This window comes from Tetrao urogallus (genome assembly GCF_951394365.1).
Source record: "Tetrao urogallus genome assembly, chromosome: 7".
NCBI lineage: Eukaryota > Metazoa > Chordata > Aves > Galliformes > Phasianidae > Tetrao > Tetrao urogallus.
Genome location: NC_136820.1, coordinates 20,381,429 through 20,453,517, shown reverse-complemented (window position 1 = coordinate 20,453,517; position 72,089 = coordinate 20,381,429). Strand labels below are relative to the sequence as shown.

Sequence of the window (72,089 nt, the reverse complement as noted above, 5' to 3'; positions counted from 1 at the left end):
GAACTGCATCAGCTCCCCAGTAGGCAGACGGTAATGACCAGGAGGTGCTTGGGGATCCCCACTGCTACTGATAATTTACATAAAGTGCGCAAGCAGTACCACAGACAATTAAGAGACACTTCCTTTTTCTTTTAATTAAAAGACTTGGAAAGGGTAGTGACAACTTCAAAATGAAACTTCCCTTCTACCCTGCCACTACATTATAAGTTCACAGTTCATGCTGTCAGTGTTGTGTCTGGGGGATCTCAGCACTCCTATTTATCACACATGGGGGATACAGAAACTGTTCACTTTGACAGAAGGCAGTATTTCACAGGACTATTAAACAAGCTTCTTTGGTTGCAGCCAGAGCAGCTTCAGGCACCAATATGTGCAAGACGTGTTCTGCATCTTGTTAAGCAGAGATGTTTCTGCTATTCTGTTAGTAGCAGAAGCCTTGTGACAACAAAGCTTATCAGGACTGGTTTCAAGCCATCTCTTGCAATTACAGGCAAGACAGCAAAAGCTCTCTTAGAACAGCACATTTCACATAGGGCATTGAGGCTATGAAGAAACTCTTCCCATTCTTTCTCAAGGCTTTTCTGGACACACCACAAAATAACTGCACTGAAAGGAACAGAGACAAAGCCTTCAATATTGTCTCCCACAGTATTCTCCTGGAGAAGCTGGCAGCCCATGGCTTGGACAGATACGCTTTTTGTTGGTTAAAGAACTGGCTGGATGGTCAGGCCCAGAGAGTGGTGGGGAGCAGAGTTAAAACCAGCTGGTGATCATCCATGAGTGGTGGTCCCCATAGGTTGGTACTGGGGCCTGTCCTGTTCAATACCTTTATTGATGATGGATGAGGGCACTGTGTGTGCCCTCAGTGAGTTTGCAGATGACACCAAGTTGGAAGGAAGCATCCATTTGCCAGAGGATAATAACACCCTTCGGATGGACCTGGACAGGCTGACTGCTGGGCTGAGGCCAACTGGATGAAGTTCAACAAGTCCAAGTGCTAGGTCCTGCACTTCAACCACAACACCAGCCAATGTTACAAGCTTGGGGGAGAGTGGCTAGAAGACTGTGGAGAGGAAGTGGACCTGGGGGTATTGGTCAACACTCAGCTGAACATGAGCCAGCAGTGTGCCCAGGTGGACAAGGAGGCCAATGGCATCATGGCTGTTGTCAGAAGGAGCAGGGAAATGATTATCTCTCTGTACTCAGCCCTGTTGAGGCTGCACCTCGAGTACTGTGTTCAGTTCTGGGTCCCTCACTGCAAGAAAGACATTGAGGCCCTAGAGCGTGTCCAGAGAAGGGCAACAAAGCCGGTTAAGGATCTGGAGCACAAGCCTTACAAGGAGCAGCTGAGGGAGATGGGATTATTTAGTCTGTAAGAGGCTCAGGGGAGACCTCACCACTCTCCTGAAGGAAGACTGTGGTGAAATGGGGGTTGGCCTCTCCTCCTGTGTAACTACTGATAGGACAAGAGGGAATGGTCTCAAGTTGCACCAGGGGAAGTTGAGGTTGGACGTTAGGAAAAGCTTCTCAGAAAGAGTGGTCAGGTGCTGGCACAGGCTGCCAGGAACAGGATGGGTGGAATCGCCGAACTTGGAGGTGTCCAAGAATCATTCAGATGTTGTACTGAGGGACATGATTTAGTGGGAAATATTGGTGATAGGTGGATGGTTGGACTGGGTGATGTTGGAGGTCTTTTCCAACCTTGGTGATTTCACAGTTCTACTCCATGGATTCTATGATTTCAACAACAACAAAAAAAAAATAGTATGAGTAAATGGTTATTAAGATTGAACAAAATTGTACCAGAGAGCAGTATCCTTCTCTGCTCATTTAAAAACTTGAAGGGCAAGACAACCTTCTGTAACAAGCAGAATTAAGAATGACACAGACGGGCTTGAGCACTGAGAAGGATAAAGTCTCCCACACACACCACTGCTGGGGACTGACAAGCCAGTCTGAATTTGTCGCTTCTGTGGTTTCAGCTACTGTCCAGGCAGAAAGAAGCAAATGCTTAGGGCAACTGCGTAAACCCACACAGTTGTTCTTTATTGGAACTGTTAAGACTGGAAGATTCATTCAGTTTCACCAACAATATATGAAAAATGGAACAGACAACAAACAGAACAACAGCACATACACATTGCATAGGAAAAACCTTCAGAACGTGGGGGAAAAAAGTGGCATAAAAATGACAGTGTCAGAGAACGGTGACCTCAAAGTGAATGAGTGATGACGACCATAGATCATAAAACACAGAATGGCCTGGGTTGAAAAGGACCATAATGCTTATCTAGTTTCAACCCCCTGCTACGTGCAGGGTTGCCAACCACCAGACCAGGTTGCCCACATCCAGCCTGGCCTTGAATGCCTCCAGGGATGTGGCACCCACAGCCTCCTTGGGCAACCTGCTCCAGTGTGTCACCACCCTCTGTATAAAAACAGGTAAGAGACGACACCTGGTGAAAAGACTCATAGAGGTACTACCCTAAGTAGTGATAACAGAAATGGCACAAATTAAGATGAGGAAAGAGTAAGACTACCTTCAGCCAGGGAACCGCTTCAGACTTCAATTCTAAAACCGTTAATGAGAAGATACACAGCGTGGACAGAAAGCCCAATGCTTCACATTCTTCTACCAGCAGCAAAGTCACTAACGAAATTCAGCAATAAAGTGCAACAATAAAGTGCAACACATCACATCACCATAAACAAAGAATAGATCTAAAATTAATATGGGTGCAAACAAGGATTATTAGTTTCCCAGCTTCATTATTTTGGATTATTATTGTCTTCCTCCTAGGAGCCACAGTTAAATACAAGCACTGCTTGATGTTCATAGTGCAACGTACTAACATTTTTGCTGATTTTTTTTAGGAGGGCAGAAGGGTTCAGTTTAACCACATGCACACAGAGTCTGAAGGTATCACTAAAATGCTGGTATTGTGAAGAGATAAATCAAAAGATTACCAATTCACGCACTGCATTAGAAGAAAAAAGAAAGGTAATTTGTTTGTGCATATATTAACACAAGTACCAAATAAAACATTCAGAACGAAAGAAATCATTGAAATGGCAACATTTGTATTTACCAACCTAAACATGATTCAACCAACAAAACCCCCACAACTGAAAGATCAAGGAGTAAATTTTCAGGTCAGGTACTCATATCTTAACAACTGGACATGGAAAGGAGAAATCTCAAGCCAAAAAATCCACACACACCTCTTGGTCAGACAAGGGACACACAGAACTTGGCTAACGTTCTATATAGTGACTGCAAAGGACGAACTGTTCAAATTCAATTTAAGCCATAATAAAACTGCAGAGCAATGCCAGAGGCATGTGAAGAAGCACATATGCTGCCTTCCTCCCGTGACTTACTAAGATACTATTAGGCAGCCACTGTATCAGGCTTTCTTGCAGTCAGACACGCAATTAGTACACGCAGAGATCCCTCTGAGCTCGTAGCCATTCTGAATGCTCCTAGTGTATTGAATGCACTGGCTCAACTCAAGGCCCAGAGGTCAGCAAAAATCAGTTCTCACTCATTTCCTCTCTTCTGTTGCACATAAGGATTCCTATCAAACCACACTTACTGGTATTTATCTTCCTCAGGAAAAAAAAACACCTCAAGAACCACATGTAGGACAGCCTTCAGCCAAAGACAGAGAATTCTCAGCAAGCATGCATCGCAAAAATTGCTCAGCGCCTTCCACGTCAGAAGTCTATTTGTTTTTACTTCTGTGGTTAGCACCATGGAACACCCAGACACTGAAATAGGATTAAGCACTGTTACACTCACTGCTAGATATGAACACGTGACTTGTACCCTAAGGAGCTTGCATTGAGTCAGCAGAGCTCTGCGCACCAGGCAGGCAGGGCCGTGTGGGCTGAGCTGCGCTGCACTGCACTGCCCGACCTCAGCCAGCACTGTGCTTTTACTGAGAACACGTATGCCACAACTGCCATTACATCTGTAACGATACAAAAGTTATCCAAGTGGTTGGCTCTTTGTTAGCAGTCATCGCAGTTCAGACACTTCAAGTGAGAAAGAATTGGTGAGAGTTCTTTATTCCTTCGTTCTGAGGCTGCCCTTAACTTTTGTTTTGTCTCAATTCATGTGAAACAATATGCCGTGGGCTTCACACTGAGAGCTCCAAAACTAGCACTAAAAATACTGCATTAATTCCTGTCATTACTTCATCTGTAACAATCTGGTGTTTCTGCACACATGATAAGCGCTACACGAAAGCCACAAGCAGCAGGAAGAGGACTCTGCAGAAGGAGCAAGCTAAAGCAGACAGACAGTAGAATGAGTTATGGACACTGGTTCTGTCAGACCCCCAGCAGTGTGTTTCTTGACTGTTTTGTTTTCTGTCTTACTTACATTGTCAGATTACCATCAGCACCCACGTCTCTTAACCCTGATGGCAGGCAGCACAAATTATTCTAAGGCAATTAAAATACATCTGTCAGTGTTAATTTCTATGTCAGCAGAATACAGACAAGTACCCACAACGTTACATACACAACAGCTCCTCATCCTTCAGACAGACAAGGAACTAGAGCAATAATGCAATAATTCCAAGCACAGTATAGGAAGATTCACATACTGGTACCACACGTGGCAGCTGCATGCAACTAAAAGCAATGCCTGTCCCCACTTTGTAAATTCAGTGGCAGAGGTTAGGCATTAAAACCCCACATCTCAAAGAGCTGAGAAGCAAATCGAAGTTAATCCTAAAGTGCATCAGCTGCAAAAGGAGGGAAACCTTCCTGTTGGAAATAGAGTTCCTATATGAATTACTTAGAGTACTGTTTGTAACTGAAAATTCATTTTTCTAAATAGAAACTGTAAGATCCCAGACTATCACAATAACGGCACATTTCACCCTAGAGAGCATGCAACAAAACTTATAGTATGCAATAAGCAAAGACTATTAGATATACACGCATAGGTGCTCTAATTAGACCCAATTCTTTAAGATGACATACACGCTTTCAAAAGTGGCTGCATGCACACTGTTGCGACAAGCTAACCCCATTACAGCTCAGCATCACTTCCTGCCCTCAGTGACCATGCAGCACTGTCAGCCTGACCACAGCTGCTCAGCAGCACCTCAGAGCACAGCGTGTACCGACACCTGCACAGAGAGCATTTCCCTTCCCTACAGTTCCTCTCCCAGCTTCCAGACCTGGGTCCTGTGCAAAACAAACAGGACAGTTGGAGCCTAATGCAGAGCGTGGCTGTGTGGCTGGACATCAGAGCAAGGAGAAAGGTGATGTGGGATTGGGAACTCTGCTGGTTAGTCACTGCTAGGAATAAAAATAATAATTATTGTAATAATAAAGTGAAGCTCATGGAAATTGGAGCTGCGGTTACCTATGCCTTCATGCAAAATACCAATGCTTTAAGCACATGAACCAGACTTAGAAAAGGAGAACGAGGCATCTGGAACTCTGTGAGAGTTCTCAATGAGAGCCAAGGGATGAAGCCACAACAACCTGCGTCCCTTCTTGGGTTTGTTACAAGCATTAGAGCTCAGGAAAATCACGGGGCACACAAATCATCCCACGAGGAAGGAGTGCACTCGTTAAGTGCCCTCTCTCCAGCCATTCCACATCTCCTAGTAAAAACAAACCAGCAAGTGCTGGGGAATAATTCCAAACGGCTTCAAGTAACGGAGTATTTAAAGCTCAAACAGCTTAATTCGCCCTCAAACGGACATTTCATCAACTCAGCGCCATCCTGAAGCGCCTGGATTTAATTAACCTATTTTCTTGAGACGCGGGCAGGAAAGAAAATAAATAAATAACAGCGACAGCCCTTCTTCCTCGTGCCGAGCAGCGCACACAGCGGGGCAGAGCCGCCAACACGGGCGGACCCCGGCGGCAGCTCCCGGCGGAGCGCGGAGGCAGCGGGACGGGCGCGGGGCCGCGTGCTGGGAACCGCGCTCGCTTCGGCGCCTCATCCGGAGTCAGCCCCAGCTCACAGCTAACGCGCACGGAGCGCGCCGGGAGCGAAACACAGAGCGAGAACCCTCCGGAGCGGGGAACAGATTTTTGTTTAAGCGGCACGCCGCCCCGAGAAGCGCAGCCGGAGACGTAGGAGGACTGCGGGGTTATCCACGGTGCGCGGCTCCCGCTGCCCTTCGGACGGTGCCCGACTCCTCAGCCCACGCAGCCCCGCCACCAAGTCCGCCCGCCCGCCCGCGCCTCCCGCCCTGCCCCGGCGCCTACCTGAGCCCCACACCTACCGGCCCCAGGGAAGAAGGAGGACAGAAGGAGTCGGCGAGAGCAGCGACCACGAGCGCAAAGCACGACCCTAACTGCGCCGGGAAGAGCAGGAGCAGGAGCGCGGAAAGCGGCACCGCACCTCGGCACACCGGCTCCGCGGGGCCGAACCCGAGCGGGGCCGGGGGCGGGACCGCCGCTCTGGATTGACAGCCGCCTCGGCCAACGGGAAGATCGCATTCGCCTTCCTCCCTCCTGCCCGCGAGGGGCGTTATTCCCGCCCGGCCGTTGAGGGCGAGGGTGTTTCCATGACGTCACGGGCGGCGCCTCGCGGCCAGGTGGGGCGGGCTGCGCTGAGGGGATGCGGGGACAGCGAGCGAGATCGTCGTGCTAAGTCGGAGCTGAGCCCCGCGGCCGGGCAGGGCAGGGCAGGGCAGGGCATACTGCGCGCCCCGGGGGTGAGGGACGGAGCTAATCCAACCGCGGCTTTAGGGCGGGCTCCGCGCTGAGGGATTGGCGGCGGCCTCAGCCGTCCTTCGCCCGCGGTGCGCTGAGGAGAAGCGTGGGGCGGGGAGCGCCGCCCCGGGGCGGACTTCACTCACACGCACTGCCGTCCTACCGTGAGCCCTGCCCTGAGAAACCCCCTCGGAAAGAAACGTCTCCGACGAGCAATGAGCTCTGCTCCGCTAGGAGCGGACGTGCACGTTTGGTGTTCCTGTGTTTAGTGCAGCAAAAGGCATGGGCTAAACGTAGCTCTGGGATGCAGTTACACCGGGAAGCAATTTAATTTTTCTGTAGATTTGCTTCTTGCGCTTTTGTTCCGTTCTCCTGTTGGACAGAAACATGAAGCTGTATTGGATTAGCGTCTTTTCCCGGGCTAAGGGAAAGTTTAACAATAAATTAGTAGGCATGGGACGGTTTGGGACCGTGCTTCTTTCCGTTAGAGAAATCAAAGTGCAGAGAAATAGTGTCAGTGTTTCAGTATGGCAAACTACAAGATGGTTGCATGCATCAGGGTAAATGTATAGGCAGAAAGTCTCTGTGTGCATGTAGATCGGTGTTTTTCCCTTTCAATAGATCCATCAACACAAAGCCATCCGGTCTATAATAGTTTTCTTTTAAAACGTGGTGAGGGTTTTCCCCAGCCCTGTGCACTTAACCTTCCATTTATCCTTGCGCTTTGGTTTTTCTGTTCTGATTGATACAGCTTCAGTCTTTCCAGCGCTTTTAAGAAGAGGAACTCCATTCTCTGCAATCCAGCAGTTATTATTATTTTTTTAAATTCAGTTTCCCTTTGATGTAATGTAATGCATAATTAAATTGTGTGGTCTGAATTAAGACTCCACCATTACACCAAAACTCCACCAAGTGTGTTCTTTTAACTTGCTCTTTCCTGTGGTTTTGTAATGTCAATTCACAGTAGTGTTTCCAGTGAGTACAACAAAAATAATTGCCTTTGCTTTCCACTTGTTTTCTTTAATTATTAGGTGAAAATAATTACTATATCTCTATTGAACTCAATGACATGCAATGATTTTTCATGTTCAGGCAATCTTAGTCTCGTGTTGGTGAACAAGTACCCACACCATGTGTATAGACCAGAGAGAGGCTTGTTGTAAGAGACAAATTACATCCTAGAATTTGAATTGAACAACTGAGACAAATCTTTTGAAGACCTTCTACAGCAGAGGAATGTGTTTATCCTTGTGTCTGAGGTGTGAGCAGCAGTAGAATTGTGTGCATAGTCCTAGACAGGAGCTATCTGTCTTGCAATTTAGCAATATCTTTCCTTGTCTGCCAAAATAAATCTGTCCTTCTATCCTTGGTAGCTTTTCTTTTCCACCAGCCCTCTCCATCATGTCATTTTTGTTCTTAATCCTGTATTAATTTTTTTATTTTTCCTTTCCCTCAAAGACCACTCAAGAACCTTCTCTTGACAAGAGACTATTTTTTTGGCAAGCACCACTGTTGTCCTGTTGCATATCCAGGCTGGTATTGTGCCTGAAGCTTGCACTAGGTTTTGTATGCCTTACTTATCTATCTTGTCACTTGATGTCACATGACACTGTATGTCACTTATCTCTCATCTCCCTAATCTGCCTAGCCCTCTTTTAACATGTCTGTAGACTCTGGTCTCTCTTTCCTGGCTCTTGTATTTCCCAGCCAGAATTCTCCTGGTTAAGCTACCTTTGGAATGCTTTTGAATACCTCTGAGGTGCAAAGTTTTCCTCTCAGGTGCCTGATGCTGCAGTGCTCATGTGAAAGCGTCTCACCTCTGTTGCACATTTCGTGAATTGCTGCAAATACTTGTAGAGATCTCAATTCTGCCTTTCATTTGTCTCATGGCAAGAGCTCAGGGAAAACAGACTCTTGTCCCATCAACTCTCTTTTTCACAAGAGGCTCAACTGGCTCCAGTTTACTCATTCAGAGCAGGAAGATTACAGACTTTGTATGTCGGTAAAGCAGATGTGTGGCCAGAAGTTAGTTGAAAAAGAAAGGAGAAAAACCAAAAAGGAATGCCCACCAGCCTGGCACACAACAAGGAATTATCCCAGGAGACAGTGAAGAAAGTAAGCAGCCATTCCTTCTACCATACCAAAACTGCTCTTCAAGAGACTTCCTGTGCCAAATTGTCAGAAGATATCTGCTCTAACCCCAAAGTTACAAAGCAAGGGTAGGGTGAAACAGGCAGCACAGATTTGCTCGGGCTGCAGTGACCATGCATGGGGTGTGTTTGCTGAGTAATGTGACCCATTGTAGCTATACAGCTTTTTTCCACAGCACTGCTAGTCCACTCCTGGAAGGCACTGAAACGCACCAAATAAGTAAAGAAGGCTCGCAACTTAAGTCCTTGAGTTGTTTTTGTTTGTATAAACAAGTAAAAACTGCAGACTTTGGAGAACCCTGCCTTTGCGTATGTGTTTGTGTAGCTGCTGCCTCAGTAAGCATCCATAGATTTGGAAACAGTTGAATTCCAAATAGTAACATTCATCACTAGTACTAAATGTAAATTTCCTGCTGTTGATTTGTCAGTTCCATCCAGCTTCAGGGAAAATGAGAGGACCCAGCTGTGAGTCTAGCTCCCAGGCTTACTGCAGTTGAGGGCCAGCTTGTGAACGTCAGCTGGATACGTGTGATGAATGCGTGAATCTAACACCCAAACCACTGGAGAAGCAGGGAGTTAAGAAATCACTAAGCTTCCACTTCACACAGACAAGGACATGTAACTTTGATATTGCCTTGGAAATAGTTGAAGAGAACTCCAAGGTTTTCAAGACAGTGTTTTCCTTTAAGGATAGAAACTAAATAAATTTGCCATTTAAGATTCTGGATTTGACAGTCCAGTACTGGTTTAATACATGCCGGACAGTGTTTTATAACATTTATCTTCCTCCCCCTGATTGCTGACTATTACTCATTACTCCAAGTATTCTTGGATTTTAGTATTTATCTAAAATGCAATCGGATGGAAAAAATGTTGTATTTTTTCCGTATTATTCAAGGCAGAAAATACCAAAGTACATGAAAGTTTACTATTTTCAGCAAGTATATTTGCAGCGACGTGATACAGATCTCTGCAGAATCTAGCATCCAGATGCTATTCAGTTGGAAAAGAAGTCCATACAGCTATTGAAAAACAATTTCAGTGCAAGCTGGGCTATAGTGTCCTTCCTACTGATGCAAGCTTATTTAGCTCAGGTTGCCAGCAAGTAGGAGAGACGGAAACCTCCTGTGGGGCAGAAGGGATTAGCAGAGAGATCCCAACACTCGTTGCCCTTTTCCCTTTATAAGTTTTATGCTATTGCAGAGGGAAGACTTGATGTATTTGTCATTGCAGCCAGAGTTTCTACTTACTTCGCTGGGCTCTGGGTGAGGCCCAGGCACTCCTTGTGTTATTCTTTCTCTTTAGCTTTTGCACACAGTATTGCACACTTCAAGGCCAGAGACTGGATTGTCCTCTTTGTTATTCTCCTGTTGAGAATAGGATCCACATTCTCTTTCTACTTTGGTTCCATTTGCTTTTTGCTTTTAATACATATAACAGGGGAAAAAAAGTCACAACTTCAAGGCCCAGTAATTGCTGATATTGAATACTTCGATTCTTTCAGGACCATGAAGGGCACTGAATATATCTGGAAGGCTGTGGACAGATGCCTATGTATGTCATTTAGAAGGGAAAATAAATGATGTTCAAACCTTGTAAAATGTACCTAGCCAGCTATGTTTCCTGCCAGCATAGGTGACATTTTCCATTGCGTAAACTCCTTGAAGATGCTAACACTTCATTTGAGTGCACATGATATTGGGAAAGGGTCCATTATGGCAGTAACAAGCACAACCCTAAAAACATGTACAAGTCCAGTTACAGACATTAAGCTTGTTAGCAAACAGTTATTGCCTACAGATGGATTGGAGGAACAGAGAGACAATGCTCCTCACAGACACTTGAAAGTCAGACTTCTGGCTTCCAGCCAAAGAGCTGCTCCAGAGCCTTCTTCCAGAGCCTTTCTCCCCCCATGCTCAGGCAGTCTCCCAGTTGTCAGAACAGGCACTGGTTCCGCCAGCTTGTGCCTATTGATGGTATGCATGCCTGCACCTCAGTAAATGGTTAATGTACCTATCTAATGTGGTAGCTCTTAGATATACGTAGGTAAGAATTTCACTAGAGAGTTGAAAGCATGCCTGTTGCTGGTGTGTGAATTGACTGCATTTTGCATCAGGCATTTTCTAAACAGAAAAGCTATTCATTCTAGCTGCCAGGTTTCAGTGGGGAAAAGCTAAGCAGATTCAGTTCTGCTGATGTACACAATAGCAATACCTTCTTTTTCTGTATCACAGCCATTAGTGTCAGGGTCTGAATTTTAAAACAATTCAGGTGTGTGCAAATATGGGTTATTTCCCATTTTCCCCACTGGCAGCAGACCTTATTTGACAGAAAAATACATCTTCACAGACATTGTACACCAGACTCAACACAAAACCCAGTAAGTTCACACAGGTGTTTTTGTTATGTTTTACCTTGTATTATTTTGTGCCAAAGGCTAATGCCTCTGCTAACAGGCAGAAGCGATGTCCAGGAAACAAATTCTTCAACTTAATATAGAATAGCTTTATAGTTCCAGGCAGCTGCCTCAGACCAGATGCAGAGCTGTTGAAATCAATGGAAAAAAATCATCCTTTGGGTTTAACAGACTGAGTCAGATGCCTCACCTAATGGCTCAAAATGTTGAGTAGCAGGAATTTCCATTGGATCTCAAGGCATTCATAAGAATGCAGGCAGAAGCTGTGAGGGCAACACCTCACACCTGCCCCTACTATTTGTCCCAGTGATAACTGAGGCAAGAGAGGCTTCCTAGTCCAGTTCTTGATGCATCATTTCATACATGCTGTTGTTTCCAAAGGTTTGCTGCTAAGGAATAAGTTTCTGTGAATAAAGAAGGTTTGACAACAATAAAGCAATGAAAGCTTTCATTTGAACTCAGAGGTGATTGCTGCAAAGGAGAATGAAAGTATTTATGGCATTATTGTCAATCTGACATGAATGACCGACGAAGTAAAATAGAGGAAAAACAAACCTCCCACACAGTGTGCCATGGGCAAACACAAATATACAGGTGACTAGGAAAAGGCAGGGAAGGAAATTTACTGGCCAGCAGCCCAGGTACAGCCAGTTCATCACTGCCACCTCAGTCCAGCCAGTTGCTGATCATACAGTAGCGGCTCTGCATTAATTCAGTTAACAGTATCCTCAACTATGACAGAGATAGGCGGCTGCCTTCCCACTTTCTTGCCTCCAGAAGAGATCTGGAAAAGGGGATGGAACTGTTTTATGTACATTCATTGTCACACTAGTTAGTGTAATAGAATGGGAACTCAGAGTTCTGTCTTGGCTGTTAGAAGTTGTACAGGCAAAAGACTCCTTGAGACGCGTTTGAAGAAGATGAAGTTAAATCATGTTACCTAATGGGGAGCAGGTGATATAAGAATGTGAGAACTAAAATAAGAAGTAGCTGAATTCAGGAAAACCCACCTCACTGAACGAAAAGCTCACAGTGAATTAAATGGGCTGTTTATCTAATCTCAAAGAGCTGGGGTAATGTGTTATGGTAAACATTTCCTTTGCAAGGAGAAAATGAAAAGAATAATATTTACTCTTCAAAGTGGATCTCATACAGGTTGTGGAGTTATAGTTCAGTGTTGGGCTAAAGTATTAAAGGCTCACTTCTTAGGCATTTGGGGGACTGTTATAGGCTGGAATCAAACAGTTATAGTGATAGGGGAAGGAAAGCAAGCAAGCATATAGACCTTCCATGCACTGGTTTTAGCAAGCCAAAATGAAGTCACTTCCTAGTGGTAGGAAAAGTGTTTGTTTTCTAAGGCATAAAATACTGCAGTATTAAAATAACGGGAGGATGTGGGGGTGCAATTAATTTAAAGCCTTGAAGCACTGTCAGTAAAATCTTTTTCAGTGAGGCTGCAAAGAAACTGGAGAATCAGAGGTGAAAGGTAAAGTTCTGTCATGAATTAAAAACTAGCCAAGAGAGCCTACAAAGAGACAGAATAAATTACAAGTCCTTAAAATGGAGAAAGGTTAATAGCAGGATGCTCCAAGGACCCCAGCTGGAGCCAGCGTTTGGTATATTATTCAGAGTCTGGGAGGATGAATGGTCTGCTAGTAAAATTTGCTTGTGCTACGCATTGTTTGGGTTTGGAACAGTTTGAGAATTATGATGGATACCAGATGGATCTAATAAAGCTACTATAAATGTTTGGAAGCAATATAACTGTAAAGGAAATGCCAACAGAGAAAGTTTAAGATATGGCTTTTTGGAAGAAAAATAGGCTGCAGCACATGTATGCAGTGGGCTCTGAGTGAATTTTCCAAGGAAAGCTGTAAGGAACAGGCAGCAAGGTTATACCAAAAACACCTGTAAAATTGCCAGTGTGACTGCTGTTATTTTGAAACGATTTGCCAGTGTTAATTGTCTCTGTCAAATTGTTTCCTCCAGAAAAAAAAAATATATATATATATACATATATATTTGAAGGTCAAACTTAAAAAAAAAAAAAAAAAAGTGAAACTGTAACTGGAGAATTTGAAACGATGCAGGTGAACCGGTTCACTTTCCTTTCTGGGGAGGGAGGTGCATATCTCATGGGACAATGTCAGGGCTACCACTGCATAAGTGGTGCCAAGGCAGGCGGGCGGAGGGGCTTCATTTATGCAAAGCAATAAATAAATATATGGATAGACAGACAGACAGACAGACAGATAGATAGATAGATAGATAATCTGGCAATTATTCCTAAAATGACTTTACCTGATCCACATGTTTGTTTAGTTGTATGCCAAGAAAAGTTTGATTCCTTTCTGCTATGCACGAAAATATTTTAGATGAGTGGTTAGGGCTCCCACATCACTGTTGAGTGTTTGCTCACAGAAGAAGTAGGGACAGTAATGTTGGAGGGTTGCAGCATATTTTCTTCTACCTTCCTTCTAAGCAAAGACTATTTGAGGCTCAATGGAATATTTGTGCCAAATGAACCTATGCTTTTAGGATTTTAATTTCGTGAGCAGAAGGCAGGTTTCATTCTTCGTTGGAACCTATTTTTATTTAAATTATCCAGTTTAGCCGTCAAATCGATTTGTGGTGCCCAAGATGCAAATGCATTTGCTGACAGCTCATCCAAGACGTCTGCCAAGTGCTCAGCAGATGTCAAATACTAAGTAAAGCATTAAAATTTGTAACAACAGAATGAAAGGTACTGAAGAAAACAATATGATACCATGCAGTGTTCCTCTGGGGATTCCTCTGTCAGGTCACAAAAGGCTACTATAGAGAAAGTGATTTGCAAAAATATCTCACGCTGCTTTGCTTTGCAGTATTTTGCACTCCCATTCCCTCATTTTATCAACCTCTTTTCTTCAGTCCTTCACCTGACTCACGTATACCACAAGCACAACCTCAGATATTCCCATTATTATTTTCCCTCTATTTTTCCCCCTCACCTTCTCAGGTTGCCATCCTTCAGTTGTGTATGTATTTCAGATAGAGAAGATCTTAAATTTGAAAAGTACCTTGCTTAGCAGGTACTTGCTAAAATGTGTGCTTGCAATTCTTAATATCTTACAAGAGAAACAAACCAGGCATAGCCAGCTGGCTCTTTCACAAATCATGACTGTCACCATAAAAGTTCCCCTGTTCCAGTGAAAGATGTATATTCAGTGTTCATTCTCCCGAGGAAGAAAAGGATGAAAAGTGACACAGACAGTGTGTGAGTGAGGGGGGAGAATGATGTGTGCTTTTGGGATTCTGTGTTCCCAAGTAGTTGAGGGAGGAGATGCCCAGAAAGGTGGCTGTCATTTTTATCCAGCAAATGTAGGCTGAATGGCAGTGACATCTTCAAAGTGCCAGCTGAGAAGATCTGAGTCATTCAGGTGAGGTTTCTGAGTATAAATGGCAAAAAAAGTTCAGAGTGAGATACTCCTGGGGGAAAGAGAAGACGGTATTTCATGAGTAGCAGAACTACTGAAGCTTAATCTCTTACAGATTTGTTTCTCTACCTGATTCCTACAAAGCCCCCTTCAATAACCCTAGTTTTCCCCTTATCTTTCTATATATCCTACCTTCTCCTACAGTAATCTCACCTCACTCTGAGTGCTATAATTAGCTGGGAAGGGGCCAAATGTGCTGTAGCAGTATTAGATACACCTCTGCACCCGATCAATTAGTAGCACAGACTAATTGGCCAAGCTGCTCTCACCCAAAAGAGCAAAGAATGGCTGATTTTTTCTGCATGATGAAGGAAATAATAGACTCTTTCGATCTAACCACATGTGTTTAGATGATTTGCAGGAACACAGTAAATTTGCCAAATCTGGCTGAAATCAGTGTGCAGGTTCATAGTTATTAGAACCAAATTGATAGATGGGTGAACAAATTGGCTGAGTGGGCATGGTTTCCTTAAGAAAATGAACTAAAAATAGTTTTCTCTTTTGAATGCCCAAAATGTGGGGCTCTTTTCCCGGTGAATAGATGTAAATAATTTTCTGCCATTATAAGAGAAATAAAGCTTAGCTATCTGATCCAGATGAAATAACTCTGTAAATGGAAATTAGCTCCTAGAAAAACAAAAGAATAAAGAGGCAAAATAGTTTCTAGGCTGGGTTGAAGCAATACGAGCACAGAACAGTATATTTCTGGTAAAATGCTGCCATCCTAGCCACCAGATCAAGTAATTCTCATCTGTTTTAGTTCGCACACAATGCAGGCAAGAGCGTTTTAGTTGCTATTAACCCATCCAAAACCAAAGCAACGGCAATCTCTTCCTGGTTATCTAGGGCAGAAGTAACTGTGAGCACGGTAGCTGTGCTGTCATTGCAGAAACTGCCATGCAGGCTGCATGTGAGCCAGCCTGAATGGGAAGGCAATGTATCTGTGATCTCATGAGATATGTTCTAGGCTTTATTGCATTAAAGTCACCTGGGTTTGCAGAACCTTGTACTGCCAAGTTGTTCGCTATATCTGTTTGTGTGAGCTGTTGCCAAGTTTTGTAAGGTTCATGGTACCTTATGTAAAGAGTAGCATGGATTCTGAAAGCCTAGAGGTTATTATCCTAATTCTTTTCACTTTGTAGTAGCCCACCACTTTCTTGGAGTATCACAGAAATGTTGTTGCTGTTGCCTTTTGCTTTACAACTTCAGAAAATCTGAAGTCTTATAAAAACATAACACTGAACTATAAAAGGGTGACACAGTTACCTTGACAATAGAAACAGTATGGCAAAGGCTATTCCTGGAAGTAGGTAACTGAACTAGATTTAATCTCTGGTTGATACTAACTCCTAATTAAGCATATTGCCAAGTGAAAAATACCTCCATTCACCAAGCAAGTGGGTAAGAACTTCATGGTGAACTGCGAGTGACTCTGACACAAGTGCTGTATGAGCATAGTCTGTTTTCTTGCATGACAGCGGTTCTTTCAAGGCCACAGGCTTGATAAAGACTATTCACATTTGCAGAACACCCACACTAGACAGATCAAAAGCCAAGAACAGGAGAAAGTGTTAAACACCACACTTTTGGTAAGTTTTCTGCTAAAATGGGCTGGCTGTTACTGACTTCTGCTTTTAATTTGCACAGATCGCTGCACTAAGAAATCTGCTACTGAGATACATGCACACACACACGTAGATGCATGCACACACACACTCTTTAGATCTGGGACTCCGCCATTTGCTTACTGCAGCTGTCAGGGAGCTGTTCCCTTGCTAGGAAATGCTATTTTTTGCCAGCCTAAAATCTCAAGTGTCTGTGAAAGATTGTGTCTGCCTCTCAGGTCACTGCTGATGAGGGAACCAATACAAAAAAAAAAAAAAAAAAAAAAAAAAAAAAAAAAAAAAAAAAGCAACAGCAACTGGGACTAAAGGGAAAAATAACTTACTCCACTGGCAGTAAAGCAAATTAAGCCTGATGCCACACAAATATATTTTCATTGTCCTGAGCACTAATCAGTACGTGTAACCCAACTCTCAGCTGTTTCTTCTAATATTGCCATTATGCTCCCAATCTTTGCCCTAAATCCTTCACTCCTTAAACTCCTCTTACAGTCCTTTCATCTGTTCATACAACATCCAAAGCTCTACTTATGTTCCCTGCTTACAGCCTGCAGGCTTCTGCCCCCATCCAGTCAGCTGACAGACCTTCACACTTCTGAGATCTCTGCCCAAACATTGCTCTTGGCTGACACTGGCTAACAGATGCACAGCTCTAGAAGACTTTATTTTCTGAATATATGAAAGTGAAAAAACAACCAAACCAAACAAAAAACAACAAAACAAGCCAAACTACACAAACAAATAAACACCAGGAAGAAAAAAAAAAAAAAACAAACACACTGTATTCTCCCTTCTTCTCTTTCTCTAATAGGAATAAACCATTGAGAAGAGCGTGCAAACTTAGCATACTTAAACACTGGACAGTGAGAACCTATGGAAGTGAGAACCTGTAGAAGGGTTGGAGGGACATGGTGCTTCAAAGAAAAAAAAATATCACCCCAAATGTAGGGAAAATATTCTCAGGCTCATCTCTTTTTTTCTTCTTAACAAGGCCATAGTGTCACTTATGCCAAGGGTTTGTCTGAGGCAGAACTGAGTGGGACAGTATTCCTGCTGCCACCCTGGAACCCAGAGTGTGACGGTGGCTCCTCCTGTTGCTGCAGCAACAGCACCACTCCTCAGCAGGAGAGGTGCAGGGTGACATCCAAAGCATTACTCATTCCCTTCTGCCTGCAGATAAGTGATGCCGGCAGTCACGAATGCACTCCCTGGGCACTGAGTCCAAATGGCCCCTTGTGGCTGAAGCACCATGCAAGTTCTCAGTCTCAATTCTGATTCTTCCCAACCCAGCCTCCCACAAATTGCAGGTATTGTCTGAAATGTCACAGGCACCTCAACCTTATCACCAATAAACAATTTTAAGCAACTTCTTGTCCTTAGCAGTGTTCTCGTGGTCTCTGCATGAACGGCAGCAATACCAGTGGCTGATGGATTGCTCATTGTAGGGAACCTCAGCAAATAAATAATCATGTTAACATACTTTATTCAGTAGTAATAATTATAATAATGAGCTGTTTACATAAACACCTGGGTCACTTGTGTGGCTAAATATACAATGGATAGAAATTTCTTTCTTCACAACAATGTCCTAATAATAGTACTTAATACTTTAGCAGAGTTCTGCACAAATATTTGTGTCCTGCAGATTCCAGGACAGGAGTCATGTAAGCGTGAAACTCAGCTGTCAGCTCCGAAAACCAAGTACTGGTCTCAGTCTCAGCTGTCAGACATATGTCAGGGAATGGAACAGCACACAAAACATCCTTGCTGGAAGAGATTGCTATCCCTACTGCTAACATCATGGAGGAAGAAAGGGCAATAAGGATGATTCTTGCTTATAATAGTTCCCATGTAGGTATGTGAGTACCTTTTAAACATAACCTAAATCAAACAACAACAACAACAAACCATGAAACAACAATTTGTTTCCAATTCAACATCAGAAGCATACAGCATTTTAAATTAGCCTGAGAAATGAGAAAGGACATAGTAAGATGTACTTCTCTCCTTTGATGCTCTATAAGCTGCAAAGTCATGATATTTACATGCTGTATCAAGCAGATTGAAGAGCTGCTGTCAGCCAATAGCAGGAAATAAATGAAAGGGTGCAAGAATATTTTTGGAGAGTCACAAGGAGAAAAGGCTTTGGCAGACTTCTGACTGATAAACATCACAGCAGTTGTGAAGTCTTTCTAAGGATATGCTGGCTGTCATAAAATCTTTTGGCTTATAGGAAAATAAAAAAGACAAAATTCTCAAGATCAGTACGAATAACTGGATTTAATGTCCTGGTTTCCTTAAGCAGCACCAAACAAGTCAATAAGCTCTTGCTTCAAGACACATTTCTTGCACAGGTACTACACTAGAAATCTGGATCACAAAGATCTGCTTTTCTCCTCCTAGTGCTAACAAAATTATTACTGGAAAAGATTTTAGGTGCTTGGTTGTTTATTGAGCACTGTCCATGATCTGGAAGATGCCAAAGAAGGCCAACCAATTTACAAGAACTAGAAATCTACTTGTGAGAAACTAATCAGAAGCTGTGCCGTGGGAGGATGGTGATTTCAAGTTAGCGATGACTGGCAGGATGGGAATACAACTTCTAACAGCACCTTGAATTTGGAACTCACATCCCAGATTTTTTAAGGAAATGTAGGCATTTTTGAAGAGACTATTCCAGAATCTAACTGAGGATAAGAAACAGCTGTGCTAGTAAGAAGAGGAGAAAATCCAAGGATTTTTTACCATATTTTTCTCTCTTCACTACCCGGTGACATAAATTACAAGTCATGAATTGTCAATCTGAGTAATCATACCTCCATGTCACTCGGATCACTCCAATGGGGAAAAGTCTTTTCACTTACCTCCTGTATATATCCACCACTCCAGCTGTCACCGAGGCCCTGGTTCTGTTCTGCTGTAAGCCCCTATGAGTTGCAGCCAGAAGTGCAACTGAAGAAACCTCAGTTTCTGAAACTGTTGTTGCCATTAGAGCTCCACTGAAAGAACAGCTTAAAAGGATACATTTCTCCTTATTCTATGCATTTTTAATCATTCTATAGCCAACTGTGAGAGTTCAACCTATTGTAGCTCTTGCAAGCTAATGGAGATGAGCCAATTTTTGCCACTCAGAGTCCTGGCTCTGTTTTTGCATTCCTGTCCTCCCACTTGTTCTGTATTGTTCCACAAAAAAAAACACCTCATGCTTAGGTTATTTATTTTCAGATGTGAAACTTTTCTCTCTAATTACAGTGAGAGAGTAGATGGATGTGACTGTTCTATGTGAAATAATCTAATTGTAACATCATCTGCATTATTTCTGAAAAAGTCATCGACTCTGAATAAAGAAGGCAGTGAACGAAAGAGTGAAGTATTGGCATGTGCAGTAATTTCAAGGCACAAAGTAGTCCTGATAAATCAGGAATGTGAGTCAAATGTTTCAGAAATTTTGAAGATTTGGGCAAATTGTTTTCTGATGCTGCATGGAAAAAAAAAAACAAAAAGAAAACAAAAAATCCCTCCAGGCTTCTTGCTAATACAGTTTAGCATTATTTGTTTCCTTATATAGCTTGCAGCCTACAAACTTTGCAAAGAGAGTCAAGAGTTGATGAGAGGGATGAGTCAGTGACTTAGGAAAGGAAAGAGGATTTTAGACACGTGGGGTAGCAGGTGTGATGCAGCAGTCCTTTGCTGTAGGACACTGCAAAAATGCAAAACAAAAGAGACTTAGGGTTTGTCTGCAAGGGGTTGCTCGGTAAGTTAAGACTATTCACCTGACCATGGGAAGCCAAGTGTAGTAGAGCCCCAAATGGATGTTTTCATTAAGGATTAAAGTGGTCCTGATGTGACTAAAGTGGTCCTTAATCCTGAGGGTCTTAGTCCATGGTGAAAGAGTGCCCTAAATTGAACCAAACACATTTTGCAGGATGAAATTTTCAACATACAAGTTTCTCCCTTGTTAAGTTATGCCAGCTGATTTCATGCTTCTGTTTGACTCACCATAGCACTGCTGATTTTCCCCTTGAAACACAGCCTTAATTTAAGTAAAGATCATTTAGAGTGACAGGACAGAAGGAGTCTTGGGCAAATTACAGCCACATGCTGCACTGGAAGTACTGGAGGTCACATAATATCACTCAGAGAACAGGTAAAAGCAGAGCAGAAACACTGACCAAATATGCCCTGAGATAAAAATTCCAAGGCAGAAGCCTAGAGCAGCACACAAACTACTGTTCTTAGGGTAAACCGCCTCTGCTGACATAGGGATCACCCTCTGTTTTAGCTGGGGTGACATTTTCCAGCCAGGGCAGATTTGCCTTCTTTCAAGAAATTGCCCCATGTTCTCTGGGGTGGAAGGTGGGGAATAGAAGGTAGGTAGGATTTTCCAGAGGCACTGCATATACACATCCATAGCTCTGGGTTAGTTATAAAGTGGTTATGAATATGGTGCTTTGGGAAGGAAATCAGTGTTATGATCACTTCCCTCTCTCATGATGCAAAATACACTGTGGTACTTACAGATGGAGAGAATTACATTTCTCCTGACTTCCCCCCATAAATCCATCTCTGCAAGGCCTAAGAAGATAAACCCCAAAGAAGACAGGACAAACTGATCTTCAGGGCATATCCAGCTTTCAGCCTTCTGCACTTGGTTTCAGGACGGGATGTCAGCATCAGATGCATCAGCAGTGCAGAGCAGTACCCGTCTGCTGGAGCTTAGGCATGGCTGGAGTTCATTTTACATGGCTCCAGCAGCTGTTCCAGGCTACTGGCTTCCTCATGGACATCCAGAAAATGAAAATTGACGTAAGTAAAGGAAGAAAATATCAAATCCATTGTGGCTTCCACACTGGCAGCAGGGAGAGTATGGAGATTGCTCCTGACACCTGCTTCACTCTTGTTTTAAACTTCACCATTGATCAAGATACAGAAACTTGTATTTCTAATGAGGAAAGCTGAAACTCAGACTCTTCTAGAAACCATACAGTTTGCATCAGTCTTTGAATATTTCAATATGCTTACCTAGTCTCATAACGTGTACTTACTTGCAGTTTGAGATTGAGTACAGTCTACTTCTGCTATCAGTTGCAGCAAATGTTTTCTCCATTCTGGCTTCTGCATGACCTGAAGTGTGTGGGAGATATTTCCATCCCAGCTTCACTCATGCTGAAGAATTAGGCCCCAGGCTCTGCAGATCAGCTGCCTCCTCCAGCAGATACAGGCATAAGAATTCCAACAGTGTTCTCATCTGCCTACATAATGGCTTATAAGTGAAGAATGTTCCCATGGCCAGAGCTGGGCTAATGTCAGAGATGAATGTGTGGGGCTTGAGCAGTCAGCTTTCTGTGTGACAGTAAATAAGGGCAGTTTGGAGTGATGGGTCCAACCAGGTCTGCTCAGTGCTAGGACAGGAGCAGGTTGGTTACAGGTAGGGGAATGCAGCATCTGCTGATAGTCTCAATGTATAGTGCAGCTTGTCAGACACAAAAGCAGACTGCAGGGGCTGTTTTGGATCTTGACTCTCTTTCATGTTGTGGGATGTCAGTGGACAGATCTAAGTATACAGGAAAGGAGAACCTGCTTCCTCTATGCTATAGTGTGCTGGTGCGGCAATCAGGCCCAGGACATTGGAAAGGACAGGTAAGGAATTTGTATAAGAATTTGAAATAAGAAACATGCACAATTGTGACTGTAAGGAACAGAGGGGATACAAACCTGATTTTCCCTGCATCAAGATGGATCATGCTGGCCTGACAGCATTGAGACAGGAACGCTTCTTGTAGCACTTCTCTGATCAGGGAAGAGTTTGTTGAAGAGAAGAGCAGACAGCATGACCTTTCACTTTAGCTGTTGAGAAATCAGTTATCTTTCTGCAAAGACAAAGCAAAGTACATCCAGCAGAGAGAAAGCACCTTTGCAGCTAGGTTAAATCCACAGCCTGCAGAACTAAGTGAGATGGTGTTAGCATTCAGCCTCTTTAAAGCTTTCTAATCCAGGTGTCATGGAGGAAACAGTCTTACCTGCTCAAGAAGAGGGAGAGGGAGAAGGAAGAATAACAGAAATGAAAATGGAATGTAAGGAAGGACAATGCAGAAAGGACAGGCTGGAGAAAGAACGGTAAGTTTCAGGTATAAACTAAATCCAGTGACATGATGTTGTCTCCTTTCTTTTTCTTAGCAGAATTAGGATGATAGAAGCCCAGTTATATTACAATACATTTCAGGAAAAGGTAAAACTAGGGTAATGCTTGTCCGACTAAATTCTGAGTGCCAACTTGGACTTCTAGCATCAGTACCAAACAGCAAACTCAAAGGGTGCTAGCTAGAATGGTTGATCCCCTCACTGATTTTCTTCAATATTAAGGCCTGATTCGGAATTTTTAGCAGGAGTCAATTTGATATCTTGTTGGATTTGTTTGCCAAACATTATTTTAACATAGGCTGTAGGCAGCATATTCTTTACAGATTAAATTTTTGTGGGCTTTTCTGCCCTCAGCTTTTTCTGACTTACATAAAAAAAGATCACAGAGTAAGCAGAGATTGACTTTTGCTGTATGAGACCCCTTGTAGTATAGTCCACAGACAGAACACCAGCTATGCCCTTGTCAAGAGCATCCTGCCCAGAGTGCGGTGCAAAGCTGCCCTAAGGAGGGCTGAATCTTGGTCAGGATCTCGCAACAAACAACAGCAAGAATAAATCATGGCCATTTTCATTTTAGTTGTCCTTTAAGAAGCAAATGTCCAGAACATTTGCAATGTGTTCTTCAAAGGACATTATTGAAGGTTAAGCAGCACTATGTACATTCTGGTCATTGAGTTTAGGAGACACGGGGAAGAAGATATTGCTGTCTTCTCAACTGCCCATTATACCTCTGCGTCTAGGCATTAATTACTGTTGTCTAGATAGAAGTGATTTACCTCAAAATAAATTACATGGTCTGTGATCAGCAAGATACTGTTCAGTTTTAGATTCGATTTTCAAGTTTATTTCTGCACTTCAATACTTGCAGTATCATTACCATACAATGCCAAAAAGGATTTCTTGTCATTTGGCTAGAAGAAAGTGAGTGTTCCCGAGGAAACAGCTTCATTACTGCATTTATGGATAGCACATCCAACACGCAGCCCTTGTGTTGTGTAAATCATACCTCATGCATAGTTAGATATACACTATTGCTCATTTAGGCTATTCTTACTTGCCCATAGCTCTAATAAGCTAAGCATTAACAATGACTTATGGAGCTGCACTCAGGATGGGATTTGGCACAATACTCTTTTTCTCTCACGACAGGCAAAGCCTGGCATAACAAAAAAGATTTTCAGCCATCACTGAGAAGGTTTATATTCTATCTCACCACATTAGGCCTATCTAATCCTGAAAGCTTTCTGAACAACATGTGGAGGTGCAGTGGATCTTCTACCAATGTCCTTCTAATGTAGCTTTTAGGAGAACTGAGACTTAATGCAGCATGGTGACAAGAGTGGAGCAAACCCAACAGCACAGCATTGCAGCACAGACTATGATGCCTACAGAGTTCCCCAGGCATTCCCTGACACACTGCTCTGCCCCAGGCCTGCTCTGCTGCTTCACTTGGAATGAAGGAACAGAGCCCTGCTGTGCTCAGTATGGAGGAAGAACCGAATCAATACCATATTGGTGCTGCAGGGCAGCCACCGCCACCCACCAGCCTGGCCTCTCATGGAGAAGCTTGGTCGAGAAACAAAGGTGTGAAGATCTCCTGATCTCACTGTGAGTGATAAAGTCCTTTAGAGCTGCTGAGGCCACTGTGCATGAATTGCCAATTGGCAGACTTAGCTAGGAACATGCAGGCAAGGGGGCAGGAAGGAAAGAAGAGAATGAAGAAGGGAAGAAGGAAGAAAAAGGAAAGAAGGAAGGAAAAGAAGTGAGGAAGGGAGGAAGCGAGGAGGGGAGGAAGGAAGGGAGGAAGGAAAAGGAAGGAAGGAAAAGGAAGGAACGAAGAAAGGAAGGAAGGGAGGGAAAAGGGGAAGGGGGAAAGGAGGGAAGGCAAAGGAGAAAAGGCAAAGGAAAACTTCTGTACTAATTTTGCATGAATCAGAATCTAGAGGAGTCCTAACCCAGCACACTTTCACCCAGGTCATCAACCTTGACCTTACAAACACACTCATGCCACAAGAGGCTCATGAAGGTTAGAACAAATGTTACATAGAGTGGTGTTTGCAGACCATCTCCACTAAGTACAGCTTAACAACAGCATTGTCTAGTGTAACATGGATATTAAGTGCAAGAGTGACTCACTGAAAACTGCTGACTGTATTCAAACAAACAGTGTAGGGAAGGAAACACACCATTACCCATTCACTCATGGGGCAATATGCTGGATAGGCCAAATGTCCTACTCCTTCTGTGATTCTTCCTTTCTTCTTTGACTTTTATGTCTGGGTGAATTTTTTGTTGCCTTTCTCACACTTTTTCAAGAAGCCTGGTCTTTTCAAATCTCATTTGCTTTCCCCACTCCCCTTTCCTAAAATCTTCTGCTTTTGTTCTCGATATCCCTTCAGATCTGTCTCTCAATAGATGTTGTCAGGTCTGCCTCTCAAATTTCTATATGATCACTTCAATATCTGTTCTTCCCTCTCACTACCTCATCCTTTTCTCCTTTTCTTCCTGAGGAATGGACTCTTGAGGACATTCTTTCTCCATGAAATCTCTTAGCCTTCCCTTCACCACTTTCTTGTTTCCCTTGCTCCTTTCCTCCCTTCAGTTTTCACCCTTTTATTCCAGTGTCTCTGCATTTCTCCATCAAGAAGGCACTGGATAAGCAGCTTACCCATAACCTTCCTGGTGCCCCCACAGTTTGTACTGACTCTTCCCCCCATGGTGTATACGCATGGTATTGTTTAATGGCCATTATTATTGAAAGCACTGGTAGAAAATTAAATGTGAGTAACAAGGTGAATATTTGAGACACAAACATACATCTTCAGTTTCTGCTGTTAACTGATACAGTACTCTGTCCTCTGACTAGGTCTTGCTGATTTATTGTCTCCACTCCTTCACTGCAATAGCAGAAGGACAGGCTTGCTCTTATCTTGACTCCCGGCATTATTTATTTTCCTGTTTTCTTCTCATATTTCTTTAAACTTCATCTTTCATCCGTTTTAGTATGGCAGTGACAGTGCTCATCTCCCTTACAGATGAGACCTCTGCCTCTGTTAGGATGTGGTGGCAGCAAGTGACATTTGTGCAACTTCTCTAACTGCCTAGGAAAGGTCTGCTTTCCATCAGCTGCTCCAGATCCAGGCATGGCAAAGGAAGCTCCTTGCAGATCTGCAGCGCCTTGGGCATCTCAGCTGCTGAGAGGTACTCCCGGGTTTCAGATCCTCTGGGTTCTCTATGTCACAGTGAGATGTGCTTGGTCTGTGACCACTCAGCCCCAGGCAGGACACAGGGGCAGCCAATCGGCCCTCCCTCTCCTCTCACAGTCTCTAAAAGCGCAGGGAAGGCTTGTGCAGATGGTTATCTTCCCTTTCTGTCTGCAGGTGGCCTATCTGTATGTTTTCTTGTCCAAAGATCTGTTCCCAAAAATGTACAACTGAGGAGAGAGTTGGTAGGGACACCAAACCAGTTACCTCTAGTGCTTCACTGCAGGATTTGAGTTCCAATTTCTGCACCACTTCAAGCTTAATGGACCTCCTGTCTTTGCCACCTCTGCTTCAAAGATGCACTTTATGCAGCCAAATTCTTTCCTCTTTGCTTTTACATCAGCATACATTTACATTATGCCTTACATTTATGCCTAGTATGTATCACTGTAGAAGATAAGAGAATCAAGTCTTACAACTGTAAGCATGAAGTCCCCACAGATGCAATAGCATTCTTACCCACTTTGATTATTTTTTTCTATAAGTAAAAGGTAATTGGAAAAGCATAATTGAAATTGATCCTTATTTTCTGAAAAATTGAATAATGCTGTCTTCAATAAAAGTTGTAGCATTTATTCATGTAACAATCACAAGGCTGAAGAGCAAAAAAATATCATCAACACAGCTAAGAAATATGATCGCTATTGTTTTGCTGTCTCAGAAAACAACAATAGTCTTAGAGAGCAGTGTTATTCAGCTAGTTAGTTCAGTAGTATTATTCACTTAGGTGGCTTGCATGAGATCTGTCTCACTGTTCCCGAAAAGGATAATGTCACAAAAGCTGAATCTCATGGTAAAAGCAGCCATGACAACTACTTAGGAGAGGACTCTGCTGTCCAGATGGAAATAAGAAATCTTCACTCAATCCAGTCTGTGGTATAAAGATGAGGATAGAGAAGAACCAGAAGGACACAATCCAATCCCATCGTTTCCAAACTGAGCCATCCTTAAGCAAAGCTATAAAAGCCACAAAGGAAGAAAATTTAGAATCTGTTTTTTTTTTTTCTACAGTGAAGTAAAAATAAAAGAACAAAAGACAATTTTTTTAGAAAGATGCTGGGCAACAAAATTAGCTCAGAGACTTATGATCTTGGCTGTGGTTTTAATTATATATGAACATCAGTAAATACTAAATGTTCTGGAAAATTCCTTTTTAAAATTCAAGAAAATATGAATGCAATAACAATTCTTCATATTGTTTTAAAGAGCATTGCTGTAGTCTCAAATGCTTTTAGACCTGTGCCCTAAACGAGCTGTTGGTGCATGTTAGTTTAAATATTCAAAAAGTTGTTGTCATTTAATGAAATACAAGCCAAAGTAGAGCCTGCCTTCCCGTAAATGCTAACTTTTAATGCTGTTAATGAAGTCATGTTCTGCTAATGCATTCAATAATTCTCTTGGAGCAGGAACCATAGCTTTCTGGATTTCAGTCTATAGCTGTGGTGTCATCCTTTTTGATACTCATAGCTGCTCCTAAGTTGCAGAGTAGCCATTAAGCTTAACAGCAAAGACAGGAAAGACAGTAAAGCTGTATGCTGGAGATGATTACCAAAGCCTTTATTACTTGAATGCTTAGAAATGGGGAAGCGCTGCAAGCTCTAAATCCCACAAAAGCTGATTATTTTCCACTTGAGCTTCATCTACATTGATAAAATGATGCATATGAAAAGTAAAAATGGAGCTGCAAAAACAGGATTTCTGAAAACATAGCCCTGAGCTGGGTATCTTTATCCAACATCCTATTTATCAGTTCTGATCTACCAGGAGTCATTACTTTAAGTCATTACTTTAAAAATATATATTAAAAAAAAATCAGTGCAGCAAGCCTGAAGTTATTATCATAGTAACTTACATCGTGCAGGTTTTTATTCACTAGTACAAACACTGAGGCAGCAATAGAATATAACTGTATTTGAGATAGCAATCAGTGAGCAAATAGCAGAGCCATACAAAGACAAGATTTCATCCAGAAAAAGTAGACAAACCACTGTTTCAGAAGGAGCTGGAGGAAGAAATTTGTTACCCATTCACAGTAGGCAAGTTCCTTCTGAATTGACTGTTTAATGTTGGATAAAGGAAGGATGAAGCACTGATCTCTCTAGAACAGAAAGCTGGGATTCCAGGTAAAGAATGTCTTTAAACAAAGTTTAGTTATTAAATTAGATTTTCTGGCTAACAGAGACTCAAGACAACAGCAGTGAAATGTTAACTTCTTCGTAAGTATTGCACTACCTCTGCTGTGTCTTCCCTAAAGCAGAATTCAAACAAGGAATAGAAATATTGATATCTGGGCATTTCCAAGGCAAACTTTGAAACTATAAGGAAAATAACCTTGAAAAGGACGTACCAGGAAGTAGCTATAAAAGTTGAAAAACTAAATGCTAAGCCTTCAGGCCTGACATGCATACATCAGCTTTGCAAGCCCATATTGAGCACCTTGATGCCATGATCTATACCCAGCTTTCCCAGCCAATCCAATGCTTGGGAAGATAGCTCTCATTTTGGTCTTGGTAACAGGGAACTAACACTAACCAAGGTCAACTTGGAGTAAATCTTTACCACTGAAGTGTGAGTATAGCAGCCATGTTTGAGATATGTCTACATGGACACAAAAATTTCCAGTTGGCATCTAACATTTTTTAGGATTTCTTAAGACTGACAAGAAATAAACAGCTGAGAACACAACTTTAACATATTTTGTATGTATACTTTGTGAAATTACTGGCATTTGCATTTTCCATGATTAAACATATATTGGCAGGTTCACAGTTTCATATATCCAGTAAAGCATAAGGAAACACATAGTATTTTTTTTTAATTGACCAAAATGCATTAAATACTTACAAATTACTTGTATTACTATGTAGTTGCTGCTAAGCCTGGGAAGATAGAACTCCACCCACTTCCAAATATGAAACAAACACATCATATTTGTCCGCAGTTAGAAAGTTAAAAGTATTTAATTTTACAGTTGAAAGTGGACACCATCCTGGGAGAAATGAAATCTCCTATTTATCAAATGAAATCCCTGCACCTCTTGAAAAGAAAACTTCACAGACTGGCACAAGACTGCACAGAGTCAGCCTCATTCCACCTACTGAATAAGTATTACTGGAAAAGATGGGCTGAAGCAACAAAACACCAGGCTTTCCTTTAACAGGTGACTTCACAAAAAGGAAGAATGTTTCCTCCTCTGTGGATGGAAAGTAACTGCATGAACAAGTCATGGGAAACAGAAACTCCCACCATTTGTACTGTGAGCACAGTTACGGGAAAGTGCATTATACAGTGGTCAGAGTTCATGAGCACTTTTCCCTCTTCCACACTGGTGTGTGTGAGAGAGAAAAGGGCCTTGGTTAAATCAAAATAATAATAATAAAAAAAGAACAAGCTATAGTGTTCATGCAGGAGCTCTGCTAAAAATAGCTTGAAACAAGCATTTGGTAGCTGCTAGCTAGGTTTAGCAATCAGTACAGCAATATATTTGTTTTTCTGTGGACATGTAGCCATAAAATGAAACTCTCATATTATAGAATTTCATTGTGCTAGAATAAAGCTTTTGCTTAGATTTCTGCATCTGCTTTACTGAAAGTCAGGAAAAATGTATTAGAAACCTTTTGATTTTGAATGCTGTCATAAATCACATGCTTGATATTTGCTACTATTTTCAGTGAACTTATAAGCTCTAGAATGACATGTCCAGAAATGAAGAGAAAGTGAGTCTTTGATATGTGCCGAGAAGCAGAACTTCCGCAGTAAAGTAATAAGAATTTATTACCTAATAATTACGAATAGTTGAAGTCCCTGAGTCACTTTCCAGTAAGATAAATGGGAAGAAATACAAATTCCTTGTCATTATATTATCATATTTTTCTCCCACAATGAAGGGACTTCTGGAGACATTTGTTCTTACAAAAAGACAAAACAAAAAAAATTCACCCAATCTACCACAAAAACCACTCAAACCACTTCTCAAACTTGGATGATGTTACAGAATATAATGAGCCCAATTATTCCAGTAAAACAAACGAGTGATTGGATTGCCCAAGAGAGACCTGGAGAAATCAAAGACTAGGCAGGAGAAGTCATTGCTCCAGAGAACGTCCCATATTGCTCTTAAAAGTAACAACCAAAATCTGTAACGTAGAAACCTAAAACTAGATAGAAAGGAAATTGTAATGCAGTAGAAAGAAAATCGCGCCCAGCAGGAATATCAGTGGAGACTCTCTTCTTCCTTTTGGAAGGAGCCAAACATGCCCAAGAGCTGGTAGAATTCCTGCTCAGCCAAGCAGAAGAAGAGGTGCAGTGAGAGGAGACAGAGGGGCAGTGGAGACGCTAATGCTAACGGGCAGTGGGAAGATCAAAATCAAAGATTGCTCTGGGTGGCAAAACATCTCCCAGCATACCAGCCCAAACTGGAAACGCTCCCAGGCATAACCCTCACATCACAGTGCACCAATTGCTAACAGCTTCAGCTAAGGTGGTTGTGGCCATTTTTCCTTCTGGGAATACCAAAGTGCTGTACACAGCACTGATTTACACTAAGAAATCCTTTTCTAAGAAGGGCTTTTTAATTCTCCCCCAGCAAGCAATCTACCATACACCCATCTCTTCTCTATTCCTGAACGGACAGAATCAAAACGTTTCTCTCTTCCCGGTTCAGAGGGAAATTGGAGAAGGGAGAAACCATTGTGTCAAGTTATTATGTCTAAGCATGTAAGCTTGGAATGTATCTGCTTGTGTTCTCAGACTCTGAAAAGGAAGAAAGCTTACAAATGTATACCCATCCATCTATTGCTTGGTCTCAGGAGAGCTGGAGAAGATGGAACAAAAAATGCATCCTATTTCTAGGTATCTACCTGTGAAGTATGCATCTTTCCTTCATTTTTCTTTTCCAGAATGATTACAGAGTCTTAATGGCAGATATGAACAAAGAGATATTTACAGTCGCTGTGAATTTTGATTGATAGGAGGAAAGTAAAAGCAACTTCTTTACCAAGCTAAGAAGTTTCACAAAATCTTGTAATAAAGAAGATTGGAAATCATTTCCTGAGACCAAAACAGAAATTTGGTTAATCTGATCAACCATAGCTTTGGGATACTTGGTCTAGGAAAAGAAAAATAACTGATTAAGTCAGCTAAGAAGCAGACCTCACTGTAGCCAGTGCAAATTCACTGGGCTTTGTGGCTTTTTATCTTTGTTGATTACAGGACTTTAAAGTGATTTCTGTACAGGCACAGAGCGGCTCAGAGAATTAGCTTCCATAAATAACAATAATTGAAAAAGCCTGCGATGTAAATATAATTTAGGCCATACTCCCCTCCACATCAATGCTTTAAAAAAAAAAGTAAAATTCTAGCTAAGAAACAGAGGTTGTTTTTAGTGCTGATTCTACTGTTTCCCATGTTCTTGAGTCCTTCTTTGTTGCCCTTTTACCTATATTCTGCTAACAATAGCTAGTGCAGATTACTGCCTTGTACTTTTCAGGTAGGATTTGAAACTTGAAGTTACATCATCAACTGTAGTGTAACTCAAGCACATTGTGTAAGTGGAGACATTGGGCTCCGGTGTTGCAGAAGAAGGATCAGAGCTTGCAGCTCTGCAAAATATCATTTGATACGTGGACTGAGTAAATATCACACCATGCCTCAGCTGGCTGATTTGCTAACGTGGAACATATTACCCTAAAATAAGTGACAGCAAAATACAGACTGCTGGAGACAGGTAACCTCATCTGGGTGATTTCACCAGCTGAAGCAAAATTGAATGCAACGAGCCAAAGGAAAATTCACTGAACACAGGGAGTTGCCAAACTTTCAGTTGCAGGTAGGTGAGTTTATTTCTTAGTGTTTCTAGGCTTCCACTGCTTCTCCTTTCAGACTGGAGTACCTGGCACTACTAATTAGGCTAAAGCATAGGCACAGTGCTAATCCTGATAAATGCTGAACATGTAATGAGAATATGTAATATCTCATCCTTTACTAACCTTGTTTCATTTCCACTTTGTTTCCCCTTTCTTTCCTTCATTTGTGTCATCTTGATTTCTATCCTATGACCTTGTTCTGTTGTTGAAGACTTCTCTCTATCCTTGATAGATTTTCTGATATGGAAGAATCTCTCAACTGCAAAACCCAACCTTTGGATTGTTCTATGAACCTTTGCTTCGTTCTACAGGGAGTAGTTTCAGATGTGTCATCAGCATGCTGGTGTACAAAGATGTGTCATCTTTCTGAGAGCTCAGAGTGGCAGCACATACACATACAAACTAAAATTTTAATGTCTGCTCACACATCTTCTAATAGGCACTGAAATACAAGCTTAGACCTAATACAAGATTTGAACACCCACAAAGGCTCAAGGCCTTGAGTATTACAAAGCTGCCCTTTTTTTATTTATTTAATTTTTTTTAGAAAATAGCTGGAGATGGGATTCCCAACTAGCACTCATATTCAACATTTTATTTTGAGTTGTAATCAGTATAATTTGACATGAAAAATAACATGATCTTGACGCTGCAAATGCCTTATATTTAGGTATGTGCCAGAAAAGCAACTCAGATGATTGACCACCCAGCTACATATCCTAGCTAATTAAGGTTCGCACTCAAGATTTTAAGTGTCTGTTTCCCTAGGACCTTAAATTGCAACAATGCTAGTATATACTCATATTATATGATACATCATGGTTTTCTGAGCAGTTGGAGCCTACCATCAAACATTATTTATGTATTAAAAACAGGACAAAGCTTATTTTTAACAAAGATTGATGTGTTCCTACCTAAATGCTAGTGAAGAAACTACTAAAATCTGTATATCCGTTTCAGGCATGATTCTTTAAAGACAACATCAGGGGGAGCTCCACAGCAGGAACAAAGCCAAAGTATGCATTGCACTTTTGATTAAGAATCTCTTAACAGTCAGAAAGTAACATTATCCCTTCTAACTGAAAGAATCTTTTACAATATGAATACGTTGAAATTTAATATAAGCTACCTCGAACTTCACAGAATCACAGAATCACAGAATTGTAGGGGTTGGAAGGGACCTCCAGAGATCATCGAGTCCAACCCCCCTGCCAAAGCAGGTTCCCTACACCAGGTCGCACAGGTAGGCATCCAGGCAGGTAACTTGAGTTAGCCTGATGAAATATGAAACACGTATCAGGCTTAAGAATTCAGAAGACATTTCCGTGCATTCAGCTGTACTAATAATCTCCAGCACTTTTTGCTGAGCACTTTCAGTAAAAGTACTTTTTGTACAAATGAATGTTGCCTTTCAAACGGTCGAAGGCTCGTTCAAAATTGCTTTCAAGTACCTTTACGAATTTCTTCTGCTTTTTAGTACATTGGCTCCCTCTTCTGTTCATTTGGTGTAAACAACAAAGTGATCAGTTAGTTACAGATGTCAGCACCTAATGCGATTGCTTTTTGGAAACAAGTTCCAAAAGCTTACAAGAAAAGACTATTTCCAGGTATCCTAATGAAGGATACAATCACTCTTCAATACATAAGAACACCTGGATCAAAAAGAGTGATATACACAGAGTAATCAACTAAAATGCAATTGCGTGAAGGGTTGTTAAAAAGCAAACCCTCCGATGAATTAAAAAAAATCATATTTTAAATGATGAAAAAGACAATTAAATTAGCATTTCCAAGTTAAATGATTTTTCAGAAACTGGAAAAAAGTCCACTACAGAATTAAGAGACACTGAAATTAAAGAGTTCATTTGAGCACTGAAGTACCTGCAGTTCAGCCAAAACAGAAGTATGAATTATAGAATTAGCATGAAATAAGAAAAGACCTAGTAGGTAAACTAACTAATGAATACTTCTAAACGAGAAACAGAATTCAACATTAGTGACTATGGCAAAAGTCTGTAGAATTGAAAATGTGGTACCTTTCCTTTAAAAATAGCACTGGCAAAAAATTTAGGTTTAATATCAATAGAAGGTAAGCTGACAACATAATTGGAATTAAAATGTCAGAGTCTCATAAGGAACATGTTACAGCATGGAGAAGTCTGATTTCCATTTCCTTCTGCTTTCTGAGCAACAAATCAGCAGTAGAATGAAAAACGTAAGAAAAGCTGTCAGGGAAAGGCTGGTTCCAGTCAGCATCAGCACATGGCTGCAATGTTGAGGTGACACCAATGATATTTTTTAAATTTACCATATGTAGTGCATTCTTCTTATTTGTCTGGAAGCACTACATATCAGGTAAAGTGGACCCAAATTATTGCTCAGCTCTCACGTTGCAGCTCACCTTAAATAAGACCTGACATCTAAAAGCCATGTAAAACTCTACCTGCTTGTTAGCCCTAACGAAAACTGAGAGTTAAAGAAGATCAGCAAAAGCCAATGGAAGACCAACTAAAAACCATCAGACATTAAAAGAAATTGTCATCAGTCACAGCTGACCGAGGACACAAGCAGTAAATTTCTGTAGGGTACCATAAAGATGAGAACATTCTTCTGTTCAACAGCTTTTGGGTGCTTAAGACCCACTGGCAGTATGGCAACTTGAGGGCAGCACAGTCTAACATACAAAAGTATGTTTCAAGACCTGGATGACCAGGAGGAAGAAAACACATCGAGAAAGTGGGTGATTCTGATGGTAAGTGAGCAGGGGTTCACACTGCCTCATCAAACAAACACTGGCCCACAGCAGAAAGCTGCAGCGAAAACTGTTAATGAGACATAGAATGCCTTGAGTATTGACTTCTGATCTCCACTGCCAAGTGTATTTTTATACATGTTTAAAATTAAATGCATAAACAATCTGGAAAGCACACAACTTCTTCCCTGCTCCAAGGTATGTGTTTTGAACACTGTGCTATGGGTAGGTCCCATTACTTGTTTTTTTTTCCAGTTCTGCTTTTGCATAAAGACAGCACCAAAAGAAGCAGAGAACATTTTTGTTGTAGCACGTGTTCACCTTGATGTTTAAAACAGTATTCTAGGAATTCAGGGATGTCAGTTGGCATCCTGTCACCAATACAAATGTGTAATCCAAGTCTCTCACCTCTGGTGAAACCTCTAATCAGAAACTAATTATTTGAAAGGCAAACATTATATTTTCTCTGTTTCAGAGCAAAATAATTGTGGGAAAAATAATCCATGCAAGTACTTACACACAAGCAGTGAATCACGAGCAGATGGATGTAGCCATCTCAGTCCCAGTTCAGACGTGACTGCTGGAAAAGGACAAGACTGCATACAGGTTCTCTTGCTAGCACTGGGCTGCTCTCCTCTCAGAATAACCTGGTTTTCAGGGTATCAGTTTTAAAACTGTTCTACTCATTCTATATGCAGCAACATAAAGAATTTGGTTGGTTTAGGTCCTGGAAGAGTTTTCTGAATGCATTTTAAAGGCAAATGACCCAGCTTAATTGAAGTAAATGTGTGCACTTTAATGACCTTTGATATATATGATAAGACTAGAATATCTGATAATTCCTTTACAAGTTCAATCTCCTTGCCTTCCCATAAGAGAAGCCTAACATATCACATTTGTTTTGGACAACTGATACTATATTTTATAACAAAAATAAAAATCTTCAGCCAAAGTGTCTATCTACAATGGTGTGAGTTGCTACAAATGCAGATTCCCCAAATGCAGCTGTTTGCAGTGAGATCACATGAATCTCACTCTAAGATGGAGCTTCTGTATCATCAAATTTCACCAGGATGCATAACTAATAACTTCCATGATTTCAAAATTCTCCTGTTTCATTCTGGTTTTGAAAAGTAATACTTTGAAAAGGTGTACATTTGATGGCATAGTCCCATTAAAATCCCATCTTTATGGGATTGTGCAATGTTTGGTGCCTCGATTCCTTAATTCGTAACTATAATTTACTGAAATTCCACGTATGTTTTTAGGCTGAAAACATTGCACTTGCTGCTTCATAAAACATAAGCTTTCTGTTCAGTAAAACTTGAAACCAAAGAACAAAATACTGACTATGCAGTCAATTCCTTCCCTACTCCCACCCCCTCCCAAAAACAAAACAAAAACCCAACCAAGAAACCAACCAAAAAGTACCACCCAGGTACTTGCATTCATGCCAGTCTCAATAAGTGACAATTTTACATTTTTCCATTTCAGTATTCCTACCTTGCTGAGCCACTTGCAGCAATGCTGTGGCAGCACGCTTGCCCAGTGGTGTCAAGTAGAATGGAAGCTAGCTACTTACTACAACAAATCTCGTGAACTGTTGCTATCCAGCACTGTATGCATAGAAAAATGACATTTTAACAGTGAGGTCTTTTCTCCAAAATATAAATAAGGATGTATCACCAAGCTAGATTGAAAAAGTTCAGTTTTCTCCCCCTCCAACAGTATGCATTAGCATGAACTTCACTCCTGTAAAAAGGCTGTAAGATACGGATAAAAGCAACTAAGTGTACTACTACCTTAGGACAAAGGATCATTCTGCCTTTTCCTGGAGTTTTTTTCTGATGGGACATAATCTCATTTGTGCAGACTTAAATGCCGTCTAACTGCAAAATCCTCCTCAGAATATGTTTCTTCTTCACCCTTAGCAGAAAAGAACAACAGCTTTCTAAGTGTTGCAGTTTCATTAAGGTGCCAATGGAACAGTTCCACAGTACTCTTTTATAATCCATCTTAGAAAGACTGTAGAGCTGGGTAAGGTTATGTTCTGCATCTAGGGCTGTTCTATCAGGGTTCTGACAGTGAAAAACCAACAAGTTCTGCATAGCCATAGAGGTGCAATAAAAACATCACTTCCAAAGACTGTGCAGTATCTAACAACTGCAGCTTGAAGGTATATCTGAAGTTCTGTTGGTTTTTTGTTTGTTCAACATGCTTAAAAGTCTTCCTTCCTATGTGCATGAAACACTACTTGCACATTCAGTTTGAAAAAAAATTAAGAAAAAAAAAAATCACAAAACATCACAAAGCAACCATCCAGATTTCTCAGCGGTCTTTCTTCCACTTACTGTGAACAACAGCTCCTTCCAACTCAGTTGCTAAACGTTCTGTTCTGACATAACTTGAGAATTCCACCAACTTTACAGCACAGCTTCAAGATATTTTGAGTTTCCAGTTTTATCCAATTAAAGAAGCACAGCAAAGGCAACACTGGAAGAAGAGCCTAGCTTTACTGGTTCTAGTTCAAAACACTTTCTAACTGTGCCACATTTCCAAGTGCTTTTCACACCAGCATTCCCACCACACTAATTATTAGTGTTTACTTTTTTCAAGCTGAGCTTCTGCTTGCCCTTTAGTGACATAAAGCCTGTACGACCCCACCATTTCTGTTTCAGACACATACAGCAAATAAGACTTTGAATTCTTTTAATTTACAAGATTGATCGCTCTTAGTTGTGCCTTACTGTTGATACACAGTAAATACATTCATCTGAACAATTTGCTTAGTCTGAAAAAAAGAAAAAGCAATTAAAACGCTAACATACTACTTAACACTGTTGATGACACAGTCAGGCACAGAAGACCGTTTCCTAATAGCCTACCAGTGCATTTATTGCTGTGCGTCTCAATCAGCAGTTGCGTGTAACAGTAGATTTTAGGTTAATGCTACTGCCGAAATAAGATTTATCAACTCTCAGCTCAGCCTTTTGTAGTTACCTTTCCAGAAGAAATGTTTCTTCTTTCATTCACTATACTACAAATATTTCTTCTCTGGAGATCTACTGAACACAGAGTTTCAATAACATTCAAAAAGATGTAAAAATGACACTGGAGAATTCTAGTCTACTGGTGCATGCAACTGTGAAAGTCCAGATAAATCAAGTAACATGTTTCTCCTAGACTGAAGGATCTGGGCACAAGTGTCATTTTACAAGTAGCACTTGAGATGCATTCTTACCCCAAGCTTTAGATAGATTAATATGCACCACAACACCTACAACTGATCAGTTCAGAAAAATATTTTTAAGTCTTTGTTTACTTTTAAATCTTTACAGAAGACTTACGGTGGAAGATGCCAAGACCCACTCTTTTTTTTTTTTTTTTTTTAAACCTTGAAGAGTTGGGTTATCAAAGCTATTACACTTCTGACAGTTACTTGTTAGATACTTTTTGTTGTTGTTGTTTTAAACAATGAAGAGGCAGGAATTTTTTTTTTTTTTAATTTCATGATTAAGGACAACTGAACATTATACTCATTTAAATCAACCCAGTTACATAGCTTCCATAAGTTAACGGCTGCCAAGTGTGTTCATCAGTAACCCACCATGAGTGACATTATGTGATGGGCAAAACTGATTTTAAGGTTAGACATGGTATACATAAAAATAGAAAGTTTAAAAACCAATCTTGTCACAGACATTTCCATTGCCATCTCCTTTGTGAAATAAATAAGGCAGCAAATAACTTTTATTTTGAAGTGGCATCTTTGAGATATGCTATTAAGTCTACTCTCTCAGACTTCTTCTTGATACCCGCGAAAATCATCTTTGTTCCTGGGATGTACTTCTTTGGATTTTCCAAATACTCCATCAGAGTATCCTCACCCCAAGTGATACCTGGCAAAAAAATGAAAAAATAAGAAAAAACAAGTGACTTGAAAGTGAAATGAACACATTTTTTTTCTGGTCATTCACTTTATTTTGCTTTCTGCAGGTTTCAGTACTTCTGACTATCATCAAAACCACCAGTAGCTCAGGGGAGCTGTTTTACATTTACCTTTGTTCTTATTAGCATCTGTGTAAGAGAAGCCCTCAGCTTGTCCTGTTTTGCGTCCAAACAGGCCATGGAGATTGGGTCCAGTCTTGTGCTTGCCTCCTTTTTCAACTGTATGGCACTGGGAACATTTCTGGACAAAAATCTTCTTGCCCTTCTCAATATCTCCCATTGTCAGTACTAGACCAGGAACACATACAGAGGTCAAAATCACAATATCAAGGTCAACTACTCATCAGAAACATTAAAAAGGTTCACATTGGTTTACAAATCTGCAGCTACAGTCCACCAATCTGGTAACACTCCTGAATGCCTTCCAGCCACGAGTTACAGCTCTGAAGATTTGCATAGAACCATTAGACTATGTAAAAGGTACTAGGGTCACAGACTTTATGCCTGAAGAATAGGAAAAAAAAAACACAACAAAACCATGCCTCAGCTCCAGTATGCCCCAGAGCATTTAAGAAGCACTGCAGTGACTTTTGAAGTGCAAATTGAGCACAAGTTCTAGGTATAGCTCGAGCATCAACAACCGCGGGGCATCCCAGTCACCAACAGCCTCGCGTAAAGGACAGAACCGCTCCCGTTCCCACTCCCGCAGGGCAGCACGCCGCCTCGAAAGCGCCGAGAGCGGCACCACCGCACAGCGCCCAACTGCTGGCCCAGCCCGGGATGACCTTGAGGCGAGCGGCGCGCCCGGAGCGGTCACCTCACGATGGGACGAGGGCCGGCCCAGCAGCTTCGCCCACAGCGAGGCCCCGCGCACCTCCCCGGGCCCCCCAGGATGCTGCGCCCCGCGAGGCGCTAGGCCCGGCCGTGACCTTCCGCTGCCAGCTGAGGCCGCGCCTCCGGGCTCCTCGCGAGCCGCCGTCCAGGCAGGCGGCAGAACCGCCCGACCCCGTCCCTCATCACACCTTTCCCGCCTAACGGTCCCGCCAGGCCGCGTAGTGGCACCAGACTCGGACACCGCCACTTGGAGGTCAGAGCCTGATCGCCCGCAGGCCTCGCCTGACGCCACCCGCACCTGCCTAGCCTGCTGCTCCGCTTACGCTGCGCCCACGGCGGTGACTACGAGTCCAGCTGTCCCACACCGTCCGACTTCTACGCCCAAGGACACGCCGGACTCCGCTCTATGTAAGCCGGTGTCGCTGCAGCCAAACCGCGCCGGCACCCCACCCGCCCACTCTGGCTCGGTAGGCAATCAAATGCAGCCAGCTGGACTTGTGATTGGTTACGGCACCTGTCCTTCAGGGATGACGTCACGACGCTTGCGAGTAGTGGGGTAGGTTGCGACCGCGAGCGCCGAGCTCCCTCTCCTACTACTTCCGGCGGAAAACGACTAGCGGAACTCCTCTACGTAAAGGCAGACGCGAAGCGCGGGACGCCTGCAACGCATGCGCACAACGGAAAGTGAGGCAAGTGTCGCGCGGCTCTCCGATCACGAGTTGGGCTTCCGTGAGGACGCTGCACTGTTTGGGGCGAGTTCTGTGTGGTTCCCGAAGGGAGTAAAGGGTGGAGGAAGCTTCACAGTTGGTGAAAGTGATGCTAAGGTATTTCCTCACGTGGTGGACGTGCAATATCTGCCTGCTGTGAAGCGTTAACGATTAACGCCGTCGCCAACTGTAAAGTTACTAAAATAAAGCTATTTTGCTTATGATGTGTTGTTAAATGTATGTCAGTGAGGTCCAAAGGAGCTGACTGAAAGGGTCACCTTGACTTCTGCCGTTGCTGAATTCCAATCTCAAATCAAGACTCCCAGAACTATGACTGAAAGATTAAAAACTAAAGACATTGTGTTTAGTTTGGTGTTTGGTTGTTTTTTTAATAAGGCCTGTGTGTCTGCAATGCTTCTTGGCATTGGGTGTATGTAATGGGATCCTGAGGCTCATGGTAAGCCTTCCATCACAGAGCAGGAGGTGCCTTTTAAGCTGCCTTAAGAACTGACAGGAACGTAAGCTCTTAAGCTTCTTTAAGCACTCAATGAGGGCTGATGCAGGCTGCTTGGAGGGCTTGGTGAGCACTGGTGCCTGCTGACATCCACTCAAAAGGTCTGTTCTTCGCTGCAGGCAGACTTGAAGGATGTGTGATTCACCATTTTGATTGGGTTTTGGTGTCTAAATGTGTATGCTCTGTACTAAGCATTGTGTCTTGAGCCTTCTTGAGCCTCACAGTTACCGCTTCTGATCCAGGTGGAAGGACACTGTAGCAATGTTCATTCCTTTTCTGAGGGAGTCATAGACCCATCTGAGCTGAAAGGGACTCTTAAAAGCCATCCAGACCAGCTCGAGGGCAGTGAACAGGGACATCTGCAGCTAGATCAGGTTCTCAAAGCCCTGCCCCACCTGACCATGAATGTCTCCAGGGATAGGGCACCCACCACCTCTCTGGGCATAAAAATATAGTAGTTCAGTAGAATCACAGAGTTGCAAGGTTGGAAAGGACCTACAGGATCATCTTAATCCAGCTGTCCTCTCGTCACCATTACTGCCACAAGCTACTAAACCATATCTTGTAGCTCCTCATCCAGATGCCTCTTGAACACTGCCAGGGACAGCAACTCCATCACCTCCCTGGGCAGGCCATTCCAGTGCCTGGCCGCTCTCTGAGAGAAGGTTTTCCTTATGTCTAATCTGAATCTCCCCTGGCAAACTTGTGGCCATTTCCTCAGGTCCTGGCTAAACCTCTCCTCATCGCAACCTCCCTTCAGGTAGTTGTAGAATGCAATACGGTCTCGCCTGAGCGTCCTCTTCTCCAGACTAAGCAATCCCAGCTCCCTCAGCCACTCTTCATAAGGCTTGTGCTCCAGACCCCTCACCAATTTCACTGCCCTTCTCTGGACACACTCCAGGGCCTCAATGTCTTGCTTGTAGTGAGGGGCCAAAAACTGAACATAGTACTTGAGGTGTAGCCTCACTAGAGCTGAGTACCAGGGCAATGTAGATGTATTTTCACTAGTAAGGACTGGCATGTCAGATGGGGAGAACCTGATTTGTTTACGCCTACTTTGCTTTAACTGAGTGTGAGCATGTGTGACAGTGGGAAGAACTAGTGTGCTATGCAGCAGAAAGTGCAAGAAGGGGGTGGTTGTTCAAGGTGCCCAGTGTTTTGTTTTTGGAAACATTCTGCAGTAGGACAGATTAGTAATGAAATGTTACCCTTCTGTGCTAGACACAGGATTTGTAGTGTATAATTTGCATGGATCCTGCATAAGTTTTATGACTTCCTCAGTAGCACAGAATAGGTGGAATTTCTGGAGGCTGTGCAGAAGGCAAAGTCAGGGCTTTTGTGTCTTTATGTGTTTGCATTGCAGAAGTAAACTGAAATTACTCAACACATTTTCAGTGCACTGTTACTTTTCTAGATGTAATAAAATTAATTGGGATATTTACTTTCATGTGGTTTGCCTGGAACAACTGTGTTTTAAGCTTTCAGTTATTCACAGTGGTTATACCTTAAACAACTTCATCTTTTTATTAACTCAGATTATTTCAAACTGGAATGATTATTTTGCAGCTTATTTATGCTTATTGCAATGTAATTTTGTTCTGAAAGAAGGGAAAATAAAACAAATATATACCAAAGTACAGCTTAGAGGAAACATAAAACATCCAACCAGTTCTCTTCAGAGGTACACTGCAGATGGAAGAGGAAAGATCACCTTCTTGGGACTAGGCTGGAATTCAGGAGATCATGATTTATTTCTCAGTTTTGTGACATATATATTGTGTTGACTTGAAAAAATATCCTTTTTCAAATGAAAAATGTGTTATTAAAATGAATATCTGGATTGCACTCAATGTATATTTTTCCATTATTGAAAAGATAAAAGCTTTTGTCAAGATAAAAAGGATTGTAGAATCATCAATCCTTAGGGTTGGAAGGGACCTTTAAAGGCCATTTTGGTCCCTCACAGTGAGCAGGGACACCACAGCTAGATCAGGTTGCTCAGGTCCTGATCCAGCCTTGCCTTGAAACTCTCCGGGGATGGGGCATCCACCACCTCTCTGGGCACCTTGTGCCAGTGCCTCACTACCCTCAGTATAGAAGACTTTTTCCTTATATCTAACTTTAATCTCCACTCTTTAAGCTTGAAACCATTTCCCCTCGTTCTGTCACCACAAACGCTGCTGAAGAGTCTGTCCCCTTATTTCCTGTAGCTCCTCTTCAGATGCTGAAAGGCCACTATCATGTCATCTTGGAGCCTTCTCTTCTGAAGGCTGAACAGCCCCAGCTTTTTCAGCCTGTCCTCGTAGGGGAGGTGTTCCATCCCTTGGATCGGTTTTGTGGCCCTTGTCTGGACATGCTCCAACAGATCTATGTTTCTCTTGTACTAAGAGCTCCACATCTGAACACAGTACTCCAGGTGAGGTCTCAGCAGCACAGAGCAGATGGATAGGATCTCCTCTCTCACCCTGCTGGCCATGCCACATTTGATGCAGCCCAGGATACAGTTGGCCATCTGGGCTGCAAAGTCACATTGCTGGCTCATGTCCAGATGCCATCCACCATTACCCTCGGGTCTTTTTTTGGTAGGGCTGCACTCAATCCTTTCATCACCCAGCTTGTGTTGGTATTGGTAGTGGGGGTTACCTTGGCCCAGGTACAAGACCTTGCAGTTGGGTTTGTTGAACATCATGAGGTTCACCTGGGCCCACTGCTCGAGCCTGTCTAGGTCTCTCTGGATGGCATCCTGTCCCTCTGGTGTGTCAGCCACACCTCACAGTTTGGTATCATCTGCAAACTTGCCGAGGACGCACTCGACCCCACTGTCATTGTCACTGATGAAGATATTAAAGAGTGAAGATATTAAAAAGAATTGTTTCTGTATTGTCATATACCTAAGCTATGAAGATAATGTTTGGGTATGTACATAAAAGTATTTTATGTACCCAAGGGTGCAAAGTAGCTATTGAAGGATTTGATCTCAGCAGATAAAGCAGAACTGAAATCTCTTTTTGTATCTACTCTTCCTATTTTGTGAATTTTGTAGAGCTGTTGATGCAGTTGTGTGGCACTAAGGGAGAGAGAAAGGCTATCCTGCTATGAGAAGTTTCAGGTGTACAAAGGACTGAAAGTTTAATCTTAGTCTCATGCTGTTGTGGAGTCTGATACAGTTTACTGGAAAGCTACAGTTAAAAGAAGAATAAAATATCCTTGAGCGTTGTCTGAGAATCTGATTCCTTCTGGTAAGCAGGCCCTGTGTCAGCACAGGAGCCTGCCAATTAGCAGATAAATAGCTATAAGAGCTATACATTTAGTCTAGCATACTGCAATCTGTCATTATCTTTAACCCTTTGACCCTTGTTCTGGGCACCAAAATGAAGTGTTGTGATTTAACCCTGGTAGACAGCCAAGCAACACAGCTGCTCATTCACTTTCAGAAAGGCAATAGTGAAAAAACTCATGGGTTGAGACAAATACTATTTAATAGGTCAAACAGAAGCTGCACAAGCAAGCAAAGCAAAATTAATTCACTATTTTCCACCAATAGGCAGATGTTCAGCCATTTCCATGAGAGCAGAACTTCATCACATATAGTGGTTTCTTGGGAAGACACAGCACAAGTCTGAATATACCCCTTTCCTCCTTTTCCACCAAGCTGTTATCGCTGAACGTGATGACACATGGTGTGGAATATTCCCTTGGTCCATTAGGGGTAGCTGTGCTGGCCGTGTCCCCTCCCATCAACTTGCACGTTGCCAGCTTGCTCACTTGCAGAAATGTCCTTGATTCCGTCTAAGCACTACACAGAAACAGCTAAAACACTGGCACATTGTCAACACCGTTCTCATCACAGATCCAAAGCATAGCACCATACAAGGCACTATGAAGAAAATAAACTCCATCTGTGCCACAAGCAGCACAAAAGAATAGGCAGGTTGTATTGAAGTGCTTCTTTATTTGTTACTATTTTTAAAATACCAATGAATGTGTCAGTTATGGAAATAAAAAGCATTGAAACCATAGAATTCATGTCTCCTTCCCTTATTAATGTTATCTCTGAGGTCTTTTGTCTTTCCGTTGATAGAATCATGAAAACGTTTTTGTGCTGCTGTCTTTGAGAAGGAATCCTGCAGCTCCAGCAGCACTGTTTGGCGCCGAGCAACCTCACAGCCAGGGACCCACTCTGGCAGTGCCACCTCTCCTAGTCTGACCTCTGGTCTCCATGCATGCTCACTTGCTTCTTGGTTCCAGAGCTTGTGCAATACAATTTTGTTTTCTTCCCTGTTTCCATCCTGCGGCAAGACTGTCTTACTAAGTGGGTTTGCCCATATTGTATGTTGGTCCAAATGTTTGGGCTTTAAATCTTCACAGGAAAGAGAATGCGCAGACTCTGGAAGGGACTGAAGTTCCGGCCTTCCTGAAAACTGCCCCTGGTACAGTGCTTCCGCTTGCTTTCTATTAATGATTTTCTGAAATGTGCTTATTGGCAGCCCTGCATCTAGATGGTGGTTTTTCTGGTGGGATACCTGAGGCGGTTTGGCCCGCTCGTGGCAGCAGTGCTGTTCCTGCAGAACAGGTTCACAGGGATGTCGGCCTTGCAGTAAACGCGCCGTGCGCCCTCCAAGCGGCCTCACTTGTGAGAGACTAGACATGAATGTTTCTTTCTAAGGGAAGAAGGAACAGAATTAACACTGTAATCTGAGCATTTCAGCAGCAATTGGTGTAACCGCTGTCTGTGACTAGCAAAATTATTTCAGGGTCTGTCTTTCCCGCCCCACACTGTGGGACACGAGGGAAGCGTGATGCCTGTAACATGGGGGCTTGCTGTAACATGCCTGCTGTGAGGGCCACAGCACTCTTGGCCACTTCTTCACTCTGACAGTATGCAAAACACATGCTGGCAAAGGGAAGCAGCCCAAGCGTTTGTAACGGCCCTGCTGCTTAGGTGGGTTGGAGTTGGTCTTTTTGCTTTGGAAAAGACAAAATATTCTGCTTTAACACCCCTTAACCCCTTTAACAAAGGATTATAAAGGTCTCGTGCCTTCATCTCTGTTTCTCTATAAGCAATTGTCTTCCAATTTTTGGTTTTGTAAGTAGTTCCGTAACATGAACAGTGACTTGCAGTAGCACATTTTTAACTTTCTGGGGGAAGTGTTGGTAGTGGGACTGAGGATGTTGGCTGGCAGGCAGCTTTTTAGCTCTCTCAACCACAGTTTGACCCACTGCTTGAATACTGTTACCGTGTATTTGTCATTTATTGTGTTGAAGCTTCAGACAGTAAGGAACTCAAAGCCACATTGTATAACAAAACACCTTTGTGTCATGTTCCCAGGGAGTGGACATCAGCAGTTTCCATGCTGAACATTCTGAGTGTTTGATATTTAGTGTATGCATCTTTGAAATAGGATAATGTTTTTTAGATAAATCAGCATGGCACAAGGTAGATTTCTACCAATCACACTTTGGAAGACAGAGGGCAATAAAACTGCTTTGTTTTGAATTGATGTAAGCTGCGACTTTGGATTTTCATTTCCAGAGATGAGCTATTGAAATAGTTCTTTGAAGTGTTCATAGTCACAAAGCAAAACATTTGTTTCTTCATCATGTTAGAGAAAAAGCCAGATGGTATTTCCATTTCAGATGCAGTGATTCAGTTATCAGCAACTTGTAAATACCCTTTTGAAGGAGATTTCATTTCTTGGATTTAAAAAAAAAAAAAATTATATATATATATATAAAATCCAGTAGTAAAAAGCATGACAGTTTGGGGTCTTTCTACCCAGGACCATTTTTGGACTATAAGTAAAAAAAAGAAAAAAAAAGACTGCATTTGACTTCTTTACTTCTTGTGTAACTGTGCAGTCATATCTGCAGGCATTACAGGCAGAGAAGTCTGAAACTGCAAGTACTGTAAAACCAGCAATACTGTGAAAGTGTGAGCAGGAACTTGTTCTACCTGCAGACTTGCTTAGTCAGTTCCAATCAATTACACCTGTGTATGTACTGGGCATGACAGTGTGCAGGTGTCACTGACAGGGCTTAAGCCATTACAGGTAAGGATGCATTAGCAAGAAGCAGCTCAACTTGATTTACTACTCCTGTGTATCATGTCATGCTTTGTTTGCAGTGTCTTTTTACTTTCCTACAGGTCACACTAAATACAAACATTGTTGAAGGTAATAAGGATAGAGTTTTCCAGTTGAGCTTGTATATTCTTTAAAGTAAGTATTTGCATTAAAATGCAATTTGGTAATATTACGGATGCACCATTAGGGAAGAAGGGCAAACCACTCGCATAAATGAAGGAGGATGAATCACAGAAACTCTTCCAGACTTAAACTGGTATAATTAGCAAGGACACAACAGTCTGCAATGGTAGTAGGTCACTTACCAAATAAAGCAACGGGCAATAAAGTCATTAAGCTGATGAGTTCAGTGCAGCTGTGCCGATTAACACCAGCTTAATGTCTAGCAAGTGTATTTCAGTTTTTGCAAGACCGCACCATTTAGAGAGCTGCCGAGTCCTTTTATGTAGGCTGTTACTTTTATTTCCCAAGCAAAAAGCCTTTTGAGTTGGTAGCAACTTTAAATGATAAGATAAAAAATAAGCAGATGATCACAATAACCTGACAGCAGCACCCCAAGCCCTGAACAAGTCACTAATCTGTCACAAATGTTCTAACAAGCAGCTATGTCAGGAAGGATTTTGTATACTGAACTTTTGCCTTTCTTTTAGAATGAGTCTTGCCTTGCATTTAAGTGGTGTGAAAGGGAACGCTTTGTTCTTACAGTTGGATCTGGTAATACTCTTGTCGATATTAATAGTGGGGAAAGCATCTGATTCTTAGTAAATGCTGTACTTACAAGTTCCACATCTGTACCGAGTTCTCCAGTTAATCTGCCAACTGCTTTCATGTAGTAATCATCCAGGATAAGGGGATTCATAGGACCTCTTCCTTAATGGAGACATATTTTACTGTCATGCATTTTTTATTAGTTGGGAAAATGAGAATTAGTGCTCAATCTCTCTGAAAAATATCAGATCATATACAGTTTATGTGACCTTGGTTGCTAAATTACAAAAAGTGAGTATCTTTGAGAGAATTAGGGGATAACATCTTGTGGCCTTTAATTGCTATCCCAAGTAAATTAGCAACAACAACAAAATGCTTACCTGTGAAGTTTCGATTGTATGTTGTGATCCACTGAGCTCTTTTAATGTTTTGTAGTATATTGGTTGTTCTTGAAGAGACCTTATGTTCTAACTCTCTAAAAGTGGAATTAGGAGCCACAATTTTTGATGGATTTGGATAGTATATTTGATCCTTTTCTTCAGAGAATTTAGGAAGCTAAAGGATAAGAAGAAATAGGTAAGCTATATACCAAAAATGTGGATAAAATGTTTTAAAGCTTTAAAATATCCCACCCGCCCCAACATAATCTGTTTAGAAATTGTAAAGCAAATCTTTTTTCCAGTATTATGACTGAAGTGGGAACATTTAACAGACACATGACTCAGCTGAATTCTGTTCAAAGAACTTGGAATCAACTTCTCTTCAACTCACACGAAGGCAGAACATTGCAAGCCATATGAGCTTTATTTAGTAGTCACAATAACAGCCTGCCTGAAAATGGACTGCCACTTTGAATTTCCCCTTTTGCATCCCTAAGACTGTGTCTACAAAGACCTTGTCTACAGCTTTCGTTGTTTACCACTACCTTTTCCTACATTCTTCATGACTTTTATTTGTCAACAAACTTCAGGCTACATCCCTCTAGGTAGAGAACCACTGTTTAACCGGGCTGAAGAATAGTAGAAACACAATCATTCACAAAGAATTTCACTCTTCTGTTTCATGGATCAGGATAGTCCCCATCATTATAGCTGAGGAAAGCAAGATTGGAGTCCATTCAAAAAAAGATGTCACGTCCTTCAGGACGTGAAAATAGAGTCTGTATAACACCCTGTCAGTATGCTGACAGGACTTTTGTAAAGGTATGGAGGAACAAAAACTACTGCTCAGACCTATTTCTCTTAAGGACTGCAAAGTGTAATCTTATTCTCTGATCCAAAGGCTCCCCCCACCTCCTGCAACCCTGAATGCGTCATCATCAGCTACTATTAGATCTTGTTCTTATCTCCAAAGCTGTAACGCTAGGTTCTGTAAAGCTAGAACCTATGAGAATTAGTCAACACTTGAAGGACTTCAGTCACAAGACAACCAGCTAGCTGCTGATCTTTATATGTTGCTGAGGTGGGTGAAAGCCTTGTGCTCTTCCTCATTGTGATGCTCAGTTAATGACCTGAAAGTATTTGGAACAGTACTGTACCTCCCTATGTAACATTTTTTCCTTCATGAAGGATATATGGAAATTTGATTTAAAAGGGAAAAAGAAAAAGACATTCTTCTCTTTGCCCTATGAATGACATACTTGCAAGCATGCGTGCTGTCTTCTACAGCACAAAGCCTCCTTCAGGGAATCAAAGGGAATGCTGACAACTTCATGCCTGTATGGGTTACCTGCAATAGTAACACCATGGGTCAGAATGACAGATGGATCTGCATTTTAATCTGTAGATGTTTGCTCACACTGTAGACAGTTGTGCTGATTGCAGATGTTTTTTCTGGAGCCACCTCTAATGTCTTTTCTACCTAGATAGAGAGACTTCACGGATTTGCAGACAGAACCACTTTTCTGTAGCAGGGTTAGATCAGCTCATGTATTTAATGAGCTGTCTTTCTGGAAGTTATCAAACTCTCACTTGCATTCTGATGTGAGATCATATCAAATGGGGGGAACAGCAAATGAAATTAAAGTGTTTCTTAGTTGCCAGCAGTACCTGTTCCCTTAGCTAGTAATTCTGAACCTACTTAGCTTTTCTGGAAATAGATCTTGGCCTCCAATGATCCTCTTGTGCAAAAATAGACTTTGTTAACTCCACCTCCACATGTGCGATTAGCATTTCTAAAACTGAACAATGATCAGTGAAAAGTGACTAATAAAAGCTACTCCTGGCATTAATATTCTATGGAGAAATTTTTGATTTGGATAAATAAGTATGGCTCTGCCCCTCTCTCCCTCCCCCACCCACCCCCCCAAAAAAGGTATACACAATAATATACGTAAGTGTACAGTTCTGGGAATGGCAATTCCCAGTTCAGATCAGTGTACAGTTCAATGACTGGGAATGGCAACTAATTAATGCAAATTGACCTGTTACTTAACATTATCAGCCTTTACTGTATAGAAAAGCTTCTTATCCATGCCAGTGTGTGCTGCTTCTGTTTCACACAGCTATTGCCAAAACCATTCCAGAGAGCCATAGAACAGAGAGGTGGTGGCTTTCTTCTGTCCCATCTTTCCCCTGAGCCTGTGTGGTCAACAGCTACCAAGTATTGCTCATCAGTTCATTCAAGTAGTCTGGGAAGTCATCCGAAAGAAAGTACCTGTCAAAGTCCTGATGTAGTAGGCTGCCCCCGGAAAAAAAAAAGAAAAAAAAAACAACAAAAAAAAGCAGCAGAACAAGAGCAAGGTTGTCTTTCCCTTTTCATCCAATGTATTATTTAAACCACTTTCAGGACAAAATGCTGGCACATCATGATGGCTTACACGGTGTTCCTTAAACAATAAGTTACTTTGGCATTCTAGTCTTCATTGTATCGTTTCTGTAGCGATAAAAGATTTTAATCATTTAGTACTCATTGTCCTCAGCCAAGATATGGCACAGGCATGGCTTTTGCCCAGAAATTGCTAGTTTTTGAACCCTCTGATGGATTTTTTCCATCTGTTTCCATCTGCTGTTCCCTCAGACCGTGAAGAACTATTTACCTACCAAAAGCCATCAGATATGCTGGATGATACGTCTTGCTTTCATGGAGATTAACATTAATTTTAATGGTTCTGTTAGCTTCTGAGGCTACAAAGTCTTTACATGAAACAGAGGTTAACTCATCACTCTCAGAGCTGAGGAGACTGCATCAGCACACAAGATGCTCAACTTGACCACCTGTGTTCTCAGATCCTGGCTCTGTTAAGCTTCATTAGAAAAGAGTCATGAGACTTAAGCAGAGTTCTAAATAAGATTCTTGAATATGTGATCAACCAACACAAAACCGTCTTACCTCTGGTACTCCTTAGAACAACCACATCAAAAGCCTTGCAGGAGATATTAGAATGAAAAGGCTGGCGACTGCTTGCATCAGTTCCAGTGTCTCGATCCTCAGGTGATTTGAAGTCCGGGAACATGGCATACCTAGAGATGTGTGTCTGGTAGGGATGAGAGGTGGGAAACGGCAGGCTTAGCGGTCTTGAATTGGTTTCAGTTGGCAGGAGAAGAACAGAAAGAAAGAATTCTTATTTCACATTTCACAGAGTTTTAGCATTAAACATAGCAGCTTGCAAGAACTAGGAGAGAAGTAAAAAAGCAGAGGTGACGTCTTTGTTCTTTAATCCCCCCCTGCTTGTACCCTATAATGATTTCACAGTGATGATTTCCCTTGCCTTGCTCCTATGTTGTCTGCTGTTATAGAATAGAGCCATTCAATCTGTTTTTGCAACTTGCAGAACTGGGTACATGGACTACCATCACTCCTCAGCCCAAAGCACAGTTGTCCAATGCTGAAGTGTAGTATCTACTGTTTTCAGCAGTTTCTTTCTGATGCTTAAAGATGGAACCCAGTCAACTGGGGTGCCTCTGTCAGACCCCAAATGCAAATAAAAATATTTGCTTCTTTCACCATAGCCTTCTTATTAACTACAGTTATCTACAAATAAATTTCTCAGACATAACAATTCTTGTGAGTCTATCACAAACAATATTGAATATCGTAAAATTTGGGAATTTACTTTGGTCTCAATGGGATGCAGGGCAGGACTGCTCTGCAGAGACAGGTGCCCACTAGGAAAATTTGAAATGACCGAAGAATTTGTGAGAAGAAAAGGATTTCCTGCAGGCTCCAAAAGGTGAAAGGGTTAAGTAAAGCAAGGTTTTCCAGAGGAGCAGTGTGAAGAGAAGTGGGGGATTAACAAGTGAAGAACACCCAACACAACAGAAGCAATCTCATCTGCCATTCACAAGTGCAACCTCGACTGAGAAATTTTGACCTTAGAAGGGAACAGGGAAGGATTTCAGATGCAATTGCAGTATCTAAAGCAAACGTTCATGCCACTCGTTCACACAGAGCTGTAAAAGAGGCCAAGACACAAAGCAGAAGAAAGAGAGGACAAAACTCAGTGAATTCAATTCTTTACACTTCCATGCTGTACAGGAGACTATTGTACCTCTAGACATGATTAACTGTGGGTGTGGTTTCCTGTGTCTGTAACTCTGTTCTCTGTGCTTGGGGTTTTATTCAGCCCTTCATGTGTAGTTACTCTAAGTAAACCTGGGGCTCAGTGAAAAAGAGCTCCAGTGCTAGTGCTTTGATACTGGAAGATATCTGTCCTGAAGAAGACGAGAGGGACTGACATAAATTAATATTTACAGAAGGATTTCTTGTTATTAATGGACCAGGTATCCTGGTTGCTATTGATGTAAAACCGGGACACTTTGTTCCATTGCTAGATCTGCAGCTAACCTCTGTGGCTCTGGTAGCCAACTATTTATTAGCATTAAAAAATCAAATACAAACAGTGGTTCTTGCAAATCTTGCTTTTAATATAGTGTTGAACGAAGAACGTTCCCATTAGTCGCTTGAAAAAAGTAGAATTGAGAAGTATCTTTTCTATTGCCTGTATCTTTCCTTAGCAAGAAAAGAACCACAGCTTTTGTTTATAATCAGTCATACCAAGTCATATTTACTTTTATGTGGCTTAAGGGAAGGGAATGTGAACTTCTGATTCTCACAGAGCTGAAATTGAAATTAATAGTAACTGAGTTTGTGTGTATGAAATCAAAATTCATATATAAGCAGGCACTTATTTCTGGTAGTAAGAAAGATGAAGCTGAGCTGGAGAGTTTTATGAGATTCTGAGAACCAAGACTTCACAGAGTTCCCATGCTGCTGTGGCTGTTCTTTTCAGCTTTCAGTTTTTCATGATAGACTAGTCAAAAAGTATTTTAAATCCTGAAATAATAGGAATCTTCTGAGGAAAATGAAAGCTGTACTTTATTCCAGTAGAAGAGACTAGCACCCCATTTGGATTCTTCTAAGCTCTACAACTGCATGCAGCAGTTCACTGAGAGCAAATGCCATCTCCCAGTTGCTGCTGAAAGCAAAGACCTGATCTCAGATGGGAGCAAAATTCATTGCCCAGACTATGTATCATGAAGTAACAAATTGTCTTATAAAGTTGAGCTCTTCGTAGGCTTCTCTCTCATGAATTCACTTTATACATACCTTAGATCTTTAAATGTTCTTGGTAGATGCTCTCAAACTCCTTACATCACATCAGGTAAAAAGGCCATGAACAGCACAGCCAAGAAAACCCAATTAGACCATAGGCTAGTCAGCAAGATAGGTATTGTTAGGAGAGTGGGTGTGCCTGGCAAACACAGCTAACCTGCTGAACACATCGCTAAATGCTTCATTTGAAAGAGAGCTTGTTGTTGAGTAGCTTTCCTGCCAAGGGACTTTCACTGCACAATTATGGCAGAAAGGCCTTTTTATTTCATTAAGGAAGAGACAAGGTACAGAATAGCTGAAATATACTTACTTAGCCAAACTGCTTGGTGGCTTACAAAGTCTGTATAAAAAAAGAAAAATAATGAGTTAGTTGAAATGACTCATGTTCATTTGCACCTTCCACATTTTATCTGGATCTGTGCAAACAATATATATTAAAGACAGAACTATGTGTAAGCAGTGCATACAATATTCTTACTGATATCACTTATTCCATGATAAATGCCTGGTATTGCTGAGAGTTAGAAATGGTGCCTGGAACAAGTGGTCTGAAAAATGTCTTTTTAAAAGAAGTGAGGAAAAAAACCTGCATAATATATTTACACTCCTGCATAATAAATCCTTTATTAATTAACGACCGAAAGCAGTATCAGTAAAACCAAATTGGTAATGCAAATCAGAAAACTTATCCTTTTATATTTGCAGGGAAGGCACTTATTAATTCCATACTGATAAACTACTTATATTTTACCTTGGAGACTTTATTTCATGCTTCAAATAATTTTTTAAAATCTAATTAAAGGAAAACATTAAATTTTAAGGGCAAGAATTTAATCACTGAGTCTAGCGAGGAGTCTTTTGGTGATTGTACCAAGCCAGAAAAATGGCTAAGGTTTAAAAAAATAATTAATTTGCTTAATAGTACTGTTTGATATAACAAAAACATAGGAAAATGTCTGAAAGAACATTACCTGACAGATCAACTAGTAAAAAATAAAAATGGTTCACCTGAAGCTCAAAAATTGGCCAACCCCCCCCGTGTTTCTCAGTGAGGAGCTGTCTTGGACTCATTCCCAAGCAGGAGGTGATAGCTTTATCCCTGATCTAATCTCCATAAAAAGAGATGTTGCACAGGAACAAAGAGGAAACACACTATTGCCTAAAGATGTTAAATACAGACCCTTGCTCAGTTTTTCCCCTCTCTGTAATGGTTACTGTGAAAATAAACTTCCAAGTGCTGTATCAGTTTTATTCATGTGTTATTCTGATGCAGTGTGCAGCATTCCTGCTGCACTGCAAAATCTGTTCTGGGATTCTGTGGGACTGACCATGATGTATTATGTCTCAGAAATTACCATACCAGCATAACTCACGCCTCAGCTAAGTTGAATGAAAGATCTGCTTTCCTTTTCATGTGTGATCCTATGAAGGCAGCAGCACTTTCACAAAGTGTTGGATTTTGAAAACCATTCATATACTGTTATAATGACCTGTCTTGGTACATGAAAGCCTTTACAAAAATAGCCACCCTTACAGAAAAGCAATCCTTAGAGGTTTCCACAAATAATTAGTTTTCCATTTCTACAATCAGAACAAAATTGTTTGGTGCTTTAGGCATGGAGGAAAATTGTTAGTGTTTATTCTCCATTCACGTTATGTTACGGTGTGAATTGTTACATTCTTCGTTGCATTCACTGTGTAAGGAGAATAAGTCTGCTGTGGGCTTCATCATTGCACAAATATTTAAATTCCTTTGTAGAACACTTCATTGTAATATATGAACATAAGGAAGAACAATAAAATAAGGATAGCTGCAATTCCATGTGTACCGTGATGTAGAGAAGCTTTGTTGTAGCATCAAGGAAGGCTTTACACATTCAAAGGTGGGAAATATTTTAGAGTGTTCCTTATATTTTTAATTTTCAAACTGGATTATCAGGTCTGGAACCACTCATCCTGAATGGTGATATAGAAAGGTGAAGCTCCAACAGGAAAGGAAGAATGTTATAGTAATTTTTCCAGACTTGAGTCTGAGAGGCTTCCACTTGACTTCTAGTAGACCGAAATCCACTGGTGTTGCACAAGATGTTGTTGTCCCGTAATGTGTTATCTGTTCCTGTATGTTCAATCCACAGTCCGTGTGTGTGTGTGCGTGTGTTACTAAGGTTCTTAGCAATGGCTCAAGGCTGTTTTTCAAGGCCTTTCCGGGCATTTGATGTAAACTTGAGGACTACGAACACCTTTAGGTGGAAGGAGGCAGCTACTGTTCTCCATTACATTTGTCTGTGAGGGCACAGGAGCTAATGCACTTGCAGCAAATACATCTATACAAAGTGATTCATTCTAATACAAAACTGTACAAGGATCTGCAGTGTGCAAACTTAAGGCAAAGGCAGAGTTCTCTCATGAAATTGTACAGAGTTACTGCAGATGCCTGGTAATTCATTTCCCACAAAAGACATTAATGGCTCAGAGGAGCCCTCACAGGGCTATAAGGTAAATAAACTGTGTATTAACAGCTCCCAGGTAGACCTGCAGAGCAGCACTCAGTGAGCATTTTTCAGGAAACATTCCATATGGCTGTCACTGCTTAATAGTCTCTGACAGTAGAAAGACTGTTTGCTCTGAAAGACCTTGAACTTTGAACATGGTAGAATTGTTTGGCATATGTTTCATTTTTCATTTTAAAGGATGTATTAAGTCTTTAAAAGACAGAGAGAATATAACCTTAAAGGAAAAAAAACTGCTCTAACTAGGACAAAGTGTAAACTGTAACATATTCTTAGAGATCTGGCATGTTTCAGATGAAGATGTGGGTTCAAAATAGTGGAGAAAGTACATCAGTGCTAATGATCAAATAAGGTTGTATCCAAGGTTATGCGCATTCCAGTATGCGTGGGGGCAGAGTCTAATGCATGCTTATTTACCACCTCCTTCCTTGTTATGTAGACAGCACGAGGCCGTACAGTCTGAGCAGTCCCTGATTACTTTCTCTGAAGGAAGCAAATGCCGAGAAATGTGCCATGATCTCTGTCTTAGCCTGAATATGTGGATGATCCACTGTGGTGAGGAACTAGCATGAGGACATCTCCTGCTGTGAAGTGAACAAATTCCTGAGTCCCTGGGCATCATTTACCAACGTGTACTTCAGACTGGCCAGTCTTGGAAATACTGAAAACACTCCCACCTTACCCAGAGGACAATTTTTAATTGTTCTCTGTAACCTACCAGTGCTTCTGCTGTTTCAGGGACACCAATACAGATGTCACGTAGCAAGACCAGCAGGTCATCATTGGCTCATTGTTTCCTGGTATTATTCCATTGCAGTTGATGGGAGTTTTCTTGGGGACATGTCAGGAAATAAAACCAAATCAACTGCCTGACTATGCAACATAAGAGAAGCAGAAATCTGTGGAAGTGATTGGTGTTAAAGAGTGGGTGATCCTGGTTCAGCATCAGTTGTACATCTCAAACTTGAGATGTGTGCACAGCATGTATATGGACTGAGCTCTGCTAACTTTCTATAAGATTGGTTGGTTTCAAAAAAAACTTTCAAATACTCCATTATGTCACAGAAATGCATTCGCCACTTCTTGCTATTTAGTTCCTAGGTGACGTGTAGGAAGAAGTGTGCAGGAAAGCTTGCTGCTTCCTTGTGGCTGTAATCAAATTATGCAAAAGCAGCACAGCTGATATAGTTAATGTGCACAGTGCTGGCGAAAGGCCATATTCTGTCCCAGTAAAAAGCAGTGCACTCCTGTGGTAACCGTGTTCACCTCTTCTTGTCCTGTAATGGGGCAATAAAAAGAGGAGCTTGCAGACAGCAGTGAGCTACAAGGGCAGGGTGGCAGCTTTCTTTGTGTAGCTCTGTGGCCTGTTCACAGTAAGCTCTCCTGCTTTTCTGGAGTGTTTTAAGTCTACACAAAATGGGCAGCAGGTAACTCGTGTGCAGGGAGGCTAAACAGGGTCAAACAATACCCCTCACAGCCCTGGAAAGAAAACTGAGAAAAATCATTGCAGAATTATTTTCAGGTTTCTGTTATGCTCACCTACTAAAATCGATGTGAGAGGTGTAACATTTTTCATTATCTGCTTTTGATAAGTTTACATTTAATTTTTAAATTAGTTTAATCTAAAATTGCAGTTGTTTGATCAAATTTATATGTTTTGCTGGTGCCATCAAGTGGCAAAATGTTGTATTGCAGAAGTCCAGCTCCATATCTACTATGTGTCTATATATACACACGGCGTCATGGTTACTGCAGTTAATTCAGTTTAATCTGAATTCCAGCTAGCAGAAAGGCTGGTATTTTTGAGTGTTACAGGTTGATAAATATGGCCAACATGTAAAACAAATTCAGAGAACCTTGTTGAAGAGAGCTAAAAAGAAGGGGCCCAATGCTGCCTTCTGAATTTCTGTTCCAGCTGCTCTCCTTGTTGCAAGCTAGTCCCTTTTTACAGAATGTGTCCTTTTAGTTTTCATGTCTTACATGTGTATTTCATATCACATGTGTATATCAGCAGAGTGGAATGAATATTCAATTTGCTGTTATGTACACTAAATTCACAAGCTGAGTAGCACAGTTTAAACTTACAGATCATCATTCATACGCACATCACTTTTTTTCAGCAGGGTGACATCATAGTACTGCTCAATAGGAAGGCCTCTGTGAAAAGAGAAAATGTAAATGCAAAATGCTTATTCCCTATATTCTTCTAAATATCCGAAACAATTGATCTGGATTTGTCCAGATTCCTCAGAGAACATCAAAACTCATAGATGCTACCTGTTTAGAAATCCTCTGATGGATTCAAAATCCAGGCATAGATTTTGAGTGGTGCTGAGCACCTATGCTTGACTCTGAAGTTCCTGAGAATCTGAGTATTTCCAGCTCTGAAAGCTTGGCTCTTACAGCCCCTGACCATGTACCCCAACACTCAGTAGGAGCTGTGGGATCTGGTTTCACACTGATATATTCTGAACCCCTTGAAGAAGAAGCAAAGATACACTGTGTGTCTATCTCAAAGAGAAACAGAATTTCAGCTGTGAGAGCATTGAATCATATATTGTATTAAGAAACTGTTCTTCCTTCTATCTAGAGGCTTTTTAGAGGTCTAGACGGGGTTATCTAGGATACAAGTGGGCTTAAAGATCGTAAGGGACAATGACTCTAACTTACATTTGGGTTACCAGGTAGTGCTGAAGGCCTGACTCAAGTAAAGACCAGCTGGTTATTTTACATTTGCTAGCAGGTACGCTGGGTTAGGGCCAGAGCTGGGATTGGAATTTGGCTGACAAGGTGATGAACTACATTTGAGGCTGGGCCCCTTGGAGTGCCTGTTTACATTTTTTCCCAGACAGATGCAATAGTCAGCTTATCTGACTTATCAACAGAGATTTCTGGGCTAAGGCTAAGGCTGAGGTCAGGAAGAGAGAAAGGAAGAGCTAGACTCAAGTTCCATTTGGGACCAAAGAGACTGTGAGTATGTATAGGTGTGGTGTCAACAGGGCCCTGTGTCTAAGCTGAAGTGTAGGCAGAAAGCACTGGGTTGGGGTCTGATCTGGTAGGGAAGAGTGGGGTTTATGACTTGGTGAGGAAAGTGCTACTATGTCTTCTCATTTTCTGTCAGCCCTAAGCTAGTAGGCTCTTTATGTGCCAGGTGAAGTCCAAAGTCCAGAAGCCAATGAGTAGTCCAATGAGTCCAGAAGCCACAACCCATAGGTACTACTATAATCTCCACTGAAACCTCTGTGCAAAAATCAGGTTTACTGTTCAGCCCTTGATTCAAGGACGGGGCCTGGACAGAGCAAGGCCAGAGGAGGCAGAACTCAGAACTCAGAGGCCCTGAACTCATCTGATCCTGAGCCATGGCAGCACAGAGGGGATGCTACACTGCTGAATGGGGTCTGACTGCATCACGATGGGTGAATGGCAGCTTTCAGTCTAAGCTGTATCGTTTAGCACCAAAAGAGCAAAGTGTGCTAAGAGTTTGAGAAGGAACCTTGAGTCAGAAAACAAACCCCAGAGCTCAACCCCTCAGCTGTTGTCTAATGAAGACAGATCACTTTCTGAAAAAGCTGTGCATCTACTTGTCATTTTTTATGCCTATGGGATTTGTGGATGCTGAACTTTAGTGTAAATTAGGCCACTAGACACTTTTAATGTCAGGAAGGGTGTCTGGGACAGCAGTCAAGAGTAAATCATTATCAACAGATGGGCAAAACAAAACAAAGGAATTATGGAAATGTGGAATTCTAAGTTTTTCAACACAATACTCTGCAGAGATAATGTGGGTGCCAGTATATTCACACATCAATATTTCAGGCTTTGTGAAAAAGGTGAAAATTTAAAACGCTCTTTTTCTGGAATTCTCATATTTTCTCATATGTTTCAGTCTACGTTGCTCTCTAAACAGTTAAGTGTCCATTCTTGTTAAAATCCCCTTATTTCAACATTTTGACTGTGAAAAGTATTTGTTGAGCTTACCTTGGGCAAGGGAATACATCACTACCAAAATGAGGATGTCCTCTCACAAGTGTGCATGGTGATCTGTGGTCTTTTGGCAATACAGGCAGAACAATTCCTCCATGCTCCCTTTCTGTTCCCCCAGAAAGCTTGCACTGATGAAGGGATTCCCTGAACTCTTCATATCTGAAGGAAAGAACACCCCAAAATAATCCTTTTACAGAAGCAATGGTGATGGTTGCTCCAACAATAAAAATGTGGTTTTATTTTCTTGGTTCTGAGTTACTCAGTCTTATTTTGGGTGATGAACTGGCACTAGAAGTACAGTGATGACTGGCAATTGTCAATAAAGGTTGAATCAAGTCTATTATGTTTTGATCAGTAAGAGAAAGAAGCTGATACATGCAGCATGTACATCTCACAAAACCTTAGCTTCCAGCATGTAGATTCCTACACTGTCCCATGAGTAAGCACTACAGAGTGGCATATGGACAGTGAACATATACAGGGACACAGATGGAAGCTTTAACATCTAATTCCCACTGATTTCAGAACTTGCTGTTTGTGCTTTTGGGAGTCTTACATCTCAGTCCCTAGAGAGGGGTGAGTGAAGCATTTGGATATGGTTGCAGACCAGGAAACATTTGTTTCCTGTGGGGTAGCCACTGCTCTGCTACCACAACACAGGACATGGTGAATCAGGATGTGGTGAACCATACAGATATTGCAACTTGCTCCCAGCCAGCTTGAACTTCTCTACCATGTGCTCCAAAGTATGGCACGGATCAAGGTGCATGGGTACAATTTCTGATGGAGTAGGGTATATCAGCTAAAGAAGCAGAGATGTTATTAATCCTTGGGAATATTGATCATTAATTTGGAATCAGATGGGGCGAATGTTTGGATTAAATTATACCTGGGAGAAGCACCACTCTACATGTACTGGCTGGATTCAGGCTTACAGTGTTTTTCAGGTGTTTCTCCTAAGTGTGACTAGTCTTATATTGATTCAGAGGTAGAATAATAACCTCGAGTCTGCATGTTTTAAAATATAAAGAGAAATCGATGCATTATTATGTGGCTGTATTTCAACAAGCTTTACAATCCTGACTTTTGTTGTGAGTTTTGACTTTTAAGAAGGAAAAAATAAATAGCTACAAAAACAAGCAAACAAACAAACTTGTCCAAGTGCATTTAGATCCCAACATTTTCCTGGCAGAATCCTGTGTATTGAAACAGATCTGAGGTAACTGTAGGGGAGAGATGGTGACATATGAGATATGGACACTGCTGCTGTTGTGTGGTGATTTGTTCTCTGTAATCTGGCAGAGCAGTGCCATCCTGTCATTTGTTTTCATCCTTGGATGTTAACACCATGCTGCTGCCACCCAGTGCTTCTCCTTTGTGCCAGGGAAGGTTCAGGTTGGACACCAGGAAAAAGTCCTTCTTAGAAAGAGTGGTGATGCATTGGAACAGGCTGCCCAAGGAGGTGGTGGAGTCATTGTCCCTGGAGGTGTTTGAGAACAGTACAGATGTGGCACTGAGGAACATGGTCCGTGGGCACGGTGGGGATGGGTTGGTGTTTGGATTAGATGACTTTAGCGGTCTTTTCCAACCTTAATGATTCTGTGATTCTATGATTCTGCCATTATGCAAGGGACAATACATTTGTGTTGTAGTATGAACCAAAATAAAAAGCTGATGTTCTGAGGATTATCAGAAAGCCTAAATTTCTGAAGGAACTTCAGCATCCATTTCTTACATTGTTCCTAAATCTTCCTTTCCACTTTCTCAGAGTAGTCAGGCAGACGCTGCCCCATCTGCATGGCTGTGGTATTTGTATTCATTAAACCACTCTCATTGGAAACATTAATAAATCATCCCTGTTGGCTGCTATCTCTAGGTTACTAATTAGCATAACAGCCATTTTATGTAAGCAGTAGGATGAAGCACTGCGCATACAGATCCCCGAGCCTGATGCTCATTCAGCCCAAACAAGGCTCTGTTAAGCTTAAAATGTCTCCAAGTCTCTTTCTCATAAAGAAATATTTATAGTTGATATTGATCCAGTGATATTAAAGATTTTGAGGACATAGCGAAACAGTGTCTGTGCCCAGAAAATATCAATTGGAGCCTCAGATGGAATGACTTTTATAGAAGATACTGTGAACAAAGTACTGCTCATTCAGCATCTCAGCAATATAGCCAATGACTTAATACAGGTTTTCTGTTTCTGAAATCCATGATTCTAGATGTATTCTGAATGCTGCCAGACAACTTATAGCTTTCTAGCTCTTTTGTTCTGGCAGAAGAAAGAAAAAGAAGTTAATGTTCTGGTATCAAAATATCTGTTTGCAGGCACCTTTTTATTTTAGAAAGGTTGCATTTTTGCCTTCAAATTTCTTGTTGTTGTATGAAGCTCAAACCGAAGTGTATGAATAAAGTGTCGTGAGCCTGTAAAGCCAGTAACTGATTTGATCAGCACATGAAGCCAACACAACTGAAAGTGTGTTGCCAACAGCTTCCAGATCTGTGGAAAGTATTTTCTTAGAGCAATAGAATTGGACTCAATTCTGTGTGAGCTTACATAGGATCCATTGGCACAGGCCTTTTAATTTGCATCAGGAGTGTACTTCTGACATGAATCTCGTGATGGTCTCTATTTTGCAGTGCCTTGGCTTGGAGACGTGAAGTGGGTTCATTCTGGATGAAATTAACTGGAAGATGTGCTACAGGAATGCAGCAGGAGTATAATGCAGTGCTCAGTCCCTGGAATTGTACTAGAGGTAATCTAAACTAAACAGCACCTGAAATTCAATTTTCTCAGAGCATGAAAAATAGTAGAAGTCAGCAGCAGTAGTAAAACAGAACTCTGTATGTTACATGAAAACTCAGAACTAAATATTCTAACAACAAAGATAAAATCTCGTGTCAAAGAACACTGACTTGAATCTAACCCTTGAATTTGTTGCCTATGCAGATCCCAGAATAATTTTGGCATTAGTACTGAGCACCATGAAGATTCAGATTGCCAGAAATTTAAAAGCTCTGGGCATTCTGCCACATGCTGACCCCCAGCTAACAGTTTAACTAGCCCATAAAATAATATAATAATGCAGTGGTTCCAAAAACTTTCTTACTACATGTTAATAACTACCAAAGCAAACTGCAGGCTTCCTGTCGTTAAATTTTAATCTTAAAGTTTATCTCAGTAATTCTAGGTCAATCTGTAATCCAGAAAAAAAGTTCAAAATAGGACTAGATCAAAGAAGAATATGATAAACATTGGTGATCCATTTGTGAAATACGCTCCTTATGTATTTTTTTTTTCCCAAACTGGAAATACAATATACATGTCATTTTTATTCTTCATGAAAATTATTTCAAGAGATGTTTGAACCCTAAAACCACAACATAATATATTTTCAGTTATAATCATGTTTCCCAGAGAACTGACAGACCATAGCATTAGGCTATAATGGAAAGAAAAGAATATGCCAGAAAAATACAACCCTTAGAAAAATACTTTTTAGTAACAGCAATTGGGTATCAAATACTTCTAATGGAATCATTTTTCTGTGTGAATTTTGTTCTTACCTGTCTTGCAAGACAGTTGGAGGTGAAGGAATTTGAAGTGGAGTCAGTACCTCATTGGACTGAAAGGTTCTCGATAAGATTGTTTTCCCTCCTGTTTCTCTGTGGTAGCGGAGCAGGTCATGCAACATCATCATTTTTCATATCTGATGTTCTAGGGGAGGATAGAGAGATAAAATACCAAATAATCAGAGGTTTTGCCTGTGCATACAGGTGCTAAATAAGGAACATACATGAGTTCTGCATATTTTGGTTAAGTGTAGACTGGAAGTGACTGTTGCTTTTACTCCAGCTGTTGGTCATTTCTACTCGGTTATAGAACAAACCAAAACTGAGAGGCAGAATTAAAAAATGTGATGCAGTTGCTTTGTGTTATTGGTGAACAGGAGCTAGAAAACACTTTCAAGTAATGGCTGAAGGAAGTTCAGAGTCAGGATGTCTCACTTGTGATCATTTGGATTCAGTGTAAAGTTCCAGTACCACTCTGGGAAAGGGGATGCTGTTCCTTTAAAATTTCTCATAGGAATTTTTTTTCTAGTTGTCACAATTGTCATTCTACCAGTGTGCTGAGAGGAAGTACTTCAGTGCTCCTGTCACCTGTATTTCAACACTGGTGACAAAGGCACATAATCTAGTGAGCTCTGTGTGAGGAGAGGTAGGTAGTATACCAAGTCAGCATAAGCATACTGTCAGGTTCAGACAGCATTCTGCTGTCTAGGACCTCATGCAGGTGTTTGTATCTGAACAGGTGGCCTCTGTTCAGAGCTACTCTGGTGTGCAAGAGAAAAGTATTGGGAGAAAAGTATTGAGCTTTTTACTTGCTAAAGCTCTGGTTGACAGCATTGGGAGTCTTCTGTCAAATAACATCAGCAACTTCTTAGATAAAGTGTATGAAGAAGCACTGCTGTTACCTCCTCCTCCAACAGGAGCCAGCAGAACATTCCCTTGTATCTGTGCCTTGCTTTTTATGGAAGAATTCTACATTTTCCAGATTTTCTCTATGTCAAACCCAGGGCAGGTATATAATAGATTTTAGTAGAAGTTTATAGATACAAAAGGAACTTTGCTCTCCACAAGTGGTGGTAAGGCTCCTTTTGATTAATGACTAATGGCTCGTTGTATTTAGAATGTCGAGATGCCCTTGTTTTATCACCTCACATTTTGACTTACATCTTTAACCTTCTTTTGTACTGCTTTCGGATACAGAACTTCTAATGGCAAGAGGAGTCTGAGGGTAGTATCAGGAAGAAAGAAACAATTTAAGTTCATCTCACTGGTACATGTTTGCAATCCTGACTTTGGCAAAGGTTTGACAAGTTTGATATTTTCATTAAGCTCTCTTCAGGCATGCGTCAGTGAAATGCAAAGGATTTCACTAAAACAGGAAAATAATTTGTAAATATTTGAAACATTACTATTCTGGGATGTTCAGGCATTTAGGCCAGTTGTATCACAAGAAAAAAAGCTGCTATAATATATTAAAAAGAAAAAAATGAATTGAATTGTGTTTTGTTGGCAGTTTCTAAAGCGTTGTGTGGTCTGCTGTGGTATCTACATGAGCAGTATAGGAATCTCACACAGTTGACTCAAATTCAAGTACTACTGCCTTGCAAAGAGAAAAATGTTCAGAGCTGCTGACTCACAATTGACATTACAATTAAAGAAATAGAAGCTGTATTTACCTTTCAATGTAACTACTGTGGTTCTGCTCTATGATGCAGTTCCTCTCCATCCAGCTTTCCTACTCTTTCTGGGAAATACGTTCCTGGCTGACTGAATTTCAACTGAGCTCTTTTGCTCTTTAATGCTGCGCATATGGGGAAGTGCCTCAGTTCTCATCTTCTTTGGATTGTCCCCCTCTATTCTGCTTTTGTGAAGCCCTGTCTGGAATATTGCATCCACGACTGGGGCCCCCAGCTAAGGAAAGATATGGAACTGTTGCAGTGTGTCCGGAGGAGGGCTGCAAAAATGATTGGAGGGCTGGAGCACCTGCCTTATGAAGAAAGCCTGAGGGAGTTGGACTTATTCAGCCTGGAGAAGAGCAGGCTTCAGGTAGACCTCACTGTACTTGGAAGGAACTTGTAAACAGTAGGGAGACCAACATTTTACACAGTCTGATAGATAAGGGAGAATGATTTTAAGCTAAAAGAAAGGAGATTTAGATTAGGTGGTAGGGAGAAGTCTTTTAGTCAGAGGGCGGTGAGGCCCTGGCACAGCTGCCCAGAGAAACTGTGGATGCCCCATCCCTGGAGGAGTTCAAGACCAGGTTGAATGGGTCTCTGGAGAGCCTGAGCTGGTGGGTGGCAGCCCTGCGCATGGCTGGGGGTTGGAACTGGATAATATTTAGGGTCTCTTCCAACCCAAGGCATTTATTATTCTATACCTAGAAACACCACAGTCTAGACAGTCTAATGTGTGTGGAAGGAACCAATTCTCTGTCTTGTTCTGCTCTTGAGAAACTGGCTTAGCTCTTCCACAGAAGAAACCAAAGGTCTTATGGCTCAATGAGGCCACCAAAGCTAAAGGACTGGCAATAGATGGAAAAGGATACCTTTATGAGAGAGATAATGGAATAATAAGCCAGGTGGAGCTAGGTACTGTGAGGACCAAAATCTCAAGTCCTTCCTGATCCATGGACAATTATTTGCATAGGTTAGCTCAAAAGCAAATCACTAGTTTCCAGGATTATGTCTTTCCAAAGCAGGAAGCACAATCCTTCACATTTCACACCCAGACTTTTCAGAAGTCCATGGCTGAGATAATAAATCATCTCATGATGAGCCTTAAGGTTACAAAAAGCTATGAAGGCCAGTTAGGAAGGCAGGAAGATACAGAAAACTAATCTGAACAATAGTATCTCTATAAAAAATAACTTCTGAATGTAATAATCTTTTAAATGCAGCGTTTACCAAACACCAGAGAGATCTTATTCCAAAGCAGAAGATGAGTCCCTCTTTTCCCAAGCATGTCTGTCTGCATTCAGAAAAAAAGCTTAGATGGAAATCACATAGAGCAAAAGCACAGGCTAAGCCTACCTTCTTGTTCAGTGTGACACAGTGTAGGTATGCTTTGTCCTGTGTTCTAGTAGTGTTTGACATCACTATGAGAGAATGGTGGAGTGATGCCTGCAGTGAGGCACCTGGTGATGTTAGCAGCTGGGTGCCTACAGCATGAGGAGATGTCACAGCACACTTGGGAGCACGGGTCTGAGATACAAGTAGCTGATGATAGGTTTTACCTCTCCTGAATGAAGTATAAGTACAGCCACAAATCAAGCCAAAATACATTTCACTAAGAAAATTTGACCATATTGGATATAATTGGGAAGGACTGAATAAAGCCGTAGGGATGTTACTAAATTCTTCAAAACCTGGCTGAGCCTAAACATTTCACACGAGGCAAGCAGCATGGCATCACGTCATTTATGAGTTATGACATATTATTTCCATTCCCAGAGACACCAATATCCTTTGTTTGTGTCTTTTGTGGGATTTTCACATCGTCTTTCAAAATAGGCACCAAAAGGAATATGGATTCTGGTTAGTTGGTTTGCTGGATGTTTCTGCGTGCCTGTGCTTGACTGGCATGGTGATAGATTTTGATCTGTTTTACTTTCTTCTGCTGACCTTTTCTTTTCTCTCAATCTGTTTTTTGTTTGAGTTGAATTACTGTCAAAATAAATGGATGTGTTTGAAGAGAGTGTTTTTGTTCTGTTTCTTTCACCAAGCAGGGTAAAATTAGCTGGAGATCCTACTTTCCATGGAAAAGTGGTGGGAAAAAAAAGTTGGAAGCAAGTCATTTGGCAAGTGATGATACATAAACAGGTTTTCTGAATACCAATTAAATGGACTGTTGTGTTATCAGCCAGTGGAGCTGGTATTGGTTTATTATGGTTTTGGAACACTGGTTTGTTTTTAACGTGGATAGCTTGGCCATCACATTAAAGGGAACTGCACATTAATGTCTTTGCTATGTACAAGTGTGATAGCTCTATCAGTAATTCCCAGAGTTCACAAGTTCAATATATTCCAAAAAATAATATTTTTAATGTTTCTTTCTCATGCTTCAACTTAGTCTAGACCAGAATGTATGGAAAGGCTTGGAAGTATCTTTTCCTTCATTAATTTCATAAATTACTCAACTGTTGAAAAACTCTTTTATTTCCTTCCAAATATGTCACGTGAGATTTAGAGTTGTGGTTTTAAGATACCACAGGAATGACATTCATTATTTGTTTTTATGGAGGGTGTGCTGGGGGTAAAATATCTTAGATCATCACTTGTACCCTCTGAATCTTCACACAGAAGACATCTCACCGCATGTAAACCTGTCACTGCCTGCTGAGAAGTTGGTTCTATCTCTGCTATATAATCATCTCCCACCTGTGTCTGCAAGTTAGTGAGTTTCTTTGGGAAACAACTGCCTGGGAGGACTAAGGTTCATAAGGCCTCTTTTTATTGCCCCTTACTGGGCTACAGGGATTGTTCTGTGCTCATGTGATGAAAGAATTAGAGAAAGATGGATGTCATAAGATCACAGAATCTTATCACAGATCACAAAATGGTTGAGGTTGGCAGGGACCTCTGCTAAGTTCTTTTGCCCAAATCCTGCTCAAGCAGTGTCACCTAGAGCAGGCTGTCCAGGACCATGTCCAGGCATTTGTATCTCCAATAAGAGAAACTCCAGAACCTGCCTAGGCAGCCTATGCCAGCACTCAGTCATATTCACAGTAAGTGTCCTGATGTTCAGAGTCTCCTGTTTTCCAGTTTGTGCCCATTGCCTTCGGTTCTGCTACTGGGCTCCACTTGAGAAGAGATTCCCTTTAGAGTACTGAATACACTGATGAAATTCCCCATGAATCTTCTCTAGGCTAAGCAGTCCCAGCTCAGCCTTTCCTCGCAGGAGAGATGACTTGCTGTCAGCATTCTTTCTTATGTAGTTCATGTTAGCTATTGGCCTTCTTTGTGTTATGTTCAACAGGAGGTCCATGATGGCCCTCATGCCTTCATCTGCAAAGCTGCTTTCCAGCTGGATAACCCCCAGCAATTAATGATACTTGGGATTTTTCATTCCCAGGTGCAGGATTTCGTCCTTCTTGTTAAACTACTTGAGGTTCCTGCCAACCCATCTTGTGTCCTCAAGAATGTGGAGAATAAATTTGTCAAAATCAGATCTATTTCTGAAACACTGTGGAAATCAGAAAGGAAAAGTTGAAATGAGGTGACATTAAGAAATATATGATTGCTTATAATTCTTCTCAGGTTATTCAGGAGACCAAAAAGAAGTAGAGCTCAACCCAGTTCTAAAAATGACAGCTACAAGGCTGAGAACTTTACTAAGCTAGACAGTTATGCATAACAAGTATGTCTATCTTAAGTTCCTTTCAATTCCTTCTGTTTTTATCAGTATGAGGCTCTTTTTGAGGTATTGCCCACATTTTTTGCTTCTTTCACCAGTAGCCAATTGACTGCTTGCTCCCGTTACCCTACAAACTGGCAAAGGTGTCCCCATGTTGGGGGCAGCTTTGGGGAAAGTGTGAACAAAAGCGATCCCTCTTCCTGGAGCAAAGCGAGGAAGGAGCTTTGTAACAGGGCTGTTTATAAACTGGTGGTAGTCTACCTTGTTAAGCAGAATATTCAGCTCCCAAGGCATAAAGTCACTTACTAGTTCTGACACACAGATAAAATAGCTGTTTGCGTTTTGCATATTCGTGTTCTCAGATCAGAGCAGTTTCAAACTTTTCAGTAACTAATACAGAAAGGATGAAGATTTGCAGAGACAGTGCCAGTACCTTTGCACATGGAATACATGGAATATGATAGGATTGTAGAATCGTCTCAATTGGAAGGGACCCTTAAAGGCCATCTAGTCTAACTCCCCTGTAATGAACAGGGACACCTACAGCTGCATCAGTGTGCTCAGAGCTCCGTCCAGCTCCCGGCTGCTCTGTCAGGCTCTCACGGCGACCACCAGCAGTCTGCAATGCAATGCGTTTTTCAGTGTTCTTTCTGCCCTCAGGTGGCCACACGGCGGTGCTGCAGATTTGCCACGATGTGATTTTCAGACGCTTGCTTTGCACTTCATTAATCCTAATGTCTGGCTTTTACTTTACAAAAGCATGAAGTATTTACTTATCTAATTTAGCTGAGCATTAGACTATCTAAACTGTCAAATTCATTACATACAATTTTCTTAGTTTTATATGATAACACAGAATGCAAAGATGTGACTTGCATGTTAGGAGGAGGAGGAGGAGGAGCAGGTAAGAATAATTTCTTTTTAGTCACTAAGGTCATTTCAGTTCAAGGATGTATGCCTCACTTTTGTCTGCATGATACACATTGCATCATTGCATACAGCAGCTCCTTCACTTCTGTGACTCTTCAGTTATAAAAACTCCACTCAAAGTTTCTTTGTTAAATCAATCAATAAATGAACTGATTCCAGTGAAGTTCCTTTACAAGAACAGAATAGATTATTCAAGTTGTCAAGTTGTCAATGTCAAGTATGTCAAGTTAGCACTAATAAGATGAGAGTTTTTGCTGTTACAATAACATATTTATTAGGAAACAATAACAACAACAAAAGCCACTGTTTTCTTTATTTACTTCAGACTTCCCCGTACCTGCTTTTCCACAGTCAGTCCAAGTTACCATACCCCAATCACTCTGACATCTGGAGAAATTAGAAAAATTCCCTTTGAGGGCTATTGCACCAGCACAGATTGTGCTGCTGTTGTGCCCATTTCAACATGCACCACCTGCACTTGGCATGAGAGGGAAATAAGACCCAGAAAGCATTTACCAGTAGTTGTAAATCTGAGATGGGGGTGGACTCTGCAGTCCTCCAGACAACCCTTGGAGGTTCATAAACTCATGTGCAGTATAAATATGTGCAGGCACGTAAGGAAATGTCTTCCTGGATGGAACTCGGGGAAGCAAGGAGCAGTGGCTGAGCTGGTGTGGGAAGTGTGTTCTGACAACAATCTGCTCTTTCCCCCTACCTGCTCTTTTCACATACAACTGACATTTCTACTTCAAGAGCTATTCAGAACCAGCTGCATTCATGTTTCTCTGTTTCAAGCCATATGTGATCCCAGTATAACAGCACAATAGGTACTCCAGTGTGCATTCCCTGGCATTTAATTTCCTTGTAGGCATCTAGATTAAACTGCTGCCTTCTCCTTCCTGGCTGCCAAAAACATCAGCTGCAGAATCAAAATGTATCATTTTGTTTGAGATGCCTCTTGAAAGGAAACTTGCAGCTTGGTGCTGGTCCATAGAGGCAAGTGGGTTAAACACTCAAAGACTATCTTGGGACCCAGCATATACTTTTATTTTAAACTTGAGCCTCTCTCTTCAACAGCAGGGTTCAGAGAGAGTTTATCCCCATTTTTTTACAAATAAACTTCTCCATATTGGTCCCATAATGTAATTAATTCTCAACACTTTTATTACTTCAAGATACAGATGTTCTTTATGTACTCACAGAGTTGAGCAGCAAAGAGAAGCAGCTGATTTTACAAAGTTCCTCTCTGTTCTCCCTCACAAATCCATGCAAACAGCCCAGCTAATTCCTGCTGGGAATGAACAGTACATGAGGGTCATCGGAAAATGCTGCCTCTGTTCAGCACCTACCCAAATTGTACATCTATTTGTTTTCAACTGAAAAAAAAATTGTATAAAAGCCCCTCAGAGATGTAAGATGACCTACTGCACACTTTGATTCTCAGTGATGTGAAGTAATTTAGTATATTCTCTTTGATGTGAGGCAGGATGGATTTAGAGACTAAAGGTCAAAACCCAAGCAGAGTTTTGAATTAGGATATGCCTCTGCTTTTGAACCACTGATCATCTATCACTTAGTACATGTACAGCTGTGATATTTGCAAAGTCAGATGTGATAAGTTAATATACCCTACAATATATGCATTTTGCTGTTCATGCCTGTGCATCTAAGCTATGTTACAGAGTGTGTGCTTTAGATTCTGTTTCTAATATTTAACCATTTCTTCATTCATTATATCTGAGATGTCAAATATATTTGAGGAAAAAGTGAACGCGTGTTTTACAATAGGTAGAATGTGAAGCTGTAATGGAAAGGATTGAGATGTATCTTGTTTGGTTATTGATTATCTCTAGCAATTTACGTAAGATTGGCCCTCCAGGTTTGTCTGAACTGTAGGTCCTCCTTCTATTTTGCAGAACAACTCCTTCTATATTTTTACACAAGTAGGATCAGCCTTCTGAAGCAATTAGTATCTCCATCTTTCAGTACTTCTCCATCACTTTCTGTAAGGGAGGGTTTTATCACCTAAACAAGGTAAAACTTCTTACAAGTTTACCCAGACCCTTGCCCAACAGCAGCATGCACTGAAAGTACAGTGTTTAAGCTCAGAGTCCGCCAAAAGATATGACATCAAAACTGGATACATGACTAGTTTGAGTTTCCAACTCAGGCAACAGCTCATTCAGAGATGCTCTTAGCTTGTGTTCCAAACCAGAACAGCCTTAGTGGCAAAGGCAAAGGTTCCTCTGAACCAAGCACCCTGTCTCCAGTAGAAACCTGTGGCACATATTGGGAGTGCACAGCGTTCCATGGTGATGAAATCCATCATTTGCATATTGTCTGTTAAAGATCTTCTGTTAGGTTAAGCTCATTCAACATTTTTTTCATTCCATCTGTTCTTGTGTTACCAGAAATAAAAACTAATTTTCTGTTCTTCTTATATGTGTAAGTTATGATTTTATATCTTATTATTATTTCCTCTATTGATAATTTCTTTTGCTCTCTGAGAATTATTAGTCTTCATAGATTTTCTTGTAATTCTTTGACCATAGGACTAAACTTCTGGCTTCATAGAATCCACATGCATAGGCCCTCCCCGTCTACTCTATCCTGGTTAGATGCATCTGGAATACAGTTCTGGGCTCCTCAGTTCAAGAAAGACAGGAATCTTCCAGAGAAAATTACAGCAGAGGGCCACAAAGGTGATTAGGGTCCTGGAGCATCTCCTGTATGAGGAAAGGCTGAGAGACCTGGAACTGTTCAGCCTGGAGAAGACTGAGAGGGGAATCTTATCAATGCTTATAAATGTCTAAAGAGCAGGCATCAAGTGGATAGGGCCACATTCTTTTCAGTGGCGTGTAGTGATGGGACAAAGGCCAATGGGCACGAATTGGAACATGTGGAAGTTCCATAAAAACACGTGGAAGAACTTCTTTACCATGAGAGTGACAGAGCACTGGAACAGACTGCCCAGAGAGCGTGTGAGGTCTCCTCTCGAGATATTCAAAGCACACCTAGA

The 72,089-nt window shown here is 41.5% G+C and overlaps 2 protein-coding genes across 2 annotated transcripts; both read right to left on the bottom strand.

Moving 5' to 3' along the window:
• Positions 1–37,421: 37,421 nt before the first annotated feature.
• CYCS (cytochrome c, somatic) lies at positions 37,422–39,511 on the bottom strand. The gene is made up of 3 exons (XM_079538296.1): positions 39,455–39,511; positions 38,434–38,610; positions 37,422–38,273 (listed from the first exon to the last, which is right to left on the bottom strand). The coding sequence occupies exons 2-3, from the start codon at positions 38,600–38,602 to the stop codon at positions 38,125–38,127; spliced, it is 318 nt and encodes a 105-aa protein (XP_079394422.1). The 5' UTR covers positions 38,603–38,610; positions 39,455–39,511; the 3' UTR covers positions 37,422–38,124.
• Positions 39,512–44,363: 4,852 nt separating this feature from the next.
• Positions 44,364–62,919, bottom strand: SPMIP4 (sperm microtubule inner protein 4; the record flags this gene model as incomplete). Its single annotated transcript, XM_079538120.1, has 9 exons — positions 44,364–45,038; positions 47,239–47,330; positions 47,549–47,723; positions 48,808–48,896; positions 50,499–50,683; positions 53,032–53,061; positions 57,317–57,388; positions 59,210–59,374; positions 62,786–62,919. The coding sequence occupies 9 exons, from the start codon at positions 62,917–62,919 to the stop codon at positions 44,364–44,366; spliced, it is 1,617 nt and encodes a 538-aa protein (XP_079394246.1).
• Between the last annotated feature and the right edge of the window lie 9,170 nt (positions 62,920–72,089).

What these genes read in the sequence shown, in the direction of transcription:
- CYCS (XM_079538296.1), bottom strand. Translation starts at nt 38,602, where the DNA reads ATGGGAGATATTGAGAAGGGCAAGAAGATTTTTGTCCAGAAATGTTCC. An exon ending in AGATGCTAATAAGAACAAAG is followed by an intron (nt 38,274 to 38,433) that starts GTAAATGTAAAA and finishes TTTTTTTGCCAG; the next exon opens with GTATCACTTGGGGTGAGGAT.